The sequence below is a fragment of the Vigna umbellata genome, chromosome 3 (genome assembly GCF_029865625.1).
Source record: "Vigna umbellata cultivar VRB3 chromosome 3, Vumbellata_1.0, whole genome shotgun sequence".
In the NCBI taxonomy this organism is placed as follows: Eukaryota; Viridiplantae; Streptophyta; class Magnoliopsida; order Fabales; family Fabaceae; genus Vigna; species Vigna umbellata.
Genome location: NC_142167.1, coordinates 30,467,585 through 30,539,673, shown reverse-complemented (window position 1 = coordinate 30,539,673; position 72,089 = coordinate 30,467,585). Strand labels below are relative to the sequence as shown.

Genomic DNA, 72,089 nt, shown 5'->3' with positions numbered 1-72,089 from the left:
TTGTAATAGCTTAGTTTCCACTTCTTAGTGTGAAAGTATGTCAAGTGGCTCCAAGTGTCACTTGCACTTTCACTTAGGGTCGTGTCTCACTCTTTCATTCCATTACATTTTTTCTTTAATATTTTTGCTTGTTGTTATTTCTGTTTTACGTCTCCGTGATATCTAGGTTCGTGCTCATATAGATAAACCTTCTTTTGGTTTCTAGGCCCATCTCATCTTTTCATTCAAAAAGTTTTTGAAAGATTTCTACCTAGACGCTAAGGTAAGAAACAACCAAAGAAGCTCTGGCTAAGGAAGGACAAGGTTCTTAAGCCTGTCCATTGTGACTCACCTCTCCTTCCTGGGAGCTATTTGGTTCATTTTACCTCTAGAATCTGTCTAGAAATCCTTCACCAAAATCTAAAGAGTTTGATGTCTTGTTATGATCCCTATAGGTCTTCTTCTTAATATAGGTCCTCTCAGTCTTCTAGTTTTGATCAATCCATTAGTTTCAAAGAAATTAAAAGAAAACTTGATGAAGCTAGAAGAAGAACTTGTTCCTTTCATGAATTTGATCGAATTGAGGATGAGTTGTATAAACAAGCTAGGGCAAATATTCCATTCTTTGGTAAGGATATTTGTGCATTAACATACCTAGCTTGGGAAAGAGATATTGATGACATGCATCCATTCATTGCTAGAAAAGGTAAACTTGAATCCTCTTTCCATTTTATCAATAGTACATCTTATGTCCTTAGTCTCTACACATCTAGATTTGAAGTGCATGCAAGAGAGTGGTGGGATGAAAGACAATATCATGTTAGGATAGGAAGAAAGTCCCTCATTCGTGATTGGTATGAATTAAAATCTTGCATGAGAAAGGAGTTTGTGCCTTCACATATTAAGAAAAACCTCAAATTCTTGAGAGATTACATTGAAGAAGGAAAAACATTTCTTGAAATCTTAAACGAAAATGGGTTCCTTCTTAGAGAACTAGAATTTGAAATTAGGCTTAAGGAGTTAAAAGCTAAGAAACTAGATTTGAAGGTTAAGAGACTACAAAGATATTTTGAGAGACAACAAGAGGAAATAAGACAAGCCGAAGAGAAGAGAGAGAGAAGAAAGAGAAAGAGAAGAAGAAAAAAGAGAGAAAGAAGAAGAGCAAAAGGAAAAAGAGGTACAAGAAAGAGAGAGGAAAGAAGAAGAGAGAAAGGAAGAAGAGAGAAGGAAAGAGGAAAAGAAAAGATGAAAGAAGCGGAAAGTAAAGAGAATGAGCTCTTGCTAATGATAGCAACTCCTACCCTTACCATAACCATGGAACCTAAAAGTGAAGGTTTCTCATTCTTTACTTCTTTTCCAATTATTGTGCACTCTTCCATTATTAATTTTTCTTTTAAATCAATTGTCATCCCATATTTTGTGCAATCCTTTTCAAATTATGGCAATTCAGCACTTGAATTAATGTTACCCTTGTGTAAACAAGTAACTCAAGATAAAAATCAAATAACTTGGGAATATGGAATTCTTCATTTTTCCAAGACTAATTTTCATAAAATCATTTTCAAAAATACAATACTCTTCTTTTGTCTTCTTGTCTTTGCTTACATCTTCTTCATCATACTCATTTTTGCTATCTTTTGTAGATATATTTTTTATCCAGGAGGACAACAAAAACCAAAGTTGTGCTTCTTACTTTCTTCCCGATTTGAGGACAAATCATTTTAAAAGGGAGGAATAATGGCAACCCCTTTAGGGACTTCCCATCCAAAGAAGTATCAACTAAAACTAAGACTAAAGAAAGGGAAGTAGAATAAAGATTGCTAAAGCTCTTTCCTTATCTAAGTCTTAGATAGATTCTCTTTAACTAATTCCATTTACAATGTTTTATAGGACATTAATAAGGTTGGGAGAATCCTAGGAAGCTTACCAAGCAAAGGAGTACAAAGGAAACAAGTAAAGCCGTAAAGTCTCTTCTCTTTGGAGCACACTTTTCACGTTTTCCATGAGAAGCACATACAGTTGTGCATCTTCTTTCTTTGGAGCACATTTGACATAATTTCCATGTGGAACACATGCCAACCATGAAGCACATTTACCACATGGAACACATCAGTCGTGAGCTTATTCACTTGCACACGTTTTCAACATTTACCACATGGAACACACGACCACCTTTGGAAGCAGCTCCTGCACATTTCACTTTGCTTCATGCATATTGTAATTTGCAACTTTCCTTGCACGTACTCAAGCTTCTCTTCATCTATAAAAGAGAGCTTGATCCAATGTAAAACTTAACTTGAGTTTGATAGTGAAATACTACTAAAGTCCAGCCATTCTCTCAAGTTCATTGCTTAAAATTGTTTTAGCTTGTCTTCCTCTAGCTCTCTTCCCCGTTGGAAGGCCCTTTGAGTTAGAACTCTACCTCACACACACATCCAAACACTGTCACGCATTCTGACAAACACCTTGCATGCGTCGAACACCTTCAAACCATTCTTCATTTTGTCCAAGGAGCCGCTCCATTCTTGAACGTGGAGGCTGATTCCATCAATCCATCTATGAAGAAATCCTTTTTCCTTCTTATATCTTCCTGGATACCTCATGCAGTCTTTGAACATTTGCATCTTACTAGTCCATCTATTTTGTAAGCAATCAAGTAGATGTGACATGTGTCCTTCATTTTTTAGATTGGCAACTTGTAACAAAGTATCATGGTTGATAACAATGTCTACTCCTTTTATTCTTGAGTGGATATCCCCGTTGACAACTTTCAGATTGTTATAAAACACATTTACCAGATTCGTGTAGCAGTCACCCTTCATTTGAACAAAGGTGCGTAAACCTTGATTATCAAGTTTTTTTGGAAATGTGAAGCCTTCAGTTCTGAAAAGAGATAGCTCAATTGATTTGTGTGGAACCACTTCTTTGATATTCTCCTTCAGAGTTTTGCCATTATTTTATATTATGGGAATAAGGTGTATTTAAATTGTTATTGGTTTCAATTCTTAAACAATGTGAAACTATTAGACATACCAAAATACTGGAATAAGTTCACAATCAAGGTTAAGGTCTAAGGAGAATGAGATTCAACTTTAAAACCATTTTTCCATTTTTCTTAGTTGATGGCTAAGAAAATGAGGGTTTCATTAGAGCTTGTGTTTTGAACCTCTTTTTTGTCTCATAAGTGATCTCAATGTTCCAACCTAATTCAGAGGTATTGTTCGTTGTAAAACTCAAATTTTCATCACAAATTTGTTCTAATAGATTAATAGAATTATTTAAATTATTATTGGTCTCAGACTAAATAATGTGATATTATTGCACCTGCACAAGAAAAAAAATAGTATTATAACTTTAAAAGTAACCCATTTTAATCTTTGAAAAAAAATAAAAGATTTTTAAAATTAATAAGTAAAAAATATAAATATCTTGAGAAAAACAAAAAGGCTGCAATGTTATATTTGCATTCATATATAATAATATTGATTTATTGTATATCAAATCAAAACTTAACCATGAATTACAGATCATGGAAAAACCCCAAATGGCATAATAATTTTATAATTAAAAAAATAATTATTAAATAATGAAATGTTGTATCGTTCTAAAGTTAAATTATGTAAATAAAAAATAAATGATAATTTTAATTACAACATAATTTGAATTACTTTACATGTATGTGTGTGGGTATTTAAGAAGCCAAGTGGCAAAAGATGTTTAGTTTATTAGTGGGCATGGACACAATGCAAGTATCCCACTTCCTCAAAATTTGACCATTTACTTCCCACTCATTTCGCCTCTTCCCTCTCTTTATCGTTTTTCTCTATCATTGATGTGCAATTTTTATTATGATTTCTTTGCTTAAATCTAATTTTCCACAACTTAAGACATTTGATGCTAATTTCACAACCCCTATCCACATTTTCATTCCCATTTTTTGGTAATGGTAAGAAATTTTCGTTCATGGTCATCCTTATCTTTGGATCCCATACATTCACATACAAGGCTATAGTGGAAGTTATTTCAGATTTCAACCTTCAAAATACATCATATCCACCTTTTTTGTTTTGTTTTCATTTCAAATTTTCACCCACAGTATTACAATTTTGATGAAAGATCAAAGCACAAAGTTTACCTATCTATGGAGATTTTGACGCCATTGTTATCGCTCGAGCTTTGTCTTTGGCCATTTCCTTACAAATTCTCTCAGATGGAATGGCAGATCCTGCTAGTCATGGGAGTCTTGAACGTGATATTGAGCAAGTTAGTTTCACCTCAATTTTTCTTTAAGTTATTTTCTCTAAGATGTGTTCTTATTCTTCTTTTGAATAGAAATTATTTAAAATAAGACATGTTTTGTTAATTCATTCAACATTTTGTTATAAGGATTATTATGCATCACTAATATGGATTTAATTTTTTTTATTATTATTTTACGAAGACACTCACTGCTTTGAAGAAAGGAACTCAATTGATAAAGTACAGTCGAAAAACGAAGCCAAAAGTTCGTTCATTCAAACTTTCTCTGGTGAGATTTTTGTATTATATTAAATTTAGATATAGTATTATAAACATGATTATTCTAATTTGTAAAGTGAAGTTGTGTATGATGATTTTGATATCTCTAAATAATTTCATATCTAGTGAAATTAACAGGATGAGAAAACGTTGATTTGGATTTCTCATAAGAAGGAAAGGCATTTGAAATTATCTTCAGTTTCACATATTATCTCTGGACAAAGAACTGTAAGTATTATAAATGTTGTGACATTTGTGTTCATGTTAACAATCTTTTAAAGATGTCTCATTTAATTATATTACAATTTCTTTGTAGGCTGTTTTTAGAAGATATTTGCAACCAGAAAAGAATCATCTTTCATTTTCACTTGTTTATAATAATGGGGAGCGAACACTTGATTTGGTCAGAAAAAAACCTAACACTGCATTCTGATTTTGAATTTAATGTTAAATTTTAATAAAATGATTATATTGTTCTTATTTATTTATAGATATGCAAGGACAAAGATGAGACAGAGACATGGTTTAGAGGCCTTAATACATTAATTTCATCGGAAAAGTTAAATAGGAGCCTTGGAAGTGGATTTTCTTATGTGAGTTTTTTTATTTATGCGATAATATAGAGTAAATTATAATTATATTTTTCTATTCCATTTACATTATTTAACTTTAATTTTTTACAATTACAGTGATTTCCCTGATCAAAGGTGCATTAAAATTGACAATGAAATGTTTTTAACACTAATTAAAAGTTTTTTACAAAATTTTTAAAAATTATGTATAAATGTATATATTTCAAGAAGAAATCTTAATGCAGTTCACTTTATATTTTATACTTTATGTTTGTTCTTTTTGAAGGACTATTATTTGTGTATTTTCAACCAGAGACTAATTTTTTTAATTCTCAAGTTTGAAGCAAGGTTGTAATTATGTGAAATTAAATGTTGATTTTATTTTATTTTTCATTTCTTTATTTTTCACATCCATTCAAGTGTAGGCTTCATGTACATGACTTTATTAAACTCTTAACAAAAGTATGAAATGTGTGTAATAACTTTACAAGAATATAAAATACCATTTATTAATCATATTTATTATAATCACTAACAATTTATGTTTTTTTTAAATATTACTACTGATATTACTTGGTAACAATGATGCTTGTTAACAATTATTTGAGAAAAAATATACTTTGAAAATAATTTAATGACAGTATATATAATAAATTTATAATTACAATTATTAAAATCTAATTAGATTTGAATTAAAAGTATTACAAAATATAACATACTCATAAGTTTATTAAATTTAGAATGAATATATTCATTATACTTTATAAAAGTATAATATTTTATTTAAAAGACTTTGGCATTAAATTACTTTTACAATATTTTAAGTATAAAACACATTTTTTTCACTTATTTGATTAATTCATAAATTTAGTCTTCATATTTTAGATATAGACATTTCGTCCCCTTGTTTTAGAAAGTATGCAACTTTTATTGTAATATTTTTAATTTAATCCTTGAGTGAGTATATGCTATATTTTACAGCAATTTAATCCTAGACCTAATATGTTTACTTAATATATCATTATAAAATGATTCAGTTAACCAAAATATAAGAAATAAAAGGAAATGTAAAAAAAAAGTGAGTTGAAGCAAAATTGCAAGTTTTCTGAAACACGGGAACAATTGTCTATAATTTAAAATTGGATGTAGGAGAAAAATTACAAATGACGAAAATTTTATTTAAACCATATTTGTACTGTAAATTTTAAAATATATATATATATATTAAAACTTTAACGAAGTAAGTTAAAAATACATAGTGATGTATTATGCTTAAAATAGTTTATATGTAGCGCACAAGGCAAGACAAGACATCTTTTTAGGATAACATATTTGATAAATTATCAAATGTTAAGTATCAATATTTATATGTTACATGACACATTAATGATTGAATTTTGAAAAAAATAAGCATGAATATACTAAAAATGAGCTAAATAATTGTTCTTTTAAGATTTTACTAATTTTATTTTATATATACTAACATGAATGCATTGAAACATTTTTTGGATTGAGTAGTGAAAATAAAAGATAAATTAAGTAAAAAATAGAAAGAAACGAGGGAGAGTTATTCATTTATGTTCATTATTCATTGATTCTTTACTTATTCTCTTTTCATCCAAATAATTTAACTATTCAATCTTTTTCTTTTCTTTTCTCTCTTGTTTTCATTCCTAATCCATGGAAAGGATCAAGGCTAAGTGAAATGTGTGTATTCTTTCTACTTGATTCAAATCAAAATGCATCATAAACATTTCTTTTGTTTCATGTAGTAATAATTTTTCATGGAAATGTTTAGTTGGCGAGGGTGTTAATTAAGTAATTGTGAAATTTTAACAGGATGGTGTTAATGTTATCCCAAATGGTAATCGTTTTGCTGCAACACTACAATATGCTATAAGCTTTGCTGGTAACAAGGTCCCTTTTGGTTTTGATAGTCATGAGTCTTCATTGAATTTGGCAAGTACAGATGTGGGGTTAGAGCGTGCTAATATGCAACCAAGAACAAGTATTGGAGATGGTTTTCGTATCAGTGTGTCAAGTACACCTAGTGTTTCAAGTTCAGGATCAGGACCAGATGACATAGAATCACTTGGTGATGTTTATGTATGGGGAGAGGTTTGGGCAGATGGGATTTCACATGATGTTTTCGTTACTCAACCCCCTGCTACAACAGATGTCTTGATTCCCAAACCATTGGAGTCAAGTGTTGTTCTTGATGTTCAACAGATTGCATCTGGAATGCGACACATTGCTTTAGTAACACGACAAGGAGAGGTTTTTACATGGGGAGAAGAATCTGGGGGCAGACTTGGTCATGGAATTGATAAAGATTTTAGTCGTCCTCATCTTGTTGAGTTTTTGGCAGTTACCAACATGGATTTTGTTGCTTGTGGAGAGAATCATACATGCGCCGTGTCTACTTCTGATGATCTTTTCTCATGGGGTGATGGTACATATAATGTTGGACTTCTTGGACATGGAACTGATGTCAGCCATTGGATACCAAAGAAGGTTAGTGGTCCTCTAGAAGGGCTTCAAGTTATATCTATATCATGTGGCACATGGCATTCTGCATTAGCAACTTCTAACGGGAAACTCTTTACCTTTGGTGATGGAACATTTGGTGTATTGGGTCATGGAAATAGACAAAGTGTATCATATCCAAAAGAGGTGCAATTGTTAAGTGGATTGAAAACTATTAAGGTTTCATGTGGAGTATGGCATACTGCAGCCATTGTAGAGGTTACTTTTCAATCTGGTTCAAATGTTTTATCCAGAAAGCTTTTCACTTGGGGAGATGGTGACAAATATCGTTTGGGACATGGAAATAAGGAAACATACCTTCAACCAACTTGTGTCTCTACACTTATTGAATACAACTTCCATCAAATAGCTTGTGGGCACACAATGACTGTTGCCCTCACTACATCTGGTCATGTCTTCACCATGGGAAACACTGAAAATGGTCAATTGGGAAATCCTTTAGCTGATGGAAAAGTACCTATCCTAGTACAAGATAAGTTAGTGGGTGAATTTGTTGAGGAAATATCATGTGGGTCACATCATGTTGCAGCCTTAACATCAAGAAGTGAACTATATACATGGGGTAAAGGTGCTAATGGAAGATTGGGACATGGAGACATAGAAGATAGAAAGTCTCCAACATTAGTGGAATCCTTGAAAGATAGACATGTGAAGAATATTTCATGTGGCTCAAACTTTACATCTTGCATATGCATTCATAAATGGGTGTCTGGAGTTGACCAATCTATTTGCACTGGTTGTAGACAACCATTTGGTTTCACTAGAAAGAGACATAATTGTTATAATTGTGGATTAGTGCATTGTCATGGTTGCAGTTCAAGAAAAGTACTAAAAGCAGCCTTGGCTCCAACACCAGGAAAACCACATCGTGTGTGTGACTCTTGTTATAATAAACTCAAAGCTGTTGAGGCATGTGCTAGTGCAAATCTCAATAGAAAAATTACTGCTACTACTTCTGCACCTCGCTCTTCCATGGATTCAAGGGAAAGATTTGGCACTGGAGAAATTAAGTCTTCAAGACTCATTTTGCCTCCAATCACAGAACCAGTAAAATATCATCAAATATTGACTAATAAGCTGGGAAGCAGTTATCCTTCCATGTCTGCATCTTCCCAAATTCCAACACTTCTACAATTGAATGAGATTACATTTTCAAATTCAATGAATTCCTCTCAAAACGTTATGAAGTCTGCTTTATCTCCTAATCCACCACCAATTTCACCTGCAAGACCATCGTCTCCTCATACAAGAAGGTCAAGCTCACCACGTTCTCGAACAGGATTTTCTAGAAGTCTCATTGAAAGTTTGAACAAGTCAAATGAACTTCTAAATCAACAAGTTTCAACGCTGCAAAACCAGGTAAATTTACTGCACTGTCTTTGAATATCACTGAAAGAATACATACATGACATCATTAACATGTTTTTATGGATATTCTTTTCATTCAGTTACGAACTTTGAAGCAAAAACAAGTAATGGAAATTGCAAAGCTTCAGAAAAATGTTAGGGAAGCTACTTCCTTAGCTCTAGACGAATCTTCTAAACATAAAACTACGAAAGAGTTTTTTAACTCTACCGTAGATCAGGTATTTTTTGCTTTGTATATTCCAAGGTTGTATTTAAACTTGAGGATTTATTAAACTTTATTTTCATTGCTCCAAATGTTGCCTCGTGATAAATAAACAGATCAACATGAATTTTGAATCATATACATGTTCTGCAATTTACGTCCAATCCTTTATTAATGTACTTGTTTTTTGCATAGATGCTTATGACAAAAGTAATAAACGTAGATGATTTAGATAACTTGTTTATTTGTTTATCATGTAAATTATAAACATACTTAAATGCATAATTTGAAATTGTTTTTAGGTTTACCCTCTTAATCATGTCATTTAATAAGAATATTTCAGTTAGAAAAGAGGATGAAAAGCAACAAAAACATAAGTCAACTCCTCAACTTTTCTTATATAATCTTGACTTAGTTTATCTGTTTTTCCTTTTATCCAGTTGAAGGAAATGGTGGAGAAGTTGCCACCAGAAACTTTAGATAGTGAAAATTGGAAAACCATACTTACTGGAGCTGAAGATTTTCTGAGAGTTAGTTCAGAATCTGAAATGCCCTCCATATCCCCAAGTAACAATTCTCAACAACAAAATGTTCCTAATAAACTTGACTCAAATGATAGTTCTTCTAAATTGCAAGACGAAAATAGTGAAACTGAAGGAGTTGAATCATCATCACGAGATGAAGGAAATGTTCTTCAAGAAAGTAACAACTCATATTTATCAAATAATGAAGCATCCATGTCTTTACAAAACTCTCTAAGAGAACCTTCAAGATCAATGAGAGAAGGAGAAACACAAGTCATTGAACAGTTTGAACCTGGTGTATATGTAACATTAATAGTAAAGCCTAATGGTATCAAGGCTTTCAAACGAGTTAGATTCAGGTACTGTCGTTATTTAGTTTTTATATGCAACAATTTTCAATTTCTTTCTCAACATGCATTCTGGTTATGTTTGAATTGTTATACAACCATTAACTTTATAAATTTAGCAATAGTTTTATCTTTATATGAAAATGTGGGTATGTATACTCAGTTTGTTTGTGTTCTTGTGAGTAAACTAAGACAATAATAGCATCTATATATGTTAATGATTAATAAATACATTGCATGAATGATGAATACGTTATTAGGTTTGCAAGCAACCCATCAACTATATATGTGATCTTCATTTCATAAATAAAATTCACAAAATTTGATAAATTTTATGTTTTTCTTGTCACTAAGTAATAAATAGTTTTCATTCTTCCATGTTATCATGTTTACATAAGTTCTTAGTTGATTATGAGAATTCTTTTATGTGACATGATATTGTTTTTTTTTTGTAATTATTCCTATCTTCACGTTCTTAATTAGTTTTTGAAGATATATTTATACATATCTTTTGTGTAGTAAACGAAGGTTCCATGAACATCAAGCAGAAGAATGGTGGAATAAAAACAAAGATAGGGTGCTTAGGAAATATAGTACTTTAGCAGCTACAAAAGCTGATGGTTCTGCGTCATCTAACACGCTACCACCACCACCTGCAGAAGAAAATATTGAGGCAATGTCTTCCTAATTCTAATTCCTAGTTTTACTTAGGGATCACTTTAGTTTGATGAAATGATAAATTATAGAAAATACCATTAATGTTTCATGTGTAGTGAAGAATGTATCTAGGTATATTAATTTAAGAGTTTTGTAGATTGTGAAGTTTGTGTAAATGATGATAAATGAAATGTTTATTCATATTTTGAAAAATATACACTTTGTTAAAATAAGTTCAATTTTTCAGGGATGAACTTTCTCACAAAAATTCAAATATAAAAAAAATGAGTGATAATTTCACTTCGATATATCAATGAAAATAAGTTTTCATGTGTAGTGTGGTTGACATCTAGTGCTCAAAATTCTGGTGAAGAATCTTAATTTAACATGACTTATGTATAGAAATGCTCTCTTTAGAAAGGCAAAAATAAACTGCATCAATGATTTTAGAAATTCTATATAATTATTGACTCAAAGCCTTTCTGAGGTTTGATATTTTTTAGCATTACATAATTTTGACATGCCTCTTGAAACTGCATGTCATGAAATATAAAAAAAATATTCATTAATTATAATTTTGGCCATGCCTAGGTAAAATGGTGAAATATAATAAAGAATACATTTTTAAGCAAATGCTAGTCATTACACAAAATAAGCAAGAATGACTCAATTCCTAAGTCATGAAAACTCAACACCAAGAATGATAGAAATATTAAATTCGCACAAATTTAAAAATTCAATGAAAAGCATGCAATAACATTAAACGAAAAATAAATGAAAGAATTGCCAAAAAGAAATTCTCAATTCCAAAACACTTGATACTTTGATAATGTCCTTAATGTGTGTATGCACTAGGAAAACAAGTGTTAATTAAGAATTATGCGAGAAAACATTTTAATAATGATGTAAAATTTTGATAGATGTTAAAGTTATTTATCATCAAATTATTTATTTTACTCTTGTATCACTACAGAAATCTAAAATTTTACCAAGATTTTTTTTTATATTTTCGGCGGTTTTAACCTCTGGTAAATACATTTCCCATGGTTGGGAAAATCACTTGGAAAAGCACCGTCACAAATATTTTCTGGTAGTTATGTGTGAAAATTGCCACTATTAGCGGAGTCTTTTGAAAATCGCCGCTATTTGCATGGGTTTTCTGAAAATCGTTGCTATTTGCAGGGTTTTTATGAAAATTGCTGGTAATTGCTGAGATTTGGTACTTGTGAGAGTTCCCCAAAACTGTCGGTAATTACTGAATTTCGTAGTTGGGATTTTCAAAACTGCCGGTAATGTAAATAATTTAATTTTTTTTATTATTTAAATGAATTTAATGATCATAAAAAATATTTTAGTAATAAACCAGAATCTGAAACCAAAATTAAATATTATTACATAAAATAAACTGTAAATGTTAGAAATACAATTAATTGTTCAACTTAAGAAATAACATGTTCAATCTTAAAAATTACAATAAACATTTTCTAAATTATAATCATCAATTTTGATGTTGTTCATGATCTTCATTACCTTCATCATTTGGTACACTTCATCATTTAATATACTTATTTGTTTAGATACCTACAATATAAAATAATAATTAGTTGTTAATATATTAATGGTATGCATTAGCTTTATTAAGACAAAGTGATCAATATGTGTTCCACTCCTAAGTAAAGTAACTTTATTCTAATGAGAAAAATATCATAAAATATCTACATCAGTGAGAAAATATCATAAAGTATATATATAAGTGAGAAAATAATTTTCTAATTGTTAATATATAAATGTTAGAAAGTTTTTACAAAAAGACAGACTGAAATATATACTACGGATGTAGTAAATTTCACCTCAGGAAAGTAAGCAAGTTTAGCTGGGTTTGGCTTTCCCATAAGCAAAGTATAGGCCTTCTTGCCTGCTCCAGTTATGAGCTCCTTCATTTGATTGATTATGTGAAGATAACCAGCTACATCAGTAGGCAGTATATTAAATTAAATCCCACTTCTATTAAAGAAAAACAAGCATATAAAATATTTACTCTCACACGAAATAGTTTCCACATTTTTTATAGCTACCTAAACCATATGACCAAGACTGTGAACCATTTACATATCCATTCTGTAATCATAGATAATAATCAAATGATGTCTCACATAATTCTTCTTATCGCATTCAAGGTTAGTAACATTAAGGATTCACTCTTGATATCCTTTCTTACTAGACAACAATATTCAAATAATATGCCCCATTATGCCCCTCATTGTAGAAATTGCTCATGAAGGTACAATAGTCCTCTTGCTACTCCCAAAGCAATGTGTTGTCTTATGCCCCTCACTATGGAAATTGCTCATGAAGGTACAATAGTCCTCTTGCTGCTCCCAAAGAAATGTGCTTCCTAATGCCCCAATTCAGCATTGGTTTACCTGACAACCACCAATTTGGTATTAGAATCCTTAGATACAATCTTTCTTGATGAAAAAGTTTCTATCTTCATTTCTCTTTTTCACAAATAATATAAGAAATTTGTTACACTAAAAACACTATTTGCAAACATAAGGGTGATACTTTCGAAGTATGAAGCATATTAATAAGTTTATTCCATTATAAGTTAGCTACATAAATCACAATATATCAATAATATTAATGCTTAGCTAGAAAATAGGATAAAAGAAGCATAAATAAATTAAAGAAAACAATGGCATAAATAATAGGATTAGATACCAGCTTCTGGTTACGCTTCCCTTTTCCCATGACACTAAACTCCTACAACCTCCTCTGTTGCAGCTTCAGCCTTAACAACATACTCAAAATTTGTAACCTAAATTGTGGAATCCACTCAGTCGATCAAAAGCACAGAAACCCAACAAAAAGCTAAATGAAAAGAAAAACGGTAAATAAATTTCGTGTAGCAATTCTTGTAATAAAGGAAAGATTGATGTTGACATGGTAGGAAAATGTAATGGAGGCAGAGTGCTCCATCATCTATCAAGAACTGCAAGTACATCTATAAAAAAAATTTCCTAAATATCAAAGAACTCATACTTTAAGAAATCATTACAATAGCATCACATGAATGGTCGTGAATCTTGAATCAAGCCATATAATGCTTTCACAACAACAAAATAATAATGAAAAAAATTCAGAGGCAACAGTGTACAAGTAAGAAGTAGTTCCAGTTCATACCTTAATTGGATTGCTCCAAATGCATTTGCAAAGTATATTAGATCATCAATGCTTTCAATTTCAAATCCAACAATTATACCACCTAAATAAACCATTGCTTGCTCCTTCTAGAGTAGTGCTATTTGAGATTCTAGTAGAGAAACCCTTATCATTATAGAAATCGGAAGTGTTAGAAATGCTTTAAAAAAACAAATTAAGTTTCATCAATAGAAACAAATTAAATTTCATCAATAGCTTACGGGTTACGTTGTTGGCAGCTCTGCCAACACTGGATTCACCGCCGCGGGTGGTTTCGTGCAAGACATAGGGTTGTGCTTTTTGTGGCTATCGATTAAGTTCATACAAATTTGATTCGCATGTGTGAAAGAACAAACAAGCGATACAAACTACAAAGAGATAAAAAAAAAAGAAAAAGAGTGATCTAACCTAAAGAAGTGACGAAGGAAGGTAGTGAGTGAGAGCCGACAATAACGATTGGAGAAGGATTGAAAGAACTTAGAAGATGGTGAGATGTTTGAATAAGAAGAAGGGAAGCTAAGAAGGGAAAATGAGAAGGGAAGAAGGAAAAGCGAATGTGAAGTGGTGGAGAAGAAGGAGTGAAACCAGAAGATGAAAAAAGAAAACAGTGACGTAGTAAATGGGGAAAACTAGGGATTGTGAATATATACTAGTGCTTACCGGCGGTTTGCAGAAAAATCGCCAAAAAATTAATTTAAAAAATTTAAAATAGAAAACTTAACTGCGGTTATGTTTAAAAAAAGTTTTGAATAGAAAAATTAAAACTTCGTAGATTGTTTTTTAAAAGCTCCAGAAACTAGAGACAGTTTTGAAAACCACAAAAAAAAACCCTACTATAATTAAATATTTTTGTAATGAAAAGTGACGAAGGAAAGTAGTGAGTGAGAGTGATATAGGGATTTAAATAAAAGGCACGTGGTTCCACGTGGCAAAATACTTTAATTACTTCTGTTGCAATTCTGTTAGAAGGTAGTAGAATTTGTTATCCCTTTTGGTTTTCAAATAAATACTCTTCTCAGAGGGAGAGGAGAGGCACGATTCTTACCACAGAAACAACTTCTTCTTTTCAAATTCTCTGGTTCGGATTCAATTGAATCCCTAAATTCTTGAAGTTCTTCGAATAATCTCTATTCCTAGACTTCCTATATCAGTGGTATCAGCTTGGACCTTCCATCGGCACTTATGGCAGAGGCAACTCGTCTTCAAGCAGCAATGCGCGAACAAGAGGAGCGATTAGAGAACAAAATTATTTCGAAACTCGACGAACGTTTAATTGAGCTTACAGCTTCAATTCGGCAAGCAATTGAAGCATCGGTTGATCGGCGCATTTTGGAGACCTTACACCAGACCTCTGAATCTGGGAATGATGCTTCAGGGCGCAATACTAATTCTAGAGGTGCCCGCAACTCGAACTCCACCTATTCTTGTGGCACCCGTTTGGCTCGAATCGATTTTCCACGCTTTGGCGGTGATGCAATCCAACAGTGGATTTATCAGTGTGAAACGTTCTTTGCGATTGACGGCACTCCGGAAGATTTTCGTGTGAAATTAGCGGTAATCCATTTTGAAGGAAAGGCACTGCAGTGGCATACTTCTTTTATTAAGACTCTTCCAGGCGGTCACCTTCCAACTTGGACCGACTTTACTCGTATATTGATAGATCGTTTTGGTGAGATCGATGATGACCCGATGTCAGACCTTATGAAATTAAGGCAAACTGGTTCTGTGGTTGAATATCATGATCACTTTGATGTTATAACTTCTCGATTGGATCTCAGTGACAACCATTTGTTGAGTTGTTTCTTAGGCGGTTTGAAGAAGGATATTCAACTGACTGTCAAAATGTTTCAACCCCAGGATTTAAGAAAGGCATTCCATTTGGCTAAATTGTATGAGTCCGCTTATGCTTCAAGCATGCCGCCCAAATTTTCTCTTAAATCCCCGAGTGCATATACGAACACAAAGGCCATTTTGCCTACACCGAACCCTCTGAACAAACCACCTGACTCACAGACAAACCAACGACACTCTAATAAGAAACTCACTCCTGCTTTTATGACTGAGAGGAGATCAAAGGGCCTTTGCTATTTTTGTGAGGAACCTTACAGCCCTGCCCATGCTTTGACACATAAGAAATTGGAGATTCATGTTCTAGAGGTAAGTGACAATGAGGAGGAACTTGTCGATCAGCTTGATGATACACACGAAGATGATAATCCTTCCTTGGACCCTCACATATCAGTTAATGCCTTGACTGGTATCGCAACCTTCAACACTATGAGGGTGACTGGTTACTTTAAGAAGAAACCCCTGCATATACTCATTGACAGCGGCAGTACCCATAATTTCTTGGATGAGTCAGTAGCTAAACAATTGGGCTATCCGCTGACTGCTATTTCCCCTTTAAGTGTAGCAGTGGCTGATGGGGCTCGAGTAAACATCACTGCTATTGCTAAACATTTTCCTTGGACAATGCACAATAGGGAATTTACCTCAGATATGCTTCTAATTCCTTTAGGATGCTGTGATGTGGTATTAGGAATTGAATGGTTGGTTACCCTTGGAGACATTACTTGGAATTTTGATAAGTTGACTATGCAATTTTTTGTCCAGGGCAAGAGGATGGTTTTGAGAGGTACTACTGATAGTGGGCTGAAAACTGCTAGAAAAAGACAGTTGCAGAAAACAATTACTGGTGGTGTTCATTTATCCCTATTGCAATTGTGTGACCAGGATAACGATGTTCTCTTCCACTCCTTGACTACACATGCGGACTGCCAGCCCATTCCTAACTCTATAGAGGCATTATTGTTACAATTTGATGATATTTTTCAAGAACCTACCACTCTGCCTCCTACACGACCTGGTCATGATCACAAAATTCCCTTGGTTACAGGCGCCAATCCTATCAACAAGCGGCCCTATAGGTATGCTAAACAGCAGAAGGATATTATTGATAAATTGGTGCAAGACTCTCTTAAATCTGGTATCATACAGCAAAGTAGCAGCCCTTTTGCTAGCCCTGTTGTTTTGGTTGGAAAAAAAGATGGCTCTTGGAGACTTTGTGTAGATTACCGAGACCTTAATAAACAAACCATTAAGGATAGATTTCCTATTCCTTTAGTGGATGATCTGTTAGATGAGTTACATGGTTCTATGGTGTTTTCTAAAATTGATTTACGGTCCGGATATAATCAAGTACGAATGGAGGATGGTGATATTCATAAAACTGCATTTAAGACCCACGGAGGTCACTTTGAGTATTTAGTTATGCCATTTGGCTTAACTAATGCTCCAGCCACCTTCCAAGGTCTCATGAATGATGTTTTCAAGGATTATTTGCGACACTTTCTTTTGGTGTTCTTTGATGATATATTAATATACAGCAAGGATCTTCCACATCACCTTTCGCATTTGCATAGCGTATTATTGACTATGCGCCAAAATTCTTTGTATGCTAAGAAATCCAAATGCTACTTTGGTGTAGAACGAGTTGAGTATTTAGGCCATTTTATCACAAAGGAGGGTGTATCCACCGACCCTGCAAAAATCTTGGCTGTCCAGAATTGGCCTATTCCAACGTCCTTGAAACAGTTGAGAGGATTTTTGGGACTTGCCGGATACTATCGACGCTTTGTTCGGGGGTATGGTAGTATTGCACGACCATTGACTAATATGTTGAAGAAAGATAGTTTCTATTGGTCTGAGGAGGCCAAGGCTGCATTTCAATCTCTCAAGGATTGTTTGACCCAATCTCCAGTATTAGCATTACCTAATTTTTCTAAGGTGTTTGTGGTTGAGGTGGATGCTTCAGGTTCGGGAATTGGTGCTGTCCTGATGCAAGATCACCACCCAATTGCTTTTATTAGCCGGATTCTCAATATCCAACAACAATCACTTTCCACCTATGAAAAAGAATTGCTAGCAGTGGTTTTCGCAGTCCAAAAATGGAGGCATTATTTGTTGAATAGACACTTTGTTATCTGCACAGACCATAGAAGCTTGCAGTATATATTGAGTCAAAGATTGACTACAGCATTCCAACAGAAATGGCTGGTGAAGTTAATGGAATTTGATTTTACAATTGAATTCAAACAAGGCAGGGAAAATGTAGCAGCCGATGCTTTATCTAGACAAGAAATTGTGGACTGCCAAGCTATCACAAATCTCATCCCTGAAAGCAACATGTTGACTAGAATTATAGCTTCTTGGCATAATGATGTGAGCATTCAAAAACTGCTCCAGGAATTACAAAAAGATACTTCCTCACATAAACATTATACTTGGACTCAAAATGAACTTAGAAGGAAAGGCAGATTGGTTGTAGGGAAAGATGGTGCCTTGAGAAATGAGTTATTGCATTGGGTACATGCAGGTTCTACTAGTGGCCACTCTGGTAGGGATGCTACATTAAAACGGTTGAAATCAGTAGTATATTGGCGGGGTATGACCAAAGATGTTAGTCGGTTTGTACTAACATGTGAGATCTGTCAAAAATGCAAATATGACACATCTGCTTCTCCAGGTTTGCTGCAACCCTTACCAATACCAGAGAGGATATGGCAGCATATCACCATGGATTTTATTGAAGGTTTACCACCATCCAACGGTAAACAAGTTATATATGTGGTGGTGGACAGATTAAGTAAAGCTGCTCACTTCATGTCCTTAAAACATCCTTATAGTGCTACTGAAGTTGCTCAATCCTTCTTGGACAACGTGTTCAAATTGCATGGTTTTCCAGATTCTATCACCAGTGACCGAGACCCCATCTTTGTTAGTCAATTTTGGAAGGATTTGATGTCACTACAGGGAGTTCAATTGCACCTTTCATCCTCTTATCATCCCCAAACCGATGGCCAATCTGAAGTTGTGAATAGATGTTTGGAGACGTTCTTACGTTGTATGTGTTGTGATACTTCCCATGAGTGGGCTAAATGGCTTCCTTTAGCCGAATGGTGGTACAATACCACTCATCATACGGCCATAAAGTGCAGTCCTTATGAGGTGATGTTTGGACAACCCCCTCCACTTTACCTTCCTTATTTACCAGGGGAGTCAAAGGTGGAAATCATTGACAGAAGTTTGCAGAAAAGAGAGGAGGCCTTAAAACTAGTCAAATTTCACATGAAAAGGGCGCAAGATAGAATGAAGCAATTGGCTGATAAGAAGAGGAGTGACCGATCCTATGATATTGGTGATTTTGTGTATGTGAAGCTCCATCCATACCGCCAAATTTCTGTGGCATTTAGATCTAACGCCAAATTAGCACCTAAATATTTTGGCCCATTTCAAACAGTGGATCAGATTGGAGCAGTGGCTTATAAGCTCAGGCTTCCGCAGGGGTCAAAAATTCATGATGTTTTTCACATTTCGCAGCTTAGAAGAAAGGTGGGTCACGCACCTAGTTCCAACTTCCTTCCTGCAGAATTTGACGGTGTTATGGGGGGTAAAGAACCTGAGGAAATTCTGGATCGAACAACTGTGAAGCGGGGCAACAAAGCTGTAACCAAAGTCTTAGTGAAGTGGAAGCACCAATTGTTAGAAGATGCCACTTGGGAATACTTCTTTGATTTGAAGAAGAAATATCCGAATTTTAATCCTTGAGGTCAAGGATTTTTTTGAAGGCAGGGGAATTGATATAGGGATTTAAATAAAAGGCACGTGGTTCCACGTGGCAAAATACTTTAATTACTTCTGTTGCAATTCTGTTAGAAGGTAGTAGAATTTGTTATCCCTTTTGGTTTTCAAATAAATACTCTTCTCAGAGGGAGAGGAGAGGCACGATTCTTACCACAGAAACAACTTCTTCTTTTCAAATTCTCTGGTTCGGATTCAATTGAATCCCTAAATTCTTGAAGTTCTTCGAATAATCTCTATTCCTAGACTTCCTATATCAGAGAGCTTGCAATAACAATTGGAGAAGGATTGAGAGAACCTAAAAGATGGTGAGAAGTTTGAATAAGGAGAAGGGAAGCTAAGAAGGAAAATGAGAAGGGAAGAAGGAAAAGTGAATGTGAAGTGGTGGAGAAGAAAGAGTGAAACCAGAAGATGAAAAAGAAAACAGCGACGCAACAAATGGGGAAAACTAGGGATTGCGAATATATACTAGTGCTTACCGGCGGTTTGTAGAAAAACCGCCAAAAAATTAAAATAGAAAACTTAATTGCGGTTGTTTACTAAACCCGCTGAAAAAAGTGTTTTGAATAGAAAAATTAAAATTTTGTGGATTGTTTTTTAAAAGCTCCGAAAAGTAGAGGCAATTTCGAAAATCGCGAAAAAGAAAACCCCTACTATAATTAAATATTTTTGTAGTAAGAAGCGACGAAGGAAAGTAGTGAGTGAGAGCTTACAATAACAATTGGAGAAGGATTGAGAGAACCTAGAAGATGGTGAGAAGTTTGAATAAGGAAAAGGGAAGCTGAGAAGGGAAGAAAAACGAATGTGAAGTAGTGGAGAAGAAGGAGTGAAACCAGAAGACGAAAAAAGAAAACAGCAACCCAACAAATGAGAAAAACTAAGAATTCTGAATATATACTAGTGCTTACTGGCAGTTTGCAGAAAAACCGCCAAAAAAATTAATTTAAAAATTTTAAAACAAAAAACTTAACTACGGTTATGTTTACTAAATCCACTGGAAAAAAATTTTGAATAGAAAAATTAAAACTTCGTGGGTTGTTTTTTAAAAGCTCCGAAAACTAGAGACAGTTTTGAAAACCACAAAAAACAAACTCTACCATAATTAAATATTTTTGTGGTGTATCTAATCAATCTCAACCAATTTTCCACGTGCTTCTTTTAATTTTAATATCAGAAAACTCTTTTATAAAAATCACTGGTAGAAACTAGTTATTTGATCAAGTCATTCTAATTTTGTGCACCTTAGACTCATTTTTCTGTTAGCATGACAATATGTATAAGTAAGCATAAAAGAACTTGTCATTTTTATCTAGTTATACGTATTTGCAAAAGCTTTGAGATTAAGACACAATGAAAGAAAATGTTTTATGCTTAGAAATGTTTCTTTAACATGTAAACAACATTAAATTTGGTTGAAATATCAAACAAAAGGGAATTTAATTGTGATATCAAAACTTTTGCAAATTTAAGACTATCATCCATTAAGTTCATTTAAAAAACTTCACATCTAAAATACATTTTTGAAAGTAAAGAAAATAAATATAAAAAATAAAACTTAAACTTCTAAGAAATAAGTTTAAGTTTTCTAAGACTAGATACAAAAATGTCAAACAGAAAATGCTTTATATAGTTACATTTATAGCATTCATCTTGCATTTTCTTACTTGAAATTTTGTTTTAATCAAACATGACTATTAGCCTAACTATTAAAGATGAGTAGGTTTAATTCCTTATCTCCTTAAACATTTTACTATAAATCTATATTTTTTTTAGAAAAATAAATAATTGAAGAAATTGGTAGAAAAACCCTCAAAATAGTTGAAGAATTCCTAAGCATGAGTGTCATCTTTCTAAGGTTTAGCATGAGAAGTGGCTTTTAATAAACTAATTTAAAAAAGACTGTCATGTTTATTGAGTGTAATTTGTGCATTTGGGATAAGAATTGGATTTTAAAGAGAAATAAGAATTGGGTTTTAAAGAGAAAAGAGGCTTCCCACATGGTGGGTGACAACTCAAAAGCTCTCTTTGTGCTTACATCGATCTTCAACTAAGTTTATTTATTATTAATTGTATCAACTTTTTCATCTCTTTCATCTATAAGTAGTTAAAGCTTTTTTTTTCTAGGGCTTTGATATTGGAAATACTCTTGCTTATTATCTTGAATTGAGGTAAATCATCTAGTGAACCATGTATTTAGATATGATTATGGTTCATTCGTCGTCTTTTAGTCATTGAGCTTAAAACAAGTTTTTTTGTTGCCAAGTTACGGAGGGGATTAATGCTTAATAAAAGAACCTAGGTTCTTTTCAAATAAGGAATTATGATTTGGCATAAATTTGACAATAGATACTAATGTTGAAATTCAAAGTGTATAATTAAGTGTCACATAAGAAAGAATGGTGCTTAGTGAAATTTAACTTCAACATTTAATTTTGTTTGCACAAACTCAATTTGTTAGTTTAGTGCAAAAACACATTTTATAACAATTTTTTATATCGGTTGTAATTCACCAGGTATAAAAAGTGGTATGGTAGCATAATTGTAAATAAAATAATAATTTCTATACTGGTTGTAGTTATAACCCATATAAAAAGTGGATACAATGACATTTTTGTAATAAATAAGAAAACATTCTATATCCACTAGTAAAAAATGAGGCTACTAACGCGCTCATTATGCTTCGGTTGGTCAGAAACCGAAGCATAAAATGGGGCGGTGGCATTTTTGAAATTATTGGGAAGTATATGCATCGGTTCTATCTTAACCGAAGCCATAAAACCCGCGAAAGATGCCAAGAAAAGACTTTTCAGTTGATAAATATCTCTTTTCAGGGTTTTTGGCCTCGGTTATCCTCAGAACCGAGGTCAAAACCCATCTACTCCACTAACATTCCCGCTCTGTACACTAACGTTTGAACTGACAGACTTTTTGAAGCCGAGGCCATATCCTCCTTTTATTAAGTTAGGCAATTGTAACGTTTAAATTTTCACAAAAGGTAATTAGTTTTGTGCAGGGGTTTTGGCCTCGGTTCTCCTTGGAACCGAGGTAAAAAGGTTCATTAAAATTATAAAAATGTCATTTAATATAAATTTTGAATTTTCTTTTCTGGGCACTTTAGGCCTCGGTTCTAAAGAACTGAGGCAGTAGAGGCTTACTACCTCCTATTATATGTGTATGTTTTTTCATTTTCCTTTTCTTAAAAGGCATAAGCTTGGGGCACACTCAGTCCAGTGTGCTTTTTTGGGGTATAGTCCCTTTCATAAGGATCTTTTGTGTTATGATACTTCTAATCATCATTTTCAGATGTCCAAGAATTTAACAGTTTTTATAGCCAATTTATGTTTCCTTGTCTTTCTCCTATATCAAATGATGTTGTTATTCTTCCCATCTTTTCTACACTATCCCTATCTATATAACTTTTCCAACCTCGCTTCACATGTTAGGAGAACGTCATCAACAAGTTTCCATTTTCCCTTCTAACTATGATCTATTACATGTGTCTGAACAGTCGAACCACGAGGATCTAGTCTAATATCTCCAGCTTTTGATAGGTATTCTTCATATAGGTATGCTTCTTCGCATACTTCTCTAGCAAGTTCTCTTTCTAGAACATTTGTTCATACTTGTTACTCAGTAGTTTTTAATAATATACATTGGGTAAAAGTAACGAATGATGAACTTCAAGCTTTACAAGAAAACTTTACATGGGATATTGATTCTTGCCCTCTAATATTAAACCCATAGGTTGCAAATGGGTGTATTTTGTGAAATTAAATTATTATGGTTCTCTTAATCATTATAGGGCAAGATTAGTTTCCTTAGGAAACATATAGGAATATGACATTGATTATGATGAGACATTTACACTTGTTGCCAAAATGACAACTTTAAGAACCTCCCTTTTTATAGCCACCTCTAAGGGTTGGTCCTTTCATCAAATAGGTGTGAAGAATGTGTTTTTTCATGAGTTCATTGAACATATTTACATGTTTCCTCCTTAAGGCCTTTTCTCTTCATCTACAGACATGTGCAAGCTCAATCATTCTTTATATGGTCTGAAGCAGGCTCCCCGAGCATGGTAGGACATGTTTTGTTCCACTCTCCTTAGGTTATCCTTTACATGGAGTAAATATGATTCCTCTTTGTTCATCCATTGCACACTAACAAGCATTGTTCTTCTACTTCTTTATGTTGATGATATGGTTATTATTGGCTCTAATCAAGCACCCATCAAGAAACTTAAACAACAATTACAAGCTTTATTTCATATGAAAGATCTTATACACTTGTACCATTTCCTTGGCCTTAAAGTTCAATCCACCTTCAATGGTACATTTCTCCATCAACACAAGTATACGATATATCTCATTTATATAGTTAGCCTTTAATCAGCTACTTTGGTGGATACTCCTCTTGAAGTTAATTTTAAATATCATTACGATGAGGGTGACCTTTTGCTTGATCCTTTATTATACCAACAATTATTAGGTAATCTTAATTACTTGGCCATTACATGCCTTGACATCTCCTTTGTTGTTCAGCTAGTGAATCAATTCATGAACTCTCATCGCCATCTCCATTTGGCAATATTTCATCACATAATTTGTTATTTGAAAGGTACTTCTTAGCAAGTCTCATTTTTTTCCCATTGGCACACCTCCTAAATAATTGCTTATAGTGATGCCAATTGGGCTGGTTGTCCTGACATTCATTGATCAGTCACTAGTTGGTGCATGTTTCTAGGTTCTTCATTGATCTCATGGAAAAATAAGAAGTAACCATCTATATCTAAATCATATACTGATTTGGGTAACGTGCCACATCTACTACTTGTTCTGAAATAATTTGGCTTTATAGTCTTTTGGTTTAACATTGGTTTCCTCAACACGATCTAACATCTCTTTCTATTGACAATACAAGTATCATTCAGATTATTACAAATCTAGTGTTTCATGAGCACACCAAGCATATTGAAGCATGTTGTCACTTTATTTGTGAAGCTTATGATAATCATGTTATTTTACTCCCTCGTGTCACTACTCAGCTTCAAGTTGCGGATATTCTTACCAAGGTTGTTCCTTACCTGTGTCATCAGTTTCTTGCTAGCAAATTGATGTTGCTTGACTAGCCCCATCAATTTGAGGGGGATGTAAATCATGAATTAATTTGTCTCCTTAAATATTTTGATATGGTTTCTTAAGAATAAGCTACGAAATTCATAGATTGATTTGTTCTTCCTAATTTTAGACTATAGAATATTTTGTAGAATATTTTGTAATTATGAGTAATAATTATTATAAATATTACAAACATTATTTATAGCGTGAATAACAATAGTGAAAATGTATCAAGCCATTTTTCATGTACCTAGAATGCCATATGTCAATTATTATTAAACAACATCTTTCCTATCATGAGTCTCATTATTAAACAACATCTTTCCTATTATGAGTCTCATCTGCCATTCTGGAACTTAAGGTTTTCTTGTAGTGAAGGTTTCTTCACGTATGGCTTAGCACCAAAATCGCTGCTTAGCAGCATGACTCATATTTAAATTTTTGTAAATCGCCTTATGGGACTCAACATCAACTTTGGGGCTCGTTGTCATCTTCTTAATTTCCTTCATTTTAATTGCAAAATAGTACAAACATATCAATTTTCACATTTTTATAACTTTTTCACTCCTCATTGTGTAATTGAATGCAAAAAGGGTTGTTTTATTAAGTTTTATGTCAAATTCATACAAGATAAGTGTCTAAAAGATATATAATTATAAGTAAACTATACATACTTTGATTTTTTATTTTGAAGTTATTTAACTTTTATGTTCTTTACTCTAATATCCCTAATGCATTTACTTTTGTCATTAGTTGCAATCAAACATAAACATATTATTGTATTTTATGGTTTAATACATTATTCTTCATTATATGTCCTTCTCGATATTATAAATGATTTTGAAAGCTCGTAATTAAAATTGTCTGTCACAATAAAAATAGTTTGTTATATTCAAGTTGAGCAAATCCCTCTTTATAATTTTGAATAGTGCAAACAATATTTAGAAATCATCTTAAAGAGAATCAGTAATTAATTTTATCATAATAAGTAGAAGGATTATATATGTTTATGAATAAACATTTCCCATTAACAAAATATGTCTCATAACATATCATAATTACCATGAGTTACAATCTACTCTAACCACACTTTTGTATTAAATAATTTTAAAATAAGCAAGATAATATAACTTTCGACAACATTGTCACGAAAACATATTAAACAAAGAGCTATAAGTTACTATGTGGTATGAAATTACATGATGTATATGGAAAGAAAGAAACATATGTGGTGATATACTTTTAAGTTTACTATTATTATTTATGTTTTCTTTATTGCATGAGTAATTTTGGTTTAACAAGTGTTATAATTAAGCAAAAGTGTTATTGATGTGAATTTGTTTTATTTATTGATATTTTTATTATTCGTTACATGTTTATAGTGAGAAAATTGATACTTCTTATATATTATTATGTATTATATATTATTTTCTAAAATGAAATGAGTAATTAAATGAAATGAATAATATACCCTATGACTGCCGATCAGTGATTAATTGGGCGGTCAAGTTCCTCACATTCTTAGTTAGTTATAAAAAACTGGACAGTCTTTATTGAAGAGTCTGTACCTGATCATAAGTCACCCAGTGGTTGACCAGGGATGCAAATTAAACATATTTATAAGTAAAGTATGTTTATCGACTATTGGGTCGTGATTAGGCCGATGTTAATTGAAAGCTCATTCTGAAACTTATAAATACAAGTTTAAGCTAAGGAGGTAGATGATTACATTTCTAGCACTATTGAGAAATGATTATGATCACCGAACAATCATCTATTAACTTAAGCATTGAAGTGCCTTTTGTAGGTAACCCCCACACGGTACCATGGAGTGTTGGAGTAAAGACTTGGGTTTCTAGACAACTGAAAGGTTGTTTGGAGTTTAGTGTTGAAGACAATTGACCTCGACCCCACTGTTGAAATATTTTAGCGCCCGCCGTGGGACCCGAGAAGACTAAGTAACACCCTAATGGTGAACACAAGGAATGTGAGTAATGTGGTGCAAGGAGGATAAGAGAACCACCAAGACCCAATGGAGATTACTAGAATGTTATAGCAATAAATGTTGGACATGCAGAATAGGCATTAAGAAGAGTTGACGACCTTGAAAGCCAAACATGTGGCTATTCGGCAAGAGCAAACCGCCCAGCATTCCACCCGTGGAACGGTTAATCGCCTTACCCCGGCTAAGGCTGAAGAAAACACCAATCCCGTGTAGAGGCAAGAACGAGAGCGAGTAAAGAGCATTACTTCGTGCAGACGGTGAACACAATTGGCCTATTGTCGTTCGTTAGTGCCATCATGGAGACGCACATCCTTGAACAGTTGGTTTTGCCAACTTTCAACATGTATGATGGATAATCAGATCCATATGACCACCTAAAGATGTTTATAAACCATATGGCTTTTCACACTACTAATGACACAATATGGTGTAGAGCTTTCTCCTTATCTCTTCAAGGAGAAGCACTAGAATGGTTTAACTCTTTACAACTCAACTCTATAGAGAATTTCAACATCATCTGCATGCTATTCGGTTAGTAGTTTATGGCAAGCCGGGTACAGGACCTAACAACCCTAGCCTTGACGAGTATGAAGCAAGAGAAGGAAAAATAGTTGTGGGCTTTCATGAGACATTATAGGCAAATCGTTCGACGAATTAAGAATTTGTATCATGACTTCGCCCTACAACATGTCATGACGACCCTAAAGCTAAGGTTGTTTGCCGATAGTTTATGTCAAAATTCGCTCAAGTCAGTAGAGGAGTTGAGAAAGCTGGCAGTCGAGGATATGAGGATGGAAGACATGCGAGAGTTTTGCAGGAAGTAGTATGAGGAGGCTGCCAATAGTGAGAAGAAAGAGTTGAAGAAGCCAAGCAACAACAATAACAAGCCGAGTGGCTCGTGCCCTAAGGACCTCCCACGTGGTCCATGTTTCCATTAGTATACCTCGCTTAATGCACCACGGGCGAAGATTTTGCAAGAAGTCTTGAGCGCAGATCTGATCCCTGCTCCCAAGAGAAGACCAACCCCTCACGGAGTCGATGACAATAAACATTGATTATATTATAAGAACATGAGACACAACATCGATGAGTATGTGACCCTAAAGACAACATTGAGGAGTATGTGATCCATACAATGAGCAGATTGTAAGGTTTGCTTCCGAACGGGTTGACACCCGAAGGTACGCAGATTTACGAACCAAGATGGGTACTGAACGGGACAACAAGGAGCTCAAGGTAAGGTTCCTTCTTGTGGAGGCGAATACCTTCTACAACATGTTGATCAGACAGTTATGCCTCAACGCTTTCAAGGCAATCATCTTCACCCCCACCTCGCCATGAAGTTCCCTACAGAGAGAGGAACGGTCTATATGGTCCACGTGGACCATAAGACTACCAAAACATGTTATGTAGTTGGGCTGAGAATGGAACCTTATGTTCCATTGAGGAAGGTCAAATGGTTAGAGTGGTCATGGTCGATCTGGTTGTTGATCACGCCAATCACCTCCAACTCAGCCGACGTTATTCGAGTCTTATGCCACGAGGTTAACCTTACGAGATCTTTGGTCCAATACAGAGGAAACTTAAATCGATCATCCTCATTGAAAAACTTTGACCAATCGGCTTCCATTATTAGAACCTTGAAAAACTTAAGTTTAATCATTCTCGTAATTCCTATTTATGTTGGGTTTTTTCAAATAGGTCACTTTAATATTTGTTTTCCAATTGGGTCCCTAAAAGTGAAAAATTGTAACAATTGGCTCCTTGCAGTTAAATTGGGTTAACAAGGTTAACTTTCAAGTGACGTGTCAGTGTGAGGTGAATTAATTTAATAAGTAGAGCCTCTTAGATGGAAAATGTTTAATAAAAAAAGATTAAAAAAAGAATTATCATCCATTACGATGAAGCACCACCCAAAAATCTTCTTTCCTGTGCATCACCCAAAAATCTTCTTTCCTGTGCATCACCCAAAAATCTTTTTCCATGTGCATCAAGCTTGTAAAAGGAAACCCAAAAATCAACCCCAAATTACGATGAATCGCACCTCACAACAAAACTATAGAGAAATCCCAAATTTCACAAACTTTGGAACCCTAATCGCAATCTACCCCAAATCGCCTAATTTGAATCTCCATGCACCATTGCGAAACCTAGACGCGAGCCATTGCGATTTGCCCAACAGAAAACCCAAATTCGCATTCGCCTTCAACCTTACTGATTCGCACCTCCACCATCTTTGCGATGTAAACCCATTAGCGTCGTTGCGATTCACGAACCAACTTCACCATGATGTGTGATGCTGCATCTTCTCCTCCTTTGTCAATCGCAAGCAACCTACAAAATATCAAAATAGAAACCCATATTAAAATCACAACCTCTATCGGGATGAACCCTAATTGCGAAATCCAATTCACACGACCATCTTCCATGGCCATCATCTTCTCTTTCATTCACGACCCTTCCATTTTCGAAGATCTTAGGGTTGGGCCTTCGAAGATTTCCTTGGTTAAGATTACTGAAGACGATTTTAAAGTTGGTTCCGATTGAGATTCTTGGGGTGCTTTTGTTGTTTGCATGGATTGAATTAACCATCATGCAAGAGACATGAAGACTAAAAAAGAGTCCTTCGTTATGCTCATTTGTGCTGCTGTTTCACTCACTAGTTCAAATGTTGCTTTAGGGTTTTTTGTCGTCATTATGCTCTACTTACTCCTCAATTTGAGGGAGCTTGAATGTGCAGGTTTTCCCTTTGGATTTTGCTCATCCAAAACCATCAAGTCTTCTTTGCAGGAAGAAGATGCAAGCTTAATTGCATAACCTTTTTTTTAATCTTTTAATTAAACATTTTTCACCTAAGACGCTCTGCATATGCCACGTCTTTAAATTAATCCACCTCACACTAACACTTCACCTGAAAGTTAACTCCGTTAGCCCAATTTAACGGTAAGGAGCCAATTACTTCATTTTTTCACTTTTAGGGACCCAACTGGAAAAAAAAAAGATAAGAAAGAGATCTATTTGAAAAAATCCAACATAAATAAGGACTACAAGAATGATTAAATAAAAAATTTATTCTTAAACTCCTTATAGGAGACCGAGAACAACTTGAACAACCACTTCCCCTGCTCGAATATCAAGGAGGTCCACCCCCGCTTAATATTCGGGCGTGTGCAGAAATAGTGAAGAAAGATGGCTGGAGTGGGAGTGAGGTCGAGGGTGACGCAAATAACCGCGAATGCTTGTGTGTATGCCCACCCGTTCAAGTGAAGTTGTGATGATGCCATGTTCAACTCCCTTAGCACACCCCTCTGAAAGTCTTTGAGTGAGATTTGAATGTACATCTTGTTGAACAGAAAGTTGAACATGATAAAGAAGTCATCATGATTGTCTCCCTTCCCTTGGAACACCCGTTCGTTCCCCTTGTACACCATCAACTTATGAAGGAGCCATCCCCAAAAGCCTTTAAGATGCAACTTTGTTCGGCCCAATACTCTAGTTGGTTCTTCATGTGGAAGAATGTCAAGAAATCACCTATTTCGTGGGACGCCCATTCATAACTAGAGATAATGGGGAGAGTTTGGACAAGCTCCACACCCTGATTGGTTGCATCGATCTCCACGCCACCAAAAATGAAACTTTTAACCCCAAATCAAGTGGTCTTATTATCATCTATGTTGACATTGCTATCAACTAGACCCTCATCCCACTTGGTTAACCCAAAGATAGACGAAGAAATAGATCTCGACACCAATGAAGATGAGGCATCATCATCCCCGATCGCCCCTCCCCAAAAACTCCTCAGACAAATACAAGTTAACAATTGATATTATTACATGAAGGAAAGAATACCGCTCGGTAGGTAGAGAAGGTTGAAGAGAATGATGAAAATGACAGGGAAGACCCACCCCTATTTATAACCAACCACCTCCTACCCTCGAGCGATATCCGTCGTTAAATAAAGTGAGATCCCACGACCCAAATCATGCAACCCTATGCATTCTGCCAAGCGCGAATCAAGAAGTGTTTCAGGCCTCTTTTCCAACGATCATTTTCTACAAAAGGACGAACGATCTTAAACGCCACTAATACACACTAGATCAAGTACTTGTGGTCGCCCATTTTCACAAACCCCTTTGCCAATTATTCCAAGCTTGGGCTTGAGGGGCCTGTGTGTCGTATGAATGTCTGATCAGTGGTTGACTGTGTGGTCAACTTCCTAACATTTTTAGTTAGCTTCCAAAATTCGAACGATCTTTATTGGAGAGTCAGTCACCGATCAATAAGTCACCTAATGGTTGACCAGGGATGCAAATTAAATACGTTTATAGGTAAAACATGTTTATCAACTATTGGGACGTGATTATGTCGATGTTAATTAATAGCCTATTCCGAAACTTATAAATACAAGTTTAAAGTAAAAAAAGTACATAATCATATTTATTACACGGTTGAGAATTGACTTTGATAATCAAACAATCATCTACTAATTTAAGTATTAAAGTGTCCTTCCATGCTATGAAGAAGTATTTGAGTAAAGACTTAGATTGCTAAACAATGAAATGTTATTTAGATTTTAATGTTAAAGACAATTGACATCTATCCACTACCGAAATAACATATAATTGTAATAAGAGGTTTTATCCTATTTTTACATTACATTGAAATTGTTCCATCTTCTTGTATTATAGCATACATGACCAAATTCCAACGGCTTTCTCCCACTGTATTTGTATTACATTACACATGTATCATCACCAAATTCAAAATATATCACCGGTTTAAAGAATAACCTTAATAAAGTAGAAATAATAAAAAGTATTTTAAAAATGAAATGTCAGATAACTTGATACAAACATATATATATATATATATATATATATATATATATATATATATATATATATATATATATATATTATTTTTTTTTTAACTTTTTATAACAGCCATCAGTGTTACATTAATTTGTAAAATGCTGATAAATCACACCATATTTTTCCGTGATTCTAATTGTAATGCTCCCACATCCAATTATTTTTCTATTATCATCATTAGTGACGTTAGGCTTATGTAATAAAATATTACAATATAGTTAACTGTTGTTTTTAAAATAAAGGGAAGAATAGGCTGTCTCATGCAAATTTTCAATTTATTTTTTTTCCCGTTCCAAAAAAGAAAAGTTTATTAAATTCCCCCAATATTTTTTTTCTCGGTTTGGTTTCACAAAATCGCAATTTGTATCACTCGTTTCCGTTTCCCTTCGTGGAGAGACAGTGCCTGCCGCCACTGTTCTATGCGCCCCCTTCTTCTTCATCATCGCCATCATCACCTTCTCTACCATCATCATCAACACCACCGCCACCATAACCATCACTATCATAGTCTTCAACGTCACCATCACCATCTTCATATTCTTCATCCTGCGAAAAGCTAGGGTTCCCTCCGTGTCAAAACCCTCCGCTATTCCATGTACGATCACTGAGGAGGGTTTCTGATTTGGATGGCATTGGGAGATTTGATGGCCTCTCGCTTTTCACAATCCACTGTTCTCGTCGTTCCCAGCCAAAACCACCACGACGATTCCACCGCCTCCTCTTCCTCCTCCTCCGTCGCCGTCGTCACAGCCAGTAACAACACTGAAGATGCCGATTTCGCGAACCGCGGCGACTCTGAAGCCGCCATCGCTAGCAGCAGCGGCAATTACACCGGGAATGGCGCCACCAGCATGGCCTACCTGCCGCAGACTGTGGTCCTCTGCGAGCTCCGCCACGAAGCCTTCGAGGCCGCCGTCCCCGCCGGCCCCGCCGACAGCGGCCTAGTCTCCAAGTGGCGACCCAAGGATAGGGTCAGTTCAATCGCTCTGAAAAGTTGGATTCAGTTGTTGTTTGTTAACCTTGTTTGTATTATATGCATTTTGTTATGATGAATCGGTGATTTACGATTTTCGTTAAATAGATATTGGAAAATTGTGAGTAGTGTGTCGTACTGCGTACATAAATTTGGGAAATGTAGAGAAAAAGGGCGTGTAGGTCAATGCAGTGGCAGCATTGGTGAGTGTGAATGGATGGCTTTGTTTTACTATGTTTGTGTATGTGATAATGTTGTTCGGGACTTGTCAAGGACGTAAAATGTTTGACCTGTTAAACATTCAGTCTTGTTAAGACAGGTCTAGATCCTTTGAAGTGCAAAAGTGAAATGCTGAGTGAAAAAGAACCAATGATTAATGAGAAAATCGAGTGAGTTCTGTGATGTTTGTGGGTTTTGATGCGGCTTCTTTCTTTACTACCCAGAGTGCACTGTGTACTTCAGCGGATCTTGAATTTGATCAATTCAAAATAATGATAACGTTATTGTAGTGGACCTAATTGATACTTGCATTGGGGAAATTTCTTCTATTACTTGTGTGCTTGGTGTTTGATGAATTCTTATTTTGCTAAAGATTTGGCTGTAAAAGTGGATGAACTATCCTGGAATTTGCTTGACTGAATTAATGATTTCCTAATGGAGGTGGGGAAGATTGTTTACATGTCTCTTTTTAGGGGACTTGTGTAAATCCTGGTAGCTTGCATTATGAAGTGGCTTGTTTACATTAAATGAAGGTTGCTAGCTTCTTATATTGGTTGAAATTGCTTTACTCTTGACAGAGGTGGATTTTGGTCTAAGTGTACGCATGTAAAATTAAGTATATGATTTTTTATAAGGAGCATTGTTAAATTCCAACCCTTTTTAAAAGTGTGAAATAAGCAGGTCACCTTTTGCGTAGTCTGATTCTTTCAATTTTAAATTGTGTTAGCAGTTTGCCAATGATCTTTAATTATTCCCTTCTTGTTCGTTTTTGGCAACTAGTGCAATTGCATTTTGTTAAAAAAAAAAGTCGAAGCTTCTTCAACATGAGTAGTTGCTTGACAATTAATCTTCTAAAGGTATAGATAGCATGTCAATTTTGGATATTCTGGCTGTCCGGCATTTGCTATTTTTCAATCTGTCTTATTACAGCTGTGGATGTAACTTTGGAATGAAGATTGAACGAAGGGGTTGTGCTCTACTCAATAACATATAATTTCTTTCTGCATTTGAAATAAGGCATGACGAAGTGTGAAATGTATAAATGTGGTTTACTTTTTTGATAAGTTTTATACTGTTGGTTCGATACTTTTTTGGGGAGAGGGTCGGGTGGAGCTTATTTTTAAAGATAACATTTCTTCTATTTATATAGGATTTCTTGAATAGTAGTCTACCTTTGCAATGGATTTCTGGTGTAAATTATATTGATATTTTAACATTTTTCTTCATAATCAGAATATATTTTTTATCGAATTGTCTGTTTCTTCCTCTCAGATGTTTTAAATACTTCTTGAAGATGTTTATGTTATATCTGTTGTAAGATTTATGCTCCATTTTAACTCTAATTTTGTGGTGCAGATGAAGACAGGATGTGTAGCTCTAGTATTATGTTTGAACATTAGTGTGGACCCACCAGATGTAATAAAGATATCTCCTTGTGCTAGAATGGAGTGCTGGATAGGTCTCTTGTTACCTTTCATCTCATTTTATTTAATTGTTTTCTGTAGTTTGTACTCTCAAGTTGTTTCCTGGATTTGATATCTTTTGCATTACTTTTGCTCATTTCATGTTTGGAAATAGCATCGGGCTTCTTAATAATATTATATGACTTGTTTTTGTTATTAACTATTTGTTTTTACAAGTTCGTATTTCTGATGTGTGCTGTTTTGCATTTATATTTTATGGATGAACTCTTTGATTCATTCTTGTCTTCAGCTTTTTATCCAGCCATTAACTTTTTGATCCCCAGCTTTGTTATTTAGAGTTGTTTGCAACTTGTTGATAAAAAATGTAGCTGAATGGGTTGAGTAGAATCTTTGTGATACATCAAAACTTTGGAGGCTTGCGACCATGATTAGCTGCAAACAGTTTTTGATGCTTACCTTGTTCAATACCGCAGACCCATTTTCTATGGCACCACAAAAGGCATTGGAATCAATTGGAAAAACTTTGAGCAGTCAGTATGAAAGATGGCAACCAAAGGTGGGAATGTTTAACTGCTTGTTCTCATGTTATGTTTGAAATTGTTTTGTAGTTAACCTTTTTGGGATCTTTATAGGCTCGCTATAAATGTCAACTTGACCCGACAGTGGATGAGGTGAAGAAACTTTGTACTACTTGTCGGAGATATGCAAAGTCAGAAAGGGTTTTATTCCATTACAATGGGCATGGTGTCCCAAAACCAACAGCTAATGGTGAAATATGGGTCTTCAATAAGGTCAATGTTGTATTTTTAGTTCTTGATGCAAGGTAGTTACTTGATAAATCAGATATTGTTCTCTTCATCCTAGCAATGTAAGCCTAGTTGAAAAAAAGTTGGCGTGGTTGGTTACAAAAATTGCCAGTCAACTTGTTAACTCATCTGAATTTATTTTCCTACACCCTCAAACCTAGTTAACTCATGTAAACACGAGCATACTTGCTCAAACTAGTGTAAAATCATGAGTTTAGAGTTGATTCAGCAAGATAGTTGAACATTAGAAAAAAGCCATAATGACACTGGATTTGTTTGTTTCTAGGTCATATTTTATGCTAAACGCATCTATGGAACAATTTTATGGTTCACTGGTTCTCTCTTGCAAGTTTCTGCCTGTTTTAGGTGCTGATGTTGTGTTCTATTGCAAGAACAAATCTCTCTTGGTGTCTTGCTCAGCTCTGCTCCATTTTGTGTTTCTGATTCTCCTGGACACTTTGCAATCTCACTTCTGTACCATTTTCTTTCCCTTGTTCAGTTTCATATACAGGGCTGGTGCAAACTACAAATTAGTGGGTTGTGTCATTAGGGCTTGATTTTTTTGGTCCTCTCTTGCTATTTTGGACAATTGGACCTCAGTTTAAGACCATCAACTTATTTTTTATGTAAAGCATAGGATCTTATATAATCAACTAGAGAAGGATAAAGGGACAATAATATTGAAAAAGTATAAAAAACTTTAAAAAAGTATGTAATATGATCAACTAATGATAATATTACAGTAAAAAATATAAAAGCGTTATTTATAACATCATATAATATTGAATTATTATGTTATTTGTAAGTTTTTTATTGCTTGAAGTAAAATCTTGCTACTTTGTGAAGCTTTCGTGAGTTTACATAAACTTTGGAGTTTGACTACCTTGTGTGTATAGGTTCTCACCTCTTTAAAAATATGCCGTTACCAATAGAGAAAATAGTATAAAAGATAAAAATGGGAGAATGGAAAATGAATGATTCTGTATGTATGAGACAAAGCCATGAATAGAAGCAAAATAAGGTGGCAAAAGTATGAGAATAAAATGGGTAACAAAGCCATTCACTATTTAGGCATGATGAATATATTGTATTTTACTTATTTTACTTTCATGCCTTTGCTCAGATTTTTGTCAGCAAGTGCAACAAGGGGTATATTAAGTATTCATAAAAAAAGTAAATAAATATAAATGGTATTTATTTTGTACATGAGAAGAGTTCACAATAATCATTTTGTTAGAAAAGGCAAAAGTTTTTACTCCTGACCTTACATCGATCATAACTGATAAAAGGTTAAAACTAAACTGGAATTGTATCCTATCGCAAATGCCTTATTAGTTTAACTTTTGCTACTAGATATCATGGGTTCCAATTGAGTATAAAGCCCTCAGTTACAATATCATGATGAGAATAACTATAAGGCATTCCTATTCTCATTTTCATCATATGTTATGCAGAGTTATACGCAGTATATCCCATTACCCATCAATGAACTTGATTCTTGGCTGAAGACCCCATCAATTTATGTTTTTGATTGCTCTGCAGCTGGGTTGATTGTGAATTCCTTCATTGAGGTATCCACACAAAACCATGTTATTAAATACTTATAAAAAAAACCCAAATGTATTGCTACTGATTTTGTCTTTTTTGGACTGCCAAATTTGTTACTGGACTTGTTATTGATAAGCTTCATGAGTGGAGTGCTTCCAACTCCACTGTGTCCCAAAGGGATTGCATTCTGCTTGCAGCATGTGAAGCACACGAGACTTTGCCTCAGAGTGCAGAATTCCCTGCTGATGTGTTTACATCATGCCTTACAACGCCTATAAAGATGGCATTACGATGGTGAAACTTCTCATTAATTCCTACTTAGTTTATCTTGTTTAGAATGTTTAATATGAAACATTGACGTAGGTTTAGCATACATTATTATTATTTTTGTTTAAACATTAGCATTATGCATGAATTTTGAATGCATTGTGCATGGAGTTCTAAATAATGAACATTTTTGTTACATGAATTGTTTTACATTACCCTCCCAATCTTTAATCTGATTATACTTTCCTATATGTGACCCTTACTTAACTACTTTTATCTAATAGCATTTCATGATGGCAGATTGTATTCATCATAATCCAGAATCATAAATGTCAGTTTTTATCATACAGTTTCTCCTTAGGAGTATTATTGCGTTTAACTGATTTATTATCTTCAATGTAACTTTTGCAGTACATTAGTTATAGGAGAAAAAAGCCAGTGATAAAAATGTTTATTTTTACTATGAAATTGATTATATGCCCAACATCTACATTTGCATTACTAACTTAACTGTCCTCATTTTCTCTAGCTCCTGAACTTTCAAGTGTTGGCAAGTGACAATTGTATATCTCAGCAAACTGGCTCTTGATACCTTTTGTGTGATGTAAATTTTCTCTAGGTTTTGTACGCGATCATTACTTCGTGAATCACTTGATTATTCACTTATAGACAAGATACCTGGCCGTCCTAATGATCGAAAGACACTTCTAGGTGAATTGAATTGGATCTTTACAGCAGTAACTGATACGATTGCCTGGAATGTTCTTCCCCATGGTGGGTCTCAACCCTCATTTTCATTTTCTCTGACTTACTAAGTTGCAACAGTTTCTTTCTAAATTCCAGTTATTTAGCAAGCAATTTTAGTTGGTATCTTTTTATCTTATATTGATAATTATTTTGTCCTGCAGATCTTTTTCAAAGACTGTTCAGACAGGATTTGCTTGTTGCTAGTCTGTTTCGAAATTTTCTACTTGCTGAGAGAATCATGCGATCTGCAAATTGTTCTCCTGTTTCTCACCCAATGTTACCTCCAACCCACCAGCATCATATGTGGTATTGTTGGTGATTATTGTTATGATATTTTTTTGTGTTGCGAAATTTTTTAGACAGTTTATGTTTTTTCTCCATACTTCAGGGATGCATGGGACATGGCTGCTGAGCTGTGCCTCTCTCAACTTCCATCTTTAGTTGAGGATCCTAATGCTGAATTTCAGGTATCTTGAATTCTGGATTTATTTTTTGTAATAGCTTTAATGTAGAGTTCGTTCTGGTATTGAATATTAACTAGTAACAATTAGCTAAGGTATTCTGATTTGTCAAGGAATAATTGCAATACGAAGGATTATGTATGAGTTTTGAGCTTACCTGACGAAGTATGTTATTGTTCTCTATCAGCCTAGTACATTTTTCACTGAGCAGTTGACAGCATTTGAGGTATGGCTTGACCATGGTTCTGAACATAAGAAACCACCAGAGCAGTTGCCTATAGTTCTTCAGGTGCGATTTATGTTTTTGTCTTTGTTTCTTTTCGAGCCATTGTGTTGCTTTATAATACTCTTGTTAGGTATGTTACTTGATTTTTATGAAATCAACTGTCTGTTCCTGTTCCTTATTAACCTTTTGATGGGTAAGTGTTTCTTATTATTATCCTTATGATAGACATTTGTCTAAATGATGTATTTGTAGTGAGCATCCACTCTCTTAACAATGGGTCTAGCCATATCTAGCTGTAATAGCAATGGACATTTTCTGTTTTGTTCATTCAACATACATTACTCTAATTGTCCTAAAATGTTTTTCTGAAAGTGTGTTATGGTCAATTCTTGTCTCAATTATTTACTATTCATTTATTTAAGGAACTTTCTTGCAATTTGTTTGACTTGGCAATCATCTTCCTATTTCTTGATTCTATGTAGGTTCAGAAATTTCACCCTTGGATCATTTGCAAAATCACCTTTCAATCTTTCTTACACGCTATTGACTTGAATTAGTTTTTCCTTTTTTTCACAATAAGTATACTTTATACTTCTGGGAAAATCGATTGCCAGATGTTTATACCTTTTCCATGCATTGTTCCTGTATCAGGTTTTACTTAGTCAATGCCATCGCTATCGGGCCTTAGTGCTGCTTGGAAGGTTCCTTGATATGGGGCCATGGGCGGTTGATCTGGTAGTTTTTCTCTAGATTCATTAACTATTGTTCCATTTGTTTTACCTATTTATTTATTTATTTATCTGTAAAGGTTTACGAGAACTTAATACCTAGTTTTTAATGTAGGCATTATCTGTTGGAATATTTCCTTATGTTCTAAAGCTATTACAAACAACAACACCAGAACTACGTCAGATCCTTGTATTCATATGGACAAAGATTCTTGCACTTGACAAGGTAGATTCGGTGGAAAATAAATTCTTTATGTAAATGTCAATTACATGTTGGTTTTTAGTTATTTTAGAGAAGTAGTTGTTTATTATGGTAGGCATTGAAAAGTATGTGATTTTTTTTTTCAATATTATATTCGACCAAACATGTGTTAAATCGTGTTGAAATTTTGTCTTGGTCAGTGAAGGTTACTTTTACTGTGGTAGTTATTGCAGTATATTCGCTTGCTTTGCATGGTGCTGGATGTGCCAAGAAAAGTTGAATATGAGAACATTTGAAAAAGATATAGTTTTTTTTTTATCCAAAATTAATCTGAACCAAGCATGCATTAAATCAGGTTGAAATTTTGTCTTACTCACTGAAGGTTTTTAATCTAGTATTGCACTATATACATTAGCTTTGCATGGGGCTGGACAAGCCAAGAAAAGTAGAAAGATTGAGGAAGAAGAAGATAAGGAAAATAGGGAAAGAAGCATTTAACCTTTGTTTTGACTAGAAAAGAGGATAAATTAAGGGAGGAGGAAGTTTTAAAAATTTTAATTGAGGGAAAACTTTGGAAGATTTTGGTTTCTTGAAGTTCTTTTTCATGAACTTTCTTTGCGCCCTCTAAACCCTATTTTTATCTTCTGCAATAAAACTTTCAAATTTAAATACACGTCATACTTTTTTTTTTTCAAACCAAACATATGTATGGCCATAATGCTATTACTCAATCATCCCATATCCTACTTGTTATAACTATAGAATAAGGAACAAAACCTATATAATGAAGAATATATAGATTACACACACACACACACACACACACACACATATATATATATATATATTATTAGGGAACGTTATAATATATATCTATATCATGTCTTTATTTTTAGAGGATATATCACGTTCAATATAAATAAAACATCCATGTCTAAAAATCATACCATTTCAGATCAATATTTCTTTCTTTCCTATAGTTTAATATGGTATCTAGAGTCTTTTTCAAAACTATGTTGGCTTGACCCCCTGCCTTAGGATGGTAATTTCTTGGGGAAACCTTTTTCTTAGGTTTGCATGCACTATTCTAGTGCTGCCTCTGATGAGTTTTTGATGACCATCATTAGCTTCAGCAAACATAAGGTTGGGATTGCACTGTGCCTTATAATGATACTTTCTTGGGGAAACCTTTTTCTTAGGTTAGCTTGCACTATTCTAGTGCTGCCTCTGATGAGTTTTTGATGACCATCATTTAGCTTTGGCAAACATAAGGTTGGGATTGCGCTGTGCCAACCTATCCAACCATCCTAAAGCCGATGCAAACCACCCATGAACATGCTTAGACGAGCGTCTTATCTCTTGTTCTGACCACAACTCCTGTTGGTGCATGGCAGCATGTGTAGTGGTGCCAGACAGTTGACCAACCTGTGCCCAGGTCACGTCCTTTATGTGCTCCTACCTATAGTAGTGGCAGATCCATTAGAGTTGGTTTGCTGGTCCAGTCTACTTCTTCACCAAGGAAAAAAATGTCTTCCAGCTCCATATCATCATTTAGAACAAATTTTCGTATCTTTTCCTAACCATATTGTTAGTATTGAAAAGATAGATGAGTTTAACTATTCAACTTAGGCTTCCAAAATTGGGTTATGATTAAGTAGGTTGCACAATAAATCCTATCGTACGACAATTCCTGAATTTGTTCCTATAGAACAGTGTAAACAATGGATAAATCCATGCTCAACTATGTAGCGTATTACATCTATAATTCACACTTCGCTTAAACCTATTTTTTTTGTCCCCATGATATGTGCACTTCTATTTGGAGTGAGGATTGTGCTTCCCTTTATAGCAACGACACTCTGCCCATACAAAGTGTGCAAAGAGCCCTATGTCTGTGTTATGCAACTTCATGCTGCCTTACATGATTTTAGCGAGCTCCTTCCCCCATATGCATATTTAAAGAAGGAATTTAAGAATCACAATGTTTATGACCTTAGGCTTGTAAGGTTTGCCACAAGAGTATTTTGGTACACATGATTTGATTTTGGGATCATGATATACCCTACTATGACTTCTACATCATTTCCGGTTCCCCATGTCTTATAAAATAAACATACATACATATTTCACAATGGATATTGTTCAATATATTATATTATTAGATATCCTAGATAGATATCTTATCTTTATCTTTTATTTTTAGTTATTTTGTTATTATTCTTTATTTGTATTTTGGGTTTAGTTCATATTTTTCTTATTATAAATACAGTACCTTAGGTGGATTTTTCTACACAAGGGAGATTAATCCCATATAGTTTTTACTATATTCAATAGACATAACAGTGATAAGTGTTGGAAGCTACATGGGGAACCACATTGTTCAACCAATATTACCCATGCATCTAATGTTGAGCCACCTGTTGCTCCTACACTACCAATTGGTTTATCTTGTATGTCTTTGACAACATATGAAGACTTAATTGAATGGTGAGAGACACCTCAATCTACTAGTAACAATATTTTGGTGGCATATTGGCATTAATCTGCTTGTCCATATCAATCTCCAGTATTCGGGTCATTGACACTAGTGTAAATGTTCATATATCTGATAACCGTTTTTTTTCTTATCCTTTACAACTACGGCCAATTTTCCTTTTATAACTACTAGCAATGGTTCACAAACACAAGCTTGCAGCATGGGTAATATCCAACCCCTCTCATCCATTGCTAACATTGTTCTTTGTGTTCCTAAATTCCCTTTTAGTTTACTTTCACTGAAATCGAAATCCCATGACATCATCTTCACTTTCACTAAAATTAATGTTACCTTGTAAGGCCAAATATTTGGCATGATGATTGGCGTTAGATATACGAGTCATGTCATTTAAGAAAACATGTTTGTTGGTTGTTTCATGATAGTCCCATTAAACAAGATTCATCTCATTTTTTTCTAGTTCATCTTGTATTGTTGTTCCTTTTGGTTCTAAATATCTTATTGCTTTATTGATGATTATTACAAATGTACCTGGGTCCAGTTCTATGGTGAGTGCCTGGTCCAGTTCGCCGATGCAGACTTTCGCTTCCTCTTCTTTGGTTTGAGTGGGCTCACTCACTCTCTCGTAGCCTTTTCTTTCTCCCTCCGCGCAATGTCAGATACATATTATATACATATATTTGTTTTCTGATTTAAATTGTTTTTATTATTTTCTGTTGCGTGTTATTTGTTATACACTCTTAAAGTATAACTTAATGGCGAATTTGATTGCTACAAAGATTTCTTGCTTGCCAAAGAATACACAAAAATCTATGGGCAAGGTTATTTTAGCACTTCTCTTGTTGCAAAAATGACATATATGAGACATCTTTTTTATAATTCAAATATTCACCATTGGACTATGTCTCGGCTTGACATCAAGAATACATTTTTGCATGGTGATCTTGATAGCAACATGAGAAACCTTTTGGATTTGGTGCTCAAGGGGAGTGATATGGCCTAAAGCAATCATCCCATGCACAGTTTGGGCAGTTTTGAATTATCATCCAAAAATTTGGAATGACGTAGTGATGTTGATCATTCAATGTTTTATTGTCATTCTCCCTAAGGATGTATGTATTTCTCATGGACAACATTGTTATCATAGGTAGTGGTGATAAAAAGGGTATTGTCCAACTAAAACGATATCTTAAAAGTTTCATTCAAAAGATCTTGCCTTGGTCTAGAGGTTGTATAGTCCAAGGATGGTTTGATCAAACTAACAAAAAGAATATGCTGCCGACATTTTGGAAGAAACAGGGATGTTAAATGCTAAGCTTATGGGATATCAATGGATCTCAGTGTCAAACTTGTACCTGATTAGGGAGAACCGTATTTTGATCTTGGGAGATACAAGTTAGTTGGTAAGCTAAATTATTTTGTTGTAACTTGTCCTAACATTGCCTTTGTAGTGAGTGTAGTAAATTAATTTTTCAACTCTTCCTAGTCAAGTTGTTGGTTATTATGATGCTAACTTGGTAGGGTCACCGTGTGATAGACACTTTACTTCAATATATTGTGTTCTTGTTGGAGGCAATTTAATATCATGGAAAAGTAAGAAACGAAATGTCATGGCAAGATGAAGTTTAGAAGCATAATACAAGATAATAATGACATTAGTCATTTATGAGCTCATATAGCTAAAAAAACTCAGCTTGAATTTGGAGAAGATTCCCAAATGCACCTTATATGTGTCAACTGGGCACCATTACACAATGCTTCTAATCTTGTCTTTCATGAGAGGACCAAATTCATTGAAGTAAATTGTCATTTCAAAAGGGAATAAGTGAAGTGTGAAAATATCACCCCTAAATTTTTCAGCTGTAGTGAACAGTAGGCTAGCATATTCACCACGTGTTTAAGAGGACCAAAGATTGATCAAAATTGCATCAAGCCATGCACATGTGATTTATAAGCTCCAACTTGAGGGAGAATGTTATAATTATAGAATAAGAAATAAATTCTCTCTCTCTCTCTCTCTCTCTCTCTTTATATATATATATATATATATATATATATATATATATATATATATCATATCAACAGTGTCTTTATTTATTCTCATATATCCTTATATGCTTCAGCTTTAAGGGGAGGGTTATAATTGTAAAAATAAAGTGTATATCCTATCATTCTTTATTGGAGAGGATATTGAATCTCTGTTTCTTTTGTATTGATTCCTTTTTCTCAATATGAATGAGGCATCCTTATTGTCTTAGAAACATACAGTTTCAGCTCAATAAACTCCATTATCATAGTTATGAATATTCTGTTTTTTGCTGACCTTATTTAATGTCTGCTGTGTCTGGTATGACTTTGTTCCATTTTCTGTGTTGTAGTCATGTCAGGTTGATCTAGTGAAGGATGGTGGTCATATCTATTTCATTAAGTTTCTTGATAGCATGGAAGCATATCCAGAGCAACGGGCAATGGCTGCTTTTGTTTTGGCTGTGATTGTGGACGGTCATAGACGCGGCCAAGAAGCTTGTATGGAAGCTGGTTTGATTCATGTCTGCTTAAAGCACCTTCAGAGTTCATGTCCTATTGATTCACAAACTGAACCCCTTTTCCTTCAGTGGCTTTGCCTGTGTCTGGGGAAATTGTGGGAAGACTTCTCAGAGGCACAAACAATTGGTTTACAGGATGATGCAACTACTATATTTGCTCCTCTATTGTCTGAACCCCAGCCAGAGGTTTATGCCCTACTTATTGGTTCTATTTCCAGTTGCCAGATGATTACAATTTTTGATGAATTAATCAAATAAATTCAGTCATTCAATTTATTGTTTTACAGGTTAGGGCATCTGCTGTTTTTGCACTGGGTACCCTTCTTGATGTGGGATTTGATACATGTAGAAGTGTTGGTGGCGATGAAGAATGCGACGATGATGAAAAGTTTAGGGCTGAAGTTAGTATAGTTAAGAGTATGTTAGGTGTTGCTTCAGATGGGAGTCCATTGGTGAGGGCAGAGGTAGCAGTAGGTAGGTGATTAAGCATCTGATCCTATATTTTGTTTTGAATTTGTGAATACATTTAATTTTCTTGTGATTAGATTGGTAGAGCTCAGACAGGAGGTTGTTGTTTTTAATATATATCATCATTGCAATTTTTTAATTATTTGCAAACAAGTTCCTAACAGCTGGTTGTTTTTGAACTTAGAGAAAGATGACAAGCCTTAAAACAAAGTAACTGTTACTGGTGAATAAGAAAGAAAATATCTGCAGAAAAAGTCATCAAACTTGCATCTAAAAACATATTTTTATTTGTGTTTCTATTGTAGCTTCTAATTTTATTGCAATGCTGTTAATCAGTTTGTAGTCTAAGACAACTTAATGTTGTCAATAGAGTATAGGAGAGCTGCTATACTTTAGAAATGGATCTGAGGCATGTTGCTGACTTTTTTTTTTTCAACTGTCAGCTTTAGCACGATTTGCTTTTGGCCACAACAAGCACCTGAAGTCTATTGCTGCTGCATATTGGAAGCCCCAACCTAATTCTTTGATTAATTCCTTACCTTCATTGGCTAATATAAAAGGTTCAGTTGGTGGATATCCTAAACAGAACCAACATATACCTCATGGAAGTATTGTTTCCCCTCAAATTGGTCCTATCAGGGTTGGAAGTGACAATTCTCCTGTGGTTCGAGATGGACGGGTCTCTTCTAGCAGTCCTCTTACTAGTTCGGGAATCATGCATGGGTCCCCATTGTCTGATGATTCATCTCATCATTCTGATTCAGGAATTCTAAATGATGGTTTCAGCAATGGAGTGGTTAACCACACTGGACCAAAGCCCTTGGACAATGCATTGTATTCACAATGTGTACTTGCTATGTGTACTTTAGCCAAAGATCCATCTCCACGCATTGCAAATCTTGGTCGTCGAGTACTGTCCATCATAGGTATTGAACAAGTGGTTGCAAAACCAATGAAGTCTAGTGGTGTTCGAACTGCTGAATCTACAGCTTCTCCAGCTCTTGCTGGACTGGCTCGATCCTCATCTTGGTTTGATATGAATGGAGGTAGATCTCTTTTTGAGTTTTACTTAATGGTTGATCCTCTTGGATAATAACTTCCAAAGCAGTTTCATGAAGTTTATCTCCAATTTTATTTGTTATAATCCCTGCTGCATTGTTGCAAGCCTTTCTGCTAATTATTGCTTGTTGCTCTGACAGGACATTTACCACTGACCTTCAGAACTCCTCCGGTCAGTCCTCCTCGCCCAAGTTATATAACTGGAATGCGTAGAGTCTGTTCATTGGAGTTTAGGCCCCACCTAATGAATTCTCCGGACTCTGGATTGGCTGATCCACTTTTAGGTTCTGGTGGAGCTTCTGGAACTTCAGATAGAAGCTTTCTTCCACAGTCAACTATCTATAGTTGGAGTTGTGGGCACTTTTCCAAACCACTATTAACTGCTGCAGATGATAGTGAAGAAGTATCGGCCAGAAGAGAGGAGAAGGAAAAGCTTGCACTGGAGCACATAGCAAAATGCCAGCACTCTGGTTTGGATTTCTCTTTTTATTTTTATTAGGTGTGTTGCTTACAGATGTATGGCTGACATTCTATTTTTTCGTTGCAGATGTTAGCAGGCTTACAAATCCAATTGCTAAGTGGGACATCAAGGGTACACAAACAGCATTGCTGCAACCTTTCTCCCCTATAGTAATAGCTGCTGATGAGAATGAACGTATCAGGTATGTGAAGCTAATCCATAACTTTATAAGTTAAACTGGGACTGTTATGAAGCTGGGCATAGATTTTTTAGTTTAGGTAATGTTAGGACAATTGTTTACAGGCCTATAAAAATCATCTGTGGTGAATTTCTAGAAGTAATATATTTCCAAATATATTCAGGGTTGGTAGCACTTGGAAGACTGAGTGACGTTTATTAGTTATGAGGACTTGACAACTGAATGACAATTACCTAGCATAATTTATACACAGTAGGAATTCAGACTTTTAACCTGGTTAGAGTATAATGATCTTTGGAGTTCTCTGCAGGATATGGAACCATGAGGAGGCAGCACTGCTTAACAGTTTTGATAATCATGATTTTCCTGACAAAGGGATTTCTAAGCTCTGCCTTGTAAATGAGCTTGATGATAGTTTGCTCCTTGCTGCTTCATGTACTTTTCTCGCCTGTTTAATATTATTATACATTTCATTCTCTACTTGTTAGTACTTTAATCTTATCGGTGAATCTTATGGTACAGCTGATGGAAACATACGGATTTGGAAAGATTATACTCTGAAGGGTAAACAAAAACTTGTCACTGCATTCTCTTCAATTCATGGTCATAAACCTGGTGTGAGGAGTCTCAATGCAGTTGTTGATTGGCAACAACAATGTGGTTATCTGGTAAGATTATTTTTTTAATCATTCTTGGAAGTGTTGGAAATATTTCTCTTCCCCCATGTGTTAAATTGAATATCTAATTATTTCCTCGTATTGTGAAGCTAATGATTTTCTTATGGTGTTCTTTGTTACATTTTTACATTTAACAGTATGCATCGGGTGAGATATCATCTACTTTGTTATGGGATGTTGATAAAGAGCAGCTTGTTAATACTATACCTTCATCATCAGATTGCAGTGTCTCAGCGTTGGTAAGCTTCAGCTATGCGAGAATGCTTTGTCAGTAATTTTGCTTGATATAGACAGTTAAGCAGTTGTTTTACCTTATGAGGATTTACTAAATTTTCCAAGGTAATTGAGCTGAATTCGTGAGTTTTTGCTTGCCAACCTCATTTAGAACAGGTTTCTTTACTGATAAGTCGTGTTTTATAAAGCCTTTTTTTTTAATAATGATCGATGGCTTCTTACTGTTGAAATGCCCCCGTGCCCTTTTTTCTGGGGCCTCTTCAAGGTACATGATTGTTTTTGAACGTGAAGACTGAAGCACCTTTGTTGATCTTATTGTATTTGCCTTTGCCATAGATAGTTGTCTATCTCAAATAATAATGCAGTGGCCGCCCCCGAATCTGCTAAGGGCTAGTGTTATTTTCACTATTCTCAAGTTTTGTCAAACATTAAATAATAATTAAACCTAACCGATATTGATTCCCCATATTGATGATATGCACGAATCATCAATCATGACTGCCCCCTTTTAGTATTATTTTACTCGTTCCTTAACTACGTAACAAAGCAATTGTCCTTTGATTTATACACATTTTGTCATGTGGTTCAGGCTGCATCTCAAGTTCACGGGGGACATTTTGCGGCTGGTTTTGTTGATGGTTCTGTCAGACTTTATGATGTCAGAATACCTGAAATGTAAGCACCTCAGATGAATTTCTTCCATCATGATGCAAATAATAGCATGGTTCTTTGTTAACTTTTATTGATGTGATTGAATCCAGCATCATTGTTGTTTATCACCTACATGTTTTGATATGGTCATGCATGCATCTAATAATGAATTTATGATTTAATTTCCTCAATCAATACTAGTGTTTTAAGTTTTATCGTAAGTATAAAGCTTTTAAGGTCCAATTTAGAAGTCTCTGTCTCTGTAATCACTAATGGCAATAATGCTTCTTAGGCTCGTCTGTGAGTTAAGACCTCATACGCAAAGAGTAGAAAAAGTTGTGGGGATTGGCTTTCAACCTGGATTAGACCAAGGAAAGGTAAAAAGAGCATCTTCATAGTTTGATATGTTTTTTCTTTTGAGTTGTCATTCTTAAATTTGTGAATTTGATTTGAAGTTGATTAATCAATTATGTCACACTGTTGGTTTTCTTCAGATTATCAGTGCTTCTCAGGCTGGGGACATCCAATTTCTTGATATAAGAAATGTTAGGAGCACCTATCTTACAATCGAAGCTCATAGGGGATCACTCACAGCATTAGCTGTACATAGACATGCTCCAATTATTGCTAGTGGTTCAGCGAAACAACTCATTAAAGTTTTTAGTCTGGAGGGTGATCAACTAGGCACCATTCGTTACTATCCTACACTAATGGCCCAGAAAATTGGTTCTGTAAGTTGTCTAAATTTCCATCCATACCAGGTGTTACTTGCTGCTGGTGCTGCAGATGCATGCGTTTGTATCTATGCTGACGACAACACTCAAGCAAGATGAATCTGCATTTTTTTCCCATGATTTCATCGGTTGTCTCCAGCTCAGAAGAGTGCATCAAACATCACTCAGGAACGCCACGCATATTTCTTGCAGTTGGGTAATCCTGTCATGATGCTTTAATCCCTCTCCGCTGTGAATACATCTAAAATATTGGTAGGGGTATATTCTGCTGATAGTGTATGCAAGATATTCATTAGCCTCCATGGTTAGAGGGTTGCACTCGACTGGAAGAAAATCATGCTTATTGATTGGAGGCTTCGGCAAATAATGTCAATCGTCGTAAATGTGTGTAAATATCATTTTCTCCATAATTATTTTCTATTCCTGTTTTGCGTGCTATTCCCACCTTTTGTAAATTTTTTTGTCAGATTACATAAGCTAGTTTGCTGACAAATGTGGTCCTGGAAATGGGGCATCTCACTCATGATTGTAGTTTCCGTTGAATTGGGGGACCCTTGTTTTTAACCAACGTGTAATTAAATTCAAGTTTGTCCAAGTGTGCAATTTCTTTTCTTAACCTAAATCTGGGTTTTCGCAATTTTATCTTTGTACCATGACAACAATAACGAATATTAGCTAGAATTTTCAGTAAGCTGATTCTAGTGGTTTTGCCGTAACAAGGGGAAGTGATTTTCGACATCTAAAGTTTCCAATAAAATAAAAATGACCCGATCAAAACAAATAAGGAAAAGTCGTGTGATTTGATGGGAGGCAGTTTCTTCTTGCACGTCCCATGTTTCCTCCTATTCTGACATGCTTTATTTTCGTGTTGTGTAATTGAGAAGTTAAAAATAATCTTTATATCATGCAATCTAAAGGTTATCTGGATTATATAATTCAGATTTTATTTTTGACTTTTGAATTTTACAATTCAGAAGTCATTTTAACCACTAAAAAATAGTTTAGATTGTTGAATCTACAAGTTAAAAATAATTTTCAGATTATATAATTTTTTAACAATTTAAAATGTTTTTTTTCTCCAAAAAAAATATTTTTGAATTATACTAGTAAAAATTAACTCTGAAAAAAAATAATAAGAAAAAATAACTTTCAAATTCCACAATCTAAATTATGTTTTCCAAATTACATAATTAAAAAATCTTATTTTAAAATAAAGAATTCCCAATTGTACAATCTAAATATCACCTCTTTTACTTTTGGATTATACAATTTTAAAGTCATTTGTTATTTGACTTCAAAATTGTAAAATTAAGGACAATCGAAATGAATTTGTGACAGTGCAGGAAGAAGCTCCCTTCACGGGATATTTTACAAGGGCGTATGTTGTCAACAATTAAGGACATTGAACACGTTTATGAATATCAAGTACCTTTATAGTGGTCAGCGATCAATCGATGAACGAACGAGAACCACTACCAAAAACTAAAATATTACATCAAATAATGTTCAAAGTCTGTCGTCTTATGGTCTGTTACACATAAAATAGGAAGAGTCACTTGTATCAATCTAGAACTTCCACAAGCTGCAACCAATACCGCCGGTCCCATATTTTCACTTACGACCCCCAACCATACCAGGTCCCATTGTCCCAGACAAGTTGGATGACGAACCACAGCTGCTGGTCATCTTAACCTTTCCATTTGTGTCTCCGAAAACATTCAAATCTTCAAATAACCTGTGAGACGGAACAAAAGTCTTTTGTCCTGTTGCACTCTCTGGAGTTCCACCGGTACCTACTCTGTCAGGGAATGAATTATTGTGTAGCACGGGCATTACCCCTGGAGCAGAAGAATAAGATACTGTTGTATTGGCTTCTGTTGAAATCACATTTGCAGCAGGCGAGTGATTTTGATAGTTGGCATATCCAGGTGTAGCTGCCCATGGCGGGGGAGGATATCTTGAAGGGTATTGAAGATGTTGATTCTGAAATTGTTGCTGTGGCTGAGGTTGATGGCCATGCATGGTTTGAGGCTGATACTGTAGCTGGGGTTGAGGATGGCACTGTGAACGGGGTTCGGGTGTTTGGTACTGTGGCTGATACTGTAGTGGTTGCGGTTCACTAGGGGGTTGCAAATGTTGTTGATGAGGGCTATATTGATGATGATATTGAGGTTGTTGAAATACATGTTGGGGTTCTGGTAGGGTTTGTGATTGCAATTGCTCCTGTTGGGCGGGTTGATGATGGTGTTGTTGGGCTTCATAATGTGTATGTCGAGAGGAGGGTGGGGATGGGGTTTGAGATTGGCATTGATACGTTTGTTCTTGAGGCAGGGTTTGAAATTCTGACTGAGATTGATTCTGAGCCCAAGGGACAACGTAACTGTTGTACGGAAAATTTCCCAGATATATTTGGGAAGCATGAGAAAGCCCTTCTGTTCTGGACTGAACAGGAATCTGATGCATGCCTTGGCTAGAGGCTGATGGTGCGTATGTTGTCTGCAGTGATGGCGACGTGGACAAAGTGATACTCAGTAAATCAATAATCTCCTGATCCTTTGCAGTACTAACTGAGGCAGGTGGGTTAGAAAGAACTAATGCGTTGGATGGGACAGAGGTTGAGGAGTTTGGAAGATGTGGAGTTTTGCTGTTAGTGTTAATTGACACTGAATTTTCGCTGGAACCAGTTGTAGCATTTTCAGTCGTTGGCTGTGCCTTAGAAGGCCTGAAATAGTAGTAAAGAGTTCACATTGAATAAAAAGTTACTGAGAGAACAGTTTCGTTACCCATGACCTGCAATACATGTTGATATTCTATGATAAAAAAATTAGTTAAAGGAAGGAATAAAATAACATGAGTGGAAGTATAAAACGAAATTAAATGCTTAATACAACGATTTTGACTTTATCAAACAGAGGGTAGATGATTCACTTACCATGTTATACATGAAAGACCTAAATCGACATTCTAAACTAGTTTATTTTTTCGACAAGTTATAAGCAAGAAAGACTGAAAAGAAAAACGTGCTTCAATAACTGAGCCACAAAATATGGAACATGTTATCAGTTCTAACTGACCTCCGAAGTAGCTGTGCAAATTCATCTTCCTCATCATCACTCTGGCTCCTAGTATCAGAAAACACTATGCCTGGATAGGTAGCTTTAGGTGATGAAGAAGACTTTCCAGGGCTGGAGCTACAAATATTGGATTGATCTAAACTACATTGAGCTTCATTTGGCACAGTATTGGAACTTGCCCCTTGAATTGGGAACGGAGTACCAGAAGCAATTGCATCATGCCTTGCAAGCAAACTTTGAGTAATATCATTTAATTCCAGGCCTTGTCCAAGAAGCTCCTCGTCTCTACGAGAAAGCCAAGATGATAACAAAAGATTGTTCCACATATATGTGGACAGACTTCACAAAGTAACAAACAAGTACAAGAGAGTATGTGCCAGAAGGAAAAGACGTGTGGAACTAACCCAGTTGTTGTTAGCATCTGCATCAACTTTTTCTGGTTTGTGCGACAGCGATCGACAAGATCAATAATTACTTCTTCTTTTACAGCCTATAAAGCATAAAACCAGACACTAAATCATTTTCACTTAGCAGACAGGAGATTTCAGAATGCCAAGCAAAACAGTATAACTTACTGCACGATCACTAGGATTTGCAGCCTGCAACATGTCACTCAAAAGATCCAAAGCATATCGCATGGAGTCCAAGCTTGACATACTGAATATCTCAAGACCGGTTAGCTAAAATACAGATTTGGCAACACAAAAGTTGACACAAAGGATGGACAGAGGAAGCAAGGGTCAAAAAAGGAAGCCGAGATTAACCTTAAACTTTCTATCTCTGTTGCCATAGTTTCATCCAGTGTTTTTGATGAATTGCTTGCCATCCAATATCCAGCTGGCATATTTCTTGAAGTTGGATGGGTAGAAGGAGGAGTAAATATTGCAGCTGCATCCGGTGTGCGCTTTGGAAAAACTACTCCATATTGCTGACATTCATATAATCCAACACACTATGCCGATGATATAATCTGATGGTCATTGAATTACAACTCGCATGTGGCTATGGCTTACAGATATCAATTCAATCCTTAAAATGTAAATTTGCAACAAACGGGATGATGGTTGGGTTTTGCCAGGGGACAATTCTCCACGCGGAGGTGATGATAAAATTAAGTGTTTTGAACCTTAAAAAGTTAAAATTCACCCATTTCTCACTAAAGAATTGCAACACTTAGGAAACTTTTAGCAAAACTTCGGAGTTATTTTGATGCGACACATTTACTTACAAACAACAAATTTGTGTACATGTCACAATAAGAAGTAAAAGTGTCTTCTTAAAATTTGTAACCTCACCCATAAGATGAATCAGATTGTCTATCATTTAAAGAGTATTGACAAAAGTCACGAATATTATTTTGAAAATCTAGCATCCCACTCTGCACATGAAATTATCAACAAAGAGTTGGATAAAAACCGATCAAGAAATTTTATCAAGTAGACAGCTACCTTTAACTCCTTACATGCCCGACAGTACTGAGGATGTTTACCACCTGATCCCCCGAATGCCTCTTGCCATGAGTCCAGCAATATTAAGATTTTATCCCTCACTTGCATACCTTCCTAAATTATAATTACATGTGTTTCATGTCAGACGAGACAAATCAAATAAAAAAAAATAGTTTGCTGGAAATAGTAGTAATTTAATATAGAACCCATCCATATTTTGATTAGTAAATATTAGGTTTAAACCCTTTAGTTGTCCCTATTTATGTGGGTTTTTTCCAGTTTGATCCCCTTCTTATTAGAATCCCTCATTTAGTCCTTATAAGTGCTAATTTGAATCAATTGAGCCCCTGCCGTTAAATTTAGATAACGGGGTTAAGTTTTTGCATAGGTGAAACATTGATTTGTCAAATTTTTAAAACGTGACATATTGAGAGTTGAATACGTGGAATTTAGCAACTTTTTAAATTTTAATAATATGAATTTCTGAAATGGGATTTAGGGTTCATAAGAAGCTACAGGTGGCAAAGAAGATTAAAGTAAATCTGTCATTAAATGGACAAAGGATGACCAAAAGAACCTCATGGATCTGGGAAATTTAGAGCTGGAAAGGAACACGCAGTTGGAGAATCTTATTGCTAGAAGAAGAAAGGAGATTGATATCTGAAAAGAATCTAATAGACTTAGACTTTGCTGATATTCCCAATAAAAACCCAGCCCAGAAAAACCCAAAACAGCATCCAGAGCACCACCGTGAATCTCCTCGTGCGATCTCCTTCTTTCACCTGTAATTCCCAAAATACAGAAAAAGCAAAAAAAAAAAAAAAAATAAAACCAAACCGCCACTCTCCCTTAAATCGCGAGTCTTCTCCTCCATCACTGTCGCACAACCCAGAATCGCATCAGCCTACATCGCGCCACCTTCACTTGCAGATCCAGAAAAGCCAGAATCGTCGTAACCACCAAGAACTTCTTCTCCATAGATCGTGACGCAAACCCTGCAAGAAACCACTTCTCAGAATCGCGCCACCGCTTCCATCTTCTTCCTCCTCCAGAGATTTCGAAACCCACGTCGCGGTAATCACTATCTCCCCTTCGCGGCGTAGAAGCAGGAACAATTTTCCCCAATTTGCTGAAATGCAATTGGGGTGGATTTGATCAACAACCATTTCTCAGATCTACAACCACTTAATCTCCATCCCTTCGTCTGATCTACAACCACTTCTCAGATTTTTAATCCCATTCAATTTAATTGAACCCTAAATCTCATTTAAGAAATCCTAATATTATATTATTACATTTTACCAAAATTCCATGCAAGCCTAAACTATGCCACGTCTTAAAAATTTAACGGCAGGGACTCAATTAATTCAAATTAACACTTATAAGGACTCAATTGAAAATTCTAATAAGAAGGGGATCAAACTGGGAAAAAGTCACATAATAAATATGGACAACTAAATGGTTTAAACCTAAATATTAAGATTTTTTTGATAAGTAAGAGCAGGGTGTATCACCTTATCAAACAGAAGACTTGATTAATTATTATACATTTGACAGAAAAGAATTGATACAATTTTACAAAAAAGGAAGAATGATGAATGAAAAGATTTGATAGCTTAATCAAATAGAAGTATTAATCAATTATTTCAGAAAATGTCACCTTATGAATTATACAAACAGTGCACCTGTAATGGATGTAAACTTCTCTCTACATTCTAGAGGAATTCTCCCTTTAAACAACAATGATAGAGGTTTAGTCATAACGATCTGACCTTGTTTATAACCACACATTTTCATGAAGAATGCAATAACAATTTCTTGCAAGCATGAAATACAAAAGCTAATCCAAGAAGTTTCCCACTAAAACCACCATACCTTCTTCCTTATGATTTTGATCATCTCCTCCAGTATGTTCCTCTCAACAATTTGAAAATGCACAAAATCACCACAGTTCTTTACCATTGTCTCCAGCAGCTGGGGGTAGACAACCAGAAACCACAAATCAAGCTCCAAACAAATGAATTTGAAAGTTAAGCAATCCAGGAGCACACATCCACAAACAACTAGAGCCAAATACCCAAAAATAAGACCAAAAGCCAGTGCCAACAAAGTACCGTGAGAGCTAGTAATTGAACTCTAGAGCTCCTATGTTGTAATCTCCTCTTTACAGCTTTTACAACATCTTTTGGCTGCCTGAGAAATTAAGCACGTGGTATTCATCGAAGATTTAGTAAAAGCTTAAAAGAAAGGCGTCAATTTCCCAGAGATTACTCTATTAAAGGAGTGAAAAGAAAATGAGAAAGAAGTATAGTTTGTATTATCATACATGGAGCCTGGTTTTTCTGAGAGGATGCTTAGACATAAAATAATTGTTCAATTTTGGAAACAATATTTATGCATAAGAAAATTAGAAATCACAGAATTGAAATAAAAAAAAACAAAAAAATTAATATAATATGAAAAGAAGAACAAGTAGTTTTCCACTAATTTCCAAATAATACAATGCTGCTCCTGTCAGTTTCATCACACCAAAAATTACTAACTACAATCACCAACGACAACATCCGAGGACAGAACCTACAAACATTAAATTGAACATCGTATTAAAAATGCTTAAACATGTGGTAGTTGGTCAAAGTCAACGCCTCCAAAATAAAATAAAATAAAACATAATGTCTAAATTGATATGTTATCTATCTTCCTCCATTTTCTTGTAGTTGAAGATTACCAATGATTAGAATCGATGGAATCACAAATTTCGATGTTCATGGTCCAATCAGGGCTCACAAGAAGATCGCTGGTCGCCTTCTCCACTGCGACAGTAGCTGAAGAAGAAGAATAAGAATTCATCATATTTCTTCCCCCCTCTCTTTTCTGAAACTTCTTCAAGGAACACCAAAATCAACTCTGGATTAAACGACCCAAAACTCAGAAACCAAAAGACAGGACAACATTCCAGGAAAATTAATCGACAAAACACCGCAACGATTGTTAGGAAGAGTGCAAAACTACGGAGTCCTAACACAATTTGAGAAGAACAATCAAAACAACAATCGGAAATATCGTCGCGAGTTTTGTGCGGTTTGATAGGCGCATTCGCTCTCCTAAGCATGTGTAATCCACGCGCCACGTGGCACGTGATGATGAAAAGCAAATTTCAATCTGGGTTTCCTTTTTGCGCCACTGAGGTTGCTCATGATAGCTCTCAGCACTAGTTTGTAAAGCATCCATTGCTGCCGAAACTTCAAGAGTGGATGCACTAAACCGAAGTATTAAGAACATTTAGGTGTAAAAGGAATTGTTTTTCCTCAAGAACAAGAACCATAATTGTGCGAATGTTGTGATTTTACGAAAGAATAAGCAGCTCTGAGAAATCTTCACGAGGTACACGACCATCTCATGCATCGTTTCATATTACTAAAACGCTGCTTATATTCAGATTCCTTCTTTATTATCTCGCACTCTCCCAAGTTATCTTCTTTAGGTTTCTCTTTTTCTTGGATTCAAAGCAAGAAGAAGAATAGACGAAAAAATGTTTAAATATGTTTTTTGTCCCTTAAATATCACACTATTTTGGTTTTAGTTCCTACTCAAAACTTTGATGGTTTTTAGTTCTCGTAGTTTTGAAACTCTTAGTATTAGTCCTTAAAAATGAATGACGTTAAGTTTTAGTAGATGTGGCAAACGGCGAGGTGAGATTTGATGCCAGCTGTCGTGCCACGTTAATTGTTTTATTTTCCAAGTTAAACTTAACTTCGTCCTCTACCGCGACCTAGAAGCTTCATGTTTCTGTCCTCCACGCCCTCTAGCAGCACCGTGGCCAAACTTCCCCTCCATGGTCTATGCACTGTTGAACCTTCACCCTTCTTTGGCTCTTCTTCTGGCAGAATCAGATTCACGGGTACAATTCTCACTTTGCTCCGTCACAATGTATTGGCACGTGCTGAAGATAAGGCCAGGGACCCTACATCTTCTTCGTTTCATACTCAACAAAGTCCACAGTCACAGGTTCAGGCTTCATTTCTGTATGATTGAGTAACCAAGTTTCTAGCACCCTTTTAGCCACTGTTTTATAGTTTACGATATTGGCTATCTGATGCTGGGGTGCATAATCTGGGTCAATGGTGCCTCACTTTTCCATCAAAGATCGAAATTTGCAAAGATTGATTGAATATTCAATTCCAATAGTCTTTATTTAGAATTAGTTTCTTTCATGTGATGACTTTTTTTTATCAAGGAGATAACTTCACCATTGCAGTGTTTAATGGATTGACCAATTCTTTCAAAAAGTATAAATAAAAATGGTGGTGGGGTGAACTTAAAAGAGAAAGTAAATGTAAAATCAAATGGTTAATTTTGGTGATTCAGTCAGTTTACATGTGCATATGCACATTAGTTCTGTTACAAGGTTAGAGAAACTGCTTCTATATGTTAATAATGCTCACACTGCTCTTCACTTAAAAAATGGTATCAGAATTTGACACCGGAATTTGGAAGTTGCGATCCCCTCTGTAAAAAATGGTATCATAACTTGACCACGGTTTTAGGAAGGTGCGATTTTTTATTTTTGGAGGAGGGGTGGGGGGTTCAAAAGGTGCAGAATTTTAGTAAACTACAAAGGTGATTGGATCAAAAGGTGCAGACCCTTCCTGGCCACGGTGCTGCTGGTGGGCGTGGAGGGCGAGGGGCAGAAACGGGAAGCTTCTCGATCACCGTAGCGGACGAAGTTAGGTTCAACTTGGAAAATGAAACAATCAACGTGGCACGACAGCTGGCATCAAACCTGGTCTCGCCGTTTGCCACATCTACTAAAACTTAACGCCATCCATTTTTAAGGACTAATATTAAGAGTTTCAAAACTACGAGGACTAAAAACCTTCAAAGTTTTGAGTAGGGACTAAAACCAAAATCGTGTGATACTTAAGGGACGAAAAACATATTTAACCCACGAAAAAATACTGAGAATAAATAAAGGAGAAAATTTATGTGAAAGAACAATTTAACATAAAAGTTATTTTTAAAAGAATAAATTTTAAATAAAATTATGAAAATAGTATAGAGTATTAATAAATAACAGAAGGTTATTTCCAAAAAAATTTAAAATAAATTAATTCAGAAAATGTCAAATAAGAAGTGGTTGTGTTAATTTATGTTAGGGTGATTAATTTGACAATATTATAATAAGATAAATGGTTATGAAAGAGTAATTTGTATATATTTTAAAAAAATAAAAAATAAAGATGGAAAATGTTAAATGAATAAAATGGTTATGAAAAAGTAATCTTTTGTATTTTTTTTTAAGAAAATAAAAAAAATTGTATATCAAAAATATCATTTTTGAATAATTTAGTGATTTTATCAAAAATAGCAATTTTAACCTTTAAAAAAATAAAACAAAAGAATATTAATTTTGTTAAGTTAAAGCTGGAAAAAATTGGGAAAGTTGGAGCAATTATGGAAGCTTAGAAATGCTTAAAGATGAGACAAATGGCATCTCCACCATTCACCACGTGACTCTTCCATTGCTACATCGCATAAGTTCTATTCTTTGTCAATGAGAACTGCACCTTCATATTAATATTACTCTGGATCTTCAACATGTTAATCATTTTTCCATAAAATGGCATGTCATCATTACTTTATTATATTATTTTGTTATTTTTCTCTTTGATATTTTCTTTCCAATTACACTTACAATAGGCATTCTTTGTTATTCTTTATCTCTTATGTGCTTTGAAACGGTCCACATACACCATTGTGGAAATGGTTTGTCTTTTGCTTTTATTGAAGTTTCCTTTTCTAATTTCTTATTTCTCACTCTAAAACCTATTTCCAATTTCGAGTTTTTGTCTTTTTGTTCTTTACTTTAGACTTTCTTTATTGCATTAAATGTTCACTATAAAAATATCGTGCAATCGTAATCCTTCAGGAATACAAATCCCCTTTTTTTTTCTCATTTTTGGTAATCTCTTTTTTTGAATGCTTGAAACATTGTTCAATGCTCTGTAAACGTTTTTTTTAGTGAAAGTTGTATCTATTTTGCTTTGCATTTTTTATGTCATCATCTTCGATTATTAGTGATTATTAGGGATTTTGTTTCAATGTCTTAATTATGGATTTCGGGATTGGGGAATTTAAATTTTGGCAACTAAATTCAAAATTCCTTTATTCCTTTATACATATTTTCGCATTTATATATTTTTGTTTGCAGTTTATCTGTGTTAATTATTTGAATTCGTTTCTTAAGTTTATTTCTTATTTTAATGTATTGTTTCCGGTTTATCTTTGTATTCACAGTATTTAGAACAAATACAGAGATGAATATGTAGAAGTCAGTTCATTTGTTGAATGAAATCAGGCTAAAAGAAAACTTGAACATAATTGCAAGGGTATTGAGGATGTGGTTCATCTTTGATTTTCACTAGGCATAAGTCTCCTTTCTCGTTAGAGATGATAGTACAAGATAAGAAGGTAAAATACACCATTCATGATCAATATAAATTTGTTAGAACTTTCTATATGATTTATGACTTGTGATATTGAAAATGGAAATGTGAATTTCATGGCTCAATTAGCAAGACACTAATTTACAAATTTCAATCTCTCACCTTTCGAAAGACAAGTTTATTGTATTCAGTGTTTTAGTGTTGCATGTAATGGAGGTTCTTATAGAACTAGTCATCATAGTTACAAGATTAACTTTCAATTCAAAACAAAGGTTTTTTTAGTTGATACTGAATTAGTTCCAAAGGCCAAAAATACATCCCTTTTTTGTGGTTATTGCTCCTACATTTGACAATGACTAGTTGGTATGTATATGTTTTTCAGATTCCAACTACATACTTCACCTTGAATTCTACATTTTAGTCTTCATAGGTGTTATTGGAGTTCCAAAGGTCAATGTGTATATTACTTCATTAATATGCTATTACTTATGCTATATATTTGCTTACTTTGATGACTAAATTTGATGAGGTTGTTTATTTTTTCTTTTTGATAAGGAATCCAATTTTTGTTGTCTTGGTTTCAATCAAGCATATTGTTGATGACGATTGTGGTGCATTGCATGTGTTTGTAACAAAGTCGTACATCAAGATTCTAGGATTACTCCAAGGTAGAATTTATATTTACTACCCAATTTTTTTTTCTTGTGTTATGTGCTATTTTCGTTACGTTACATTTCATTCCAAAAATTTTAAAACATCTTCATTCCATAACATTCAAATATAAAATCAAGGTTAGCCTCATGGATGAAACAAATCCAACAACTTTTGTTCTATTGGATAGAGATGCATCTACATTGCTAAAAAAAAATCCTTTGCTGAGATTTTTAAAGCTAATAATGATAAAGTACATCATTTGCTAAGTATTTTACAGTACTATGTCTTATTTATATTATATTTCAGATTTTGTAATCAATATCCAGTAACTGAATTTTATTTTTTTGAACAATCATTTCATGTTAAAACAATCTGTTTAGATGATAACAATGCAAAAGTTTAAAGATCTGGTGTTGATGTCCGCGGTAATGCTTTGTACTTTTTTTTCTTTTTAGATATTAATGTCATGAACTTATATACATAGTCTATTAATGTCATAAGATGTGGCATCTAAGACTGTAGAATGATGCATGCCACCTGCGTTGGCATTGCAGAGGTGTATAAATAATTCTACATGATTTCCTCACTAAAGTTTGAAGAGTCAAATGATGACGATGATGATCACTGTTTAAGTGTTGACTTGAATTCTGAGTCTTACTCCTTTGAAGAGAGATGGTACAAGTATGGATGGCCCAAAGCTGGAAATCAGTAAGAAAGTGTTAAGAGAGATATTTTCAAAGATATTTTAGGAAGGCAATTTCAAAGATCTTTTAGGAAGTCAATCCAGTTTCAAAGATCTTTTAGGAAGTCAATGTAGTTTTAGAGTATTCAAGAACAATCTAGATTCATCTGTGTTACTGTGTGGATGTATTTTATTGATGGATTTATTATGTTCTCAGTTTAGATATATTTTGTTGTTGGTTTTGAATGTTCTATTTCTTATTCTTATTTGACCATTTTAATTTGAATGTTCATGTTAGTTTCACACAGTTCTAATACACAAGTATATATAATTGACAATTATTTCTTAGGTAAATTTGTTCTTATTGTAAGAACTTGACAAATAGTTATATTTAAGAAGATATATATATATTTTCAGAAAAATTTATATAATACTACAATGAAATATGTATACATTTATAGCAAAATACATATGATGTTATAGTGAAAATACTTCGTGAAACATGTGTTGCTATAGTAAAAATGTAGTACAGTTACAGTATTGTTACAACAAAGTTTAGTACAGTTATAGTATTGTTACAGTACCCTGATTTCAACTATAAATATGGCTAAAGAAATGAAGTTCTTCATCATCAGAGTGAAAGAAATGAAGTTTTTCATCATTGAAGTGAAAGAGAGCAAGACTTTAGTACCAAATAAGGACATTTAGGGTAAGAATCTGAGTCGTAGAAAAGGTAGGAAGAGCTTCTGATAAAGGAATTAGAGAGAATAAGATAATAGGAGCTAACATTTCTCTGTTATTATCTTGTAATAAGCATTGATGGTATAAAATTGTTGTGGTGTAAGGGGAATGTGAAAATGTTAATATTGTAAGTAAGTGTTAACTTTCTTTTTATTATTCTATGTTGTTGGATCATGCCTTAGGATGATAATGATGTGAAATTTGTGAAAACTAGTTAAGGAATACTTTGACTAAAGAAAGACAAGGTACTTAAGTTATCCATTTAAACACATCTCTCTTTCTTGGAAGTCTACTTAACAAGTTTTCAACTTATTTCAAAAATGGAAAATAACTTTTCATATAAAGATAATCAACAATGTGAATTTCAAATAAATTGTGATTATTATTCTGAATATGAGATATAAAGATGTTGAGATAGATACTCAATCCAATTGTGGGGTTTAGGCATCTTTGATTATGTTTTCCTTAATTATTTTTTTATTTATTTTTTGAGTTACCATAATAAAACCTCAATTCCCACTAAGTATACCGTTAGATTGAGCTAAAATTTTAATATATGATTTGTAACACGTATCATTTCACCTTGACCATCTGGATTTTTAAATTAAGATTTATACTTAAAGGGAATAATATAGTTTTTTTAGTAAATTAATCACTACTTTATTTTAACTCTAAGTTGTTTTGGTAAAAAAATAATTTCCACCTAGATAACCATTAAATTAACCTGAAATTTGGATATGTAGTCCCTAAGACATATTAATTCACTTTGACCATTGGAATTTTTGATTAGATATATTTAAAGAAGTTATGTTGTGTCAATGATCTCAACACTACCTAAATTCTATTTTTGGACCACCTATGCAAAAATTAAGATTTCCACTTTATTAAATGTTAGATCGAAATGAAAATTTTACCATAGATTCTAGATATACTATTATGTAATTTACCCATTCAAATCTTCAATGTTTTAAGAACAAACTTCTATGTAACGTCATAGTAATTTAGATTGTTGATCCATATTATGTTTTAATAACCTTGGATTTGGAAAATTATGTTGAGGTCACTAGTGCAAAAACAACGTATTACATCGATTATTTTTGGCTTTTAACGACGAATTAAAGATCGACATCATAGCGCGTGATGTAACTTTTACGTCAAAGATAACAAGGTGACGTTAATAGGACAATTTCACGTCGATTATATCGATATCTGACGTAAACCTAACGTCGACATTGTGCAACGATGTCAGGTTACGTTAGTTAGTAAAGAGATTGACGTTCAATATTTGAATAAATATTTATATTTATAGGAAGATTTGTCGTCTTATGTACTAGGGAAGTGACGTAAACTTAACGTCGATGCGGCAGATAATGGACGTAATGTTCACGTCGAAGTTCAAAGAAGACGTCAATTTTTTAGTAATATTTGAATAAATATTTATATTTAAAGGAATATTTGACGTCAAGCATAAAGGGATGGACGTAAGGTTAATGTCGAAGTTGTCTATATGGGACGTTATTGTCGATGTTTGAACCTCAAATGGTGTATACTTTGACGTTACCTTCAGTGTTTTTTTTTATTTGATTCGGTTTAGCTCATTCAACCAAACCTGAAATACAGAAACCAGTTTTCCAATTCATATATATTCACAGAATTAATTAATTTAAAACATGCTATCATCAATTCATCAATTCCAATTAAATAGTAAAACTAAAAGACGCTAATGCTATCATCAAAACTTTAAAGAACCTAGTTTTTCATTCATTTATTCACAGTATTCATCTATTCACAATAATCTATTAACAATTTAAAAGTTGCACAAGTAAGCAAATGCTACTATCATGAAAGGAAAAACCTAAAGCTATAGCTATTTAAAATGTTTATTCAAATATCATGCACAATCCTCTCTTATCGTCGTTATTACTGAAGTGGACAATGGAGAGGTAATGTTGAACCGCTGTATAATCAAGGAAACTTTACTATTATATTCATTTTAATGTCAAAAGTTTATTGATATTTGTAAGATTTTCAAATGTAAATTTTTACCTAATCCATTCCCCTCTGATTTTTGCTCGGATGATTGCCTTCATCCATGACATGATGTAGTAGCCACATGCCCAAGAATCATTCTGCTTATTACATTAAACATGTGAAAGAACTTAGTCAAATGTAATGGTTTAAATTTGACTACGAAAATTAAAGGTTAAAGATCAACGAATTCCAACCTTAGGATATATAATTTCAAGTTGTTGTCCTCTGGTCCTAGTCACAACTCTAAACAAATTTGAAACATTAGAAACATAAGTTAATATATTAATATCATAATGAATTGATAAGAGTGAATGTAATACTTACGTTTGTATAAAGGACTTCAACTCCGCTTTAATCTTCCTATGAAGAGAACAAAATCATACAACTTGTGCTTTTTTTGGAATGATCACCACGAGTTGCCAATAGCCCCTGTCATGTACCAACAACTAGTGAGTAAGTTTATTGATTAAAATTTGATAAAAGTTGACAATATTGGAAAACACATACGCATCAATGTATGGCGCGATATATATCTCTCTGTTAGACTCAGTCATCCATGCTTGAATATATGATTTTCTGAAATCTAATGTGTTTCTAGATAGTTGAATGGTCTGAGGTTCAAGAAAGCCATAAACTGACGCCCGACCTGATTCAACTACGATGGTGTCCATGTACCTATAAGAGTAAAGTTAAGTATATTTATTAAAAAGTAATAATACTAATATACAAATTGAAAAATAACAAATAAAAAACTTACATGCACCATAGTTGTATGCATGAAATGTTGAGCATTTTTTCTCCACCAATGATCTCATAAGCATAATTGAAATTAATATACAATGGAACATGGCACTCGAGGCCAAATGTTCTTAACTCCCACAACATCTCTATCGGTCCTTTTCTCAACTTATTTAATCTGGAGGTCAATATGAATATAACATCATGGTCTTCTGCTTCCTCACGAGCCTCGTTCACAGGTTGAGCAATTGGTTGTTTCTCAGGACAGTAGACCTGCAACTCATATTTACAAAAGTTAGGAATCGTTTAATTATAACTTGAAGATTTAAGATAATAAAAAGAAGAATATAATACCGTTGGTGGGCCAAAATATGGCATGATCATAGCCTTAGGTCAAGCTATAAATGTGCCTAAGGCCACCCCCACGAATTGGATTTCAGATGTAGGCAATGACACTCGAGCCTGGGGGTCTCTTGGATCATCAATCATTACCCGCACGTGAGTGGGCAATAAAGGAGCACCATGAATGGTCTGGCCTTCTACAATCTGTCGTTCCACGACCACTACGCGTGGAGGATCCTCATCAACCAAAAACTCATACTGAATATTGTAATCAGTACGATTTGCGGTAGAGCATGAGCCTTTGGTGCTCACACGAGGTGCAGTAGGATCATCTATAGGGGTGTCCTCCTGTTGTGACCGTTGTTGTTGCTCTTGTTGTTTCTCTTGTTGTTATTGTTGTTGTTGTTGTTATTGTTGTTGGGTGATCATCGCAAGTTTTTCTTCGAGCATTCTGAAGCGTTCACTCATGTTTTCCTCTAATTTGACTTGCACCTGTTGCGTGATGCTACTAACCATTTCCTAAATCACGACTTCTGTGCTTCTTGGTTTAGGGTCAAAGTAGTCCCTCAATCCAATAGCTCCTCCAACACCACGCACACGACCTAGACGGTCTCACCGACCTGTGGATGCTACTAAGAGGTCCTCCCTACCTTGTGCCACAAATGTGCCTTGACTCTGTTGGTCAACCAAGTCATCCTGCATATCATAATGAAGTTAGACACATTAAAAAGTTTGTTACATAATTTTTTATGAACTATGGTAATCAGTTAAAAGTTTCCACTTACAATTCTCTAGGATATCTCTTGAGTAGACTGGGATGTAAACTGGCCATTGGACTTTGTCCGTGCAGCCTTCCATAATTCATGTCTAGCTGGTGGAGGTGCTAGATCAGGTGACTCAAGACCTAACTCCTCAACGCGATGTTTTTTCATTTTTTGCTCTAATAGCGCATAACCACCACGTGACAGTATGTGTGGTGTATCATTAAGCTTCTGCCTCTGTTTGGCAACTATCCTTTTCACCTATGAAAAAATGAAAATCATTAAGCATAAATAACAAATTAACATCTTGTGTGACTAGAGCAAAATATTAAAAAACGTACCTGCCACTCAGGAGTAAGAATCTGAATCATAGAAAAGGTAGGAAGAGCTTCTCATCAAGGAATTAGAGAGAATCAGGTAAGAGGAGCTAACATTTCTCTGTTATTATCTTGTAATAAGCATTGATGGTATAAAATTGTTGTGGTGTAAGGGGAATGTGAAAATGTCAATATTGTAAGTAAGTGTTAACTTTCTTTTTATTATTCTATGTTCTTTGTTGGATCGATGCCTTAGGATGATAATGATGTGAAATTTGTGAAAACTAGTTGAGGAATACTTTGACTAAGGAAAGACAAGGTACTTAAGTTATCCATTGAAACGCACCTCTCTTTCTTGGAAGTCTATTTAACAAGTTTTCAACTTATTTCAAAAATGGAAAATAACTTTTCATATAAAGATAATCAACAATGTGAATTTCAAATAAATTGTGATTATTATTTTGAATATGAGATATAAAGATGTTGAGATAGATACTCAGTCCAATTGTGGGGTTTAGGTATCTTTGATTATGTTTTCCTTATTTATTTTTTTATTTTTTGAGTTACCATAATAAAACCTCAATTCCCACTGAGTATACCGTTAGATTGAGCTGAAATTTTAATATATGATTTGTAACACGTATCATTTCACCTTGACCATCTAGATTTTTAAATTAAGATTTATACTTAAAGGGAATAATATAGTTTTTTTTAGTAAATTAATCACTACTTTATTTTAACTCTAAGTTGTTTTGGTAAAAAAAGAATTTCCACCTTGATAACCGTTAGATTAAGGTGAAATTTGGATATGTAGTCTCTAAGACATATTAATTCACTTTGACCGTTCGAATTTTTGATTAGATATATTTAAAGAAGTTATGTTGTGTCAATGATCTCAACACTACCTAAATTCTATTTTTGGACCACCTATGCAAAAATTAAGATTTCCACTTTATTAGATCGAAATGAAAATTTTACCATAGATTCTAGATATACTATTATGTAATTTACCCATTTAAATCTTCAATGTGAGGTATGTATTAAGAACAAACTTCTACGTAACGTCATAATAATTTTGGATTGTTGATTCATAACCTTGGATTTGGAAAATTATGTTGAGGTTGTACTCGTTATGAGTAAATATTTTAAGAAGATCTATGATAATTATCTTGTCAACAGGTATATGGATATGACTAATCAATTTATAAATTTTCTATGTTGACATGTTTACGGGATGAAAATGGATTAGTACCAACTTACGATTAAATGAATGGATATGAATGAGTTATATGGATGAGATAATATGATTCATTGATTATGTGATGATGAATGAATATGGGGAATTGTTAGCTATGAAATGAGGTATATTTCTTTATTATAGTAATTGTAAATTCGGGAGTAGTGTATTTGGTTTCCATCATAAGACTTTGAGCATAAGTAGAGTGACGCAGGAGGTTTATGGAAGCAGGTAGAGAGTAGTCTGATCAAAAGGCTTTGACATAAGCAAAGTACTCGTCAGTTTTATAGAAGTAGGCAAAGAGTGGTTTGACCATAAGGCTTCGAAGAGTAAGCATAATATACTTGTAAGTAAGGCTTATGGAAGCACATAACGAGAGGTCTGACCGTAAGGTTTCAGGAGTAAGCATAGTATACTTGTAAGGTTTATGGAAACAAGAAGCATGACTTTGAGAGGAGTTAGAGGGTGATATGTTACATAAAATAAAAGATATAATAAAGTGAATTAATGGCATTGAAGTAATCGTGTGTATAAATTATAATGATATATGATTGAATTATATAGGGTGAGTGTGTTCAATGATTGTATGTTATAGTTAACTCATTCTTATTTGTTTGTGCAATGATCATATAACTCGTGTTGTTATATGTGAGCAGATGATGTTACAAATGCAGTTGGAGATGCATAGAGACGAGAGACATGCTCGAAAAAACTTTAAAGGGCTTTTTGATAAAAATAAATTTATATTTGAAAACTATGTTGTTTAAGATTTGTAAGTTTAAATTTGTACTTATGTGAAATTGTGAAGACTATGTTGTTTAAGGTTTGTAAGTTTAAAATCATATTTATGTTAAATCAAAATGAAGTTTTAAGTATTGATATCATGTTAAATTTAAAATTTTGTTTTACTTCTCGTAATACCCTACAAATTATTTGGGTGTTACACTTATCATTATCAATCATTGGCCTTTGTTTGTCCGGAACAACAATGTTTGTATTCAGGGCTCTCTAGAAGAGTGAGATACATCTTGTATCCATCATAAGACAACCTCTCTTTTTACTAGGCAAACAAATGATATTTTAGGTCATTTTCTTTGTAAACCTTTGTGTTTTAACCAAAAGTGACTACATTCTAAATAATACTCAAGTTTTATAAAGAAGTGGTTGTGCTCCGATGAATAGTCAAGTTTTAGCGAGAAGTCATTATTGTCCAAAGAATACTTAAGGTTTTTTAATCAAGAGTGACTATGTTTCAAACATTTTAGTCAAAAGTGACTGGGTTTTAAATAATACTTAATTGTTTGTTATGAGTGACTACGTTTCAAAGAATATTAGTCTTATACAAAAATGATTGTCTTCTAAGTAATATTCATGTCTAGCTATAATTAGTAGGATTCAAATAATACTTGCTTTGTAACTTTCAAATTTAGTATGCCATATTGGAACTTGATCATATTGATTAAGAACTGAAGATAGTCTGGATTTCCAAACAAACCAGTATATGAAATCTTATGTAAATCTCCCTTAACCTTTACCTCTTCATATTACATGTTATTAATTTTTGACTAATTTGAGAAGGAGAGCTTTGCGAAAGACATATTTTGAAAAGGTTTTTAGATAGTTTGATTGTCAGTTTGAAGTTGCATCTAACAACCCTTCACTATATGTAGCCCTTCAAAAAGCTTGTTTAACAATATGGCTAAATATTAATAAGGATGGGGTAGCCTTGACTTCCCCAACTCTATTGCCAAATCCACAACTTTCTATCAACATTGTTGGTGATTAAGAATGATACAATTTTTTTGTACCATTTGCTCATGTGCAAGATGATAGTGATGTATTATGCTTGTAGGAGGAAGATATATATGGAGAATGAACTTTAATGACCTTGCATGGAGATTAAACATTAAAATTATGTGTAGTTTAAAAATAATTTTGACCCTCCAAAATTAATGCTCAAGATTTGTCCCTACTTAACTTTGTACATGTCAAGTATATACTTTGTTGTTTATTATTAGATATACTATGTTTATCTTATCTTTATCTTTTATCTTTAGTTAGTTTGCTATTTTTTCTTATTTGTATTTTGGGCTTACCCATATTTCTTCTATTATAAATAGATGACCCTATGTATATATTTAACACAAGGAAATTAATCTCACATATAGTTTTTCACTATATTCAACATAGTATCTGAGCCAAAGGATCTTTTTAGGAAAACCATTTATTGCCTTTGTCACTACACCCATTACTTCCAGCAGCGGCACCATTTACCACTCTCGGCAGCGTCATCGTCTACCGTAGTCGTCTACCACTACCACTACTACAATTTCAGTTTCAACCGATGATCACACAATTTTTATCGTTTCAGCCAGATGACCACCGTGCCATCAATGATGCCTTCATCGAAGCTCCTACATGCTTCCAGCTCCTTTTCCCTCGTGCGTGTGACACGTCTCGTCTCCTCTCAAGAAATGATTCAGAGTGTCAAGGTTGCTCTTTTTCCTCTTTTAAGTTCATCATGTGTGGTCGCATTCCCATCTCCTCTCAAGCAGCTATTCAAAGCATCAAGGTTGCTCTTTTTCCTTTTTTAGGTGCCTTGATTGGAGAATCTTGAATTTTAAAGGTTTCTCTCTCCTGTTCATCCATGGCTTCTTTGGCTGTTGTCTCTTCTTACAAAATGCAATCCTCCATTATTGTTATTGATGTGTTTTTCACAATAGACTTAGGTCATACTTTAGGCTCCTATTATTTGTTATTGAATATTGAGTTTATTAAAAAAATAGTTAATCTTACAAAAATATCACTGGTTTCTGTGTGTTTTTTTATATGTGTGGATGTAATTCGATTAAATGATGAATATAATAAATAGAAATATTTTGAGAAAAATGTTGGAGTAATAAAAAATATCCATGAGTGGGGTTTGAAATTTACTCCCACCACATCTAAAGAAAGCTTATCCACACAAAAAAGTTTAAAGATTTTTTTTAAAGTGAGTATGATTTAAAGTTTCTAATAAAATGCAAAGTGACTCTATCAAAACAAGTGCAAATTAAATATTTTAGTTAAAGTGGTGTATGTAAACATTTCACTTAAACTAACACTTTAGAGTATAATAATAATTTTGTCTCATGAAAATTATTAAAAATAACTAAACAACTCTAAATATAGAAAATTGAAATCTATTATAAAAGAAATCACAAACTATTTTAGATAACATAATATTATACTATTTATCTCACAGTGATTATCTTCTCTAAAAATAAAAATACCTAAACTCAATTTTCCTAGAAACCTTATTCACCTTCTTCTAAGTTACCAAAAAACAATTTCTATAAATAAATAAAACTTTGCATGACAGCATCTAGATTATATAAAAATATTACAACAAAAGAGCAATGGAATTAAAAATATATCTTGAGAAATACCAGGGACCGAAAATGGATATGAATCCCAAAACCCTAAATATATTGCGCCACGTTAGTTTATGCCGGAATGGCTCGAAAATTCTGAATTTAAGCCGATCTAAAGTTTTGCACACTTAAATCGCTTTACTGATCCAAAATCCAGATTCGTATATACCAATGCGATGAAAAGTAATTTGCCCTTGTTAAAAATTCACATCAGGCTTGTCAATCTGTATTGATTTCTGTTAACTAACGTGATTTGCAGCCTATCTTACAAGGGAATATGTTCTCAATAATTAATGACATTCGACACGTGTCCGCATTTTAAGTGCCCTTTATAGTGGTTAACGATCAATCAATGAACATAAGTACGAAAACCACTACAAGAAACTAAAATATTACATCAAAGAATGTTCAAAGTCTGTCGTCTGAGGTAAGACTCAGCTTAACTTTATGATCTGTTGTTACTCAGAATAGGAAGAGTCACTTGTATCGATCTAGAGAGCTTCCATAAGATGCAAATGAGAAGCTGCAAACAATACTTCTGGTCCCATTTTTTACAGTATATCAATACATTTTTTTACATAAGACAACACTTCACTTACGCCCACCAATCATACCAGGTCCCCTTGTCCCTGACAAGCCAGATGATGAACCACTGACCTTTCCATCTGTGTTTCCGAAAACATTCAAATCTTCAAATAGCCTATAAGATGGAACAAAAGTCTTTTGTCCAGTTGCACTTGCAGGAGTTCCACCGACACCACCTCTGGCAGATAATGAATTATTGTGTAGCACGGGCGTCCTTACTCCTGGAGCTAAAGGATACGATACTGTTGTATTGGCTTGTGTTGAAATCAAATTTGTAGCAGGAGAGTGATTTTGATAGTTGGCATATCCAGGTGTAGCTGCCCATGGTGGGGGAGGATATCTTGCAGGGTATTGATGATGTTGATTCTGAAATTGTTGCGGTTGCTGAAGTTGATTTTGAAATTGTTGCGGTTGCTGAAGTTGATTCTGAAATTGTTGCTGTGGCTGAGGTTGATTCTGAAATTGTTGCTGTTGCTGAGGTTGATTCTGAAATTGTTGCTGAGGTTGAGTTTGAGGCTGATGACCTTGTACCGTTTGGGGCTGATACTGTGAATGCTGTTGGGGTTGAGATTGCAGTGTTTGGTGCTGCGGCTGATACTGTAGAGGTTGCTGTTCATTATGAGGTTGCAAATGTTGTTGATGAGAGCTATATTGATTATGTTGAGGTTGTTGGTGCAATACATGTGGGGATTGTAGTACTGGTTGAGATTGCAATTGCTCAGATTGGGGCTGAGACCGGTCCTGCTGGGTCGTTTGATGGTGCTGTTGTTCAAATTCATAATGTGTATTATGAGATGAGGGTGGAGTTGGGGATTGAGACCGGGATTGATACGATTGTTGTTGAGGCTGGGCTTGAAATTCTGACTTAGATTGAGGTTGAGCCCAAGGGACAACGTAACTGTTGTATGACAGATTTCCCGGATATGTTTGGGAAGCAAAAGAATACCCT

The 72,089-nt window shown here is 34.4% G+C and overlaps 4 protein-coding genes and 1 long non-coding RNA gene across 6 annotated transcripts in view; 2 read left to right on the top strand and 3 right to left on the bottom strand.

The window, feature by feature from the left end:
* The first annotated feature begins 4,185 nt into the window (after positions 1-4,185).
* Positions 4,186-10,745, top strand: LOC124831981 (PH, RCC1 and FYVE domains-containing protein 1-like). 2 transcript variants are annotated; one of them, XM_047306088.2, is made up of 9 exons: positions 4,186-4,242; positions 4,421-4,507; positions 4,636-4,725; positions 4,814-4,900; positions 4,989-5,090; positions 6,909-8,975; positions 9,065-9,202; positions 9,627-10,069; positions 10,577-10,745. In XM_047306088.2, the coding sequence occupies exons 1-9, from the start codon at positions 4,195-4,197 to the stop codon at positions 10,743-10,745; spliced, it is 3,231 nt and encodes a 1,076-aa protein (XP_047162044.2). In that variant the 5' UTR covers positions 4,186-4,194. The 2 variants fall into 2 exon arrangements, with proteins under 2 accessions (XP_047162044.2, XP_087966196.1); XM_088110070.1 differs by lacking the exons at positions 4,421-4,507; positions 4,636-4,725; positions 4,814-4,900 and having other exon boundaries at positions 4,195-4,242; positions 4,989-5,013; positions 6,907-8,975.
* A 1,955-nt stretch (positions 10,746-12,700) lies between these two features.
* Positions 12,701-14,515, bottom strand: LOC124831982 (uncharacterized). Its single transcript, XR_015785184.1, has 4 exons — positions 14,137-14,515; positions 13,898-14,041; positions 13,436-13,532; positions 12,701-13,137 (listed from the first exon to the last, which is right to left on the bottom strand). It is a non-coding gene; the product is annotated as an uncharacterized LOC124831982 (long non-coding RNA).
* Positions 14,516-31,888: 17,373 nt separating this feature from the next.
* LOC124835761 (regulatory-associated protein of TOR 1) lies at positions 31,889-49,266 on the top strand. Its single transcript, XM_047310753.2, has 23 exons — positions 31,889-32,519; positions 34,097-34,199; positions 34,638-34,720; positions 34,797-34,955; positions 36,425-36,541; positions 36,655-36,812; positions 37,405-37,559; positions 37,694-37,838; positions 37,921-37,999; positions 38,181-38,282; positions 38,871-38,954; positions 39,063-39,173; positions 44,022-44,375; positions 44,477-44,663; positions 45,101-45,703; positions 45,857-46,186; positions 46,264-46,378; positions 46,686-46,810; positions 46,898-47,043; positions 47,190-47,291; positions 47,876-47,961; positions 48,230-48,314; positions 48,432-49,266. Exons 1-23 carry the CDS (start codon positions 32,175-32,177, stop codon positions 48,768-48,770), a joined length of 4,113 nt encoding a protein of 1,370 aa, XP_047166709.1. The 5' UTR covers positions 31,889-32,174; the 3' UTR covers positions 48,771-49,266.
* A 786-nt stretch (positions 49,267-50,052) lies between these two features.
* Positions 50,053-57,445, bottom strand: LOC124835736 (TOM1-like protein 6). The gene is made up of 9 exons (XM_088111146.1): positions 55,922-57,445; positions 55,308-55,386; positions 55,069-55,167; positions 53,194-53,307; positions 52,510-52,673; positions 52,321-52,402; positions 52,150-52,235; positions 51,746-52,030; positions 50,053-51,393 (listed from the first exon to the last, which is right to left on the bottom strand). Exons 1-9 carry the CDS (start codon positions 56,044-56,046, stop codon positions 50,283-50,285), a joined length of 2,145 nt encoding a protein of 714 aa, XP_087967272.1. The 5' UTR covers positions 56,047-57,445; the 3' UTR covers positions 50,053-50,282.
* Positions 57,446-70,833: 13,388 nt separating this feature from the next.
* Positions 70,834-72,089, bottom strand: part of LOC148202230 (TOM1-like protein 6) — a 5,385-nt gene continuing 4,129 nt past the window's right edge. Inside the window, exon 9 of the mRNA XM_088109879.1 lies at positions 70,834-72,089. This exon is cut by the window's right edge and continues 318 nt beyond it. Coding sequence (XP_087966005.1) covers positions 71,147-72,089 — 943 coding nt within the window. The 3' untranslated portion in view covers positions 70,834-71,146.

Bases quoted from the DNA above. Each gene is read 5' to 3' on its own strand.
- LOC124835761 (XM_047310753.2), top strand. From the start codon at position 32,175: ATGGCATTGGGAGATTTGATGGCCTCTCGCTTTTCACAATCCACTGTT. The intron at 45,704-45,856 runs GTAGATCTCTTT...TTGCTCTGACAG, and splicing joins TTGGTTTGATATGAATGGAG to GACATTTACCACTGACCTTC. The intron at 46,187-46,263 runs GTTTGGATTTCT...TTTTCGTTGCAG, and splicing joins AGCAAAATGCCAGCACTCTG to ATGTTAGCAGGCTTACAAAT.
- LOC124831981 (XM_047306088.2), top strand. From the start codon at position 4,195: ATGGCAGATCCTGCTAGTCATGGGAGTCTTGAACGTGATATTGAGCAA. The intron at 4,243-4,420 runs GTTAGTTTCACC...TATTTTACGAAG, and splicing joins TTGAACGTGATATTGAGCAA to ACACTCACTGCTTTGAAGAA. The intron at 10,070-10,576 runs GTACTGTCGTTA...TCTTTTGTGTAG, and splicing joins TTCAAACGAGTTAGATTCAG to TAAACGAAGGTTCCATGAAC.
- LOC124835736 (XM_088111146.1), bottom strand. From the start codon at position 56,046: ATGATGAATTCTTATTCTTCTTCTTCAGCTACTGTCGCAGTGGAGAAG. The intron at 55,168-55,307 runs GTACTTTGTTGG...GTCTACCCCCAG, and splicing joins TTCAATTACTAGCTCTCACG to CTGCTGGAGACAATGGTAAA. The intron at 52,031-52,149 runs GTTAGTTCCACA...GCTTTCTCGTAG, and splicing joins CAGATGCTAACAACAACTGG to AGACGAGGAGCTTCTTGGAC.